Source organism: Pollicipes pollicipes, unplaced genomic scaffold, assembly GCF_011947565.3.
Source record: "Pollicipes pollicipes isolate AB1234 unplaced genomic scaffold, Ppol_2.1 Scaffold_6686;HRSCAF=7923_pilon_pilon_pilon, whole genome shotgun sequence".
In the NCBI taxonomy this organism is placed as follows: domain Eukaryota; kingdom Metazoa; phylum Arthropoda; class Thecostraca; order Pollicipedomorpha; family Pollicipedidae; genus Pollicipes; species Pollicipes pollicipes.
In genome coordinates this window covers 7,358,787-7,419,734 of record NW_023596921.1, presented here as the reverse complement: position 1 = coordinate 7,419,734, position 60,948 = coordinate 7,358,787, and the positions used below count along the sequence as shown (strand labels likewise).

Genomic DNA, 60,948 nt, shown 5'->3' with positions numbered 1-60,948 from the left:
AACAAAACATTGGATTCTAAAACGATGCGATTCGTGCTGATCGACTACAAAATCTCGCCCCAGCTGACGTGCGAATGGGTGCAACATCTGCCACTCAAAGGCCACTCAACTGTGCGCGTGTCTCGATGTTTGATTCAGACATCTTCCCTGGCAGACATCGCCCCAACGGCGGGCAACCACCACAGAAAATGCACAGGGCCAGGTCCCGCGGGAGGCACTCGGCCCGGCGACGGCCTCCCCCCCCCCCCCCCCCCCCCTCCCTCCTGGCTCTCCTGAGCTCGGTTTACAGGACACACGACTAACGCGGCAGCGTGTGTTGTCTACCGCGCGGACGCGCGTGAAAGCCACCAACACTGGACGGGATAGGTCACAACAGACGGAATGTATCGACGACAGGAACCGGCCGACACGCAAAAGCGAGTCTCACAATCAGTACAAACAGCCGCGAGCACGATGGCCCTGCGGTAAGTAGCTGCTCCGGGAGTGGTGTGAAGTCATAGGTGACCTCTGCCCGCGCCTGACCCCGGGTCACCGGACACCGTTCAGAAGCGGTCCTTGGCCAGCGTGCCCGACTCGGACACCTGCAGGTACTGCATCTCGCTCAGGTCCACGAACTTCTCCTGGTCCTTGATGTGCGCGTAATTCGCCGCCAGGCACATCAGGTAATTGATCTGGAACGAGCGCACATCGCCGGTCACGAAGGCGCGCCCTGAACACCCCAGCGACCATTCCAACTATTCACAGCCCCTGGCGACAGAGGAGGTCTGACAAATGCGGCAGGACGGATGCCGACTGGTTTAGCGGCAATGGCGACATACGCAGTGCGTTCGGTTGATGGCGCCGCCCTGACTCGGCGGCGTGGGGACGAGCGGCGACCCGCCAGCGCACGCCGGCCGCGCTCACCAGGCTGAGTAGCACGAGGAAGCAGCCGACCGCCGACAGCAGCAGGTTGATCTGGACGTTCTCGACGTAGTCCTTGCAGAAGAGCTTCTGCTCGCCAGTGCCGCACACCTGCATGTCCTCCTCGCGCGTGTTGTTTGGGAACACGAACGCTGCAACGCGCCACGCCCGTCACAATCTTCCACGGAGGCAACGGCGTCACGACGGCGGCCGTGCCTCGGTGTCAGGCGACAACTGACCGGGAATGGTGTCGATCCAAGGCATGAAGTCACAGAGGGGAAACTTTCATGATGCTCATGCCAATCATGAGCAGCCTGCGACGTCACGCGGGTCACCTTAGCATAAGCGAAGCACGTCCCGCACAATACGATTAAGCGCGCCCATGCACAAACTTACCGCAGCAATCACAAATGCCGTGCCTTTCCAAGAGCCCGAACGTCCAGATCCATGTTTTGACGATGAGCACGCCTTTCCCTACACTCCAAATTCACCCCTGTCCGATATCTCTGCCCCCCCCCCCCCCCCTCCCGGGTCATCGGAGTGGGGAGGGGTTTTGTTCAGACCCCCGATTACCGAATTGTCTGAAGTCAATGCACTCCTGCAGCACGCGGACCCGGTCGGAGAGGCACATGTTCCAGAACGTGGCGAACAGCACACAGCCAACCACCAGCACGGCGAACATGCAGACCCAGGCCATCTGCAGGATGTAGGCGATGGCCATAAACTGAAACACATGACGCCCGTCGGTCAGCTGGTGCACGGCTACGACGTTGCCTCGGATACGCCGAACGTGACCACTCAGAAACAGAGGCGGCTTGGTTATGCCGCGATAACGTGGCAAGATACAACGCATAAAATAAGACAAAAACACGCCAGTCACGAAACGTAGCACTGCATTATGCTCGAACGGCCGTTTCCGTTTTGGGACACAACAGTGCTACCCACAATCTAATAGCCCAACTACCACAATAACGAGACGCTGCTCCCTGACCAATGTACCGCAACCCGTGCACGACATCTGCGTGGTCGTCAGCAATCAAGGAATTTCGTTTGCCGTGAAAACAAAAATGTGTCCCTGTCTACGGGTTAAAACGACACCCAACTTAACTTCACCCAAAACCACACCAGGCAGATTTCAAGGACGCTCTAAAAATCGATCATCGCGCCGACCACTCGCATGCGCCAGCTAGTCCTGCTTCAGCCCGAGATGGGCAGCGGCGCCCTGCTCGGCCGCCGCCGGCACTGACCACGGCCACGGAGGTGCGGCCACGCGCGCGGCCCGGCCGGGAGCGGAACACGCGTGTGCGCGTGGAGCCGGTGGTGAGGCAGCCGACCAGCAGCATCATGATGCCGAGCGCCGCCATCGCCACGCCGATGATCATGCACACCAGTTGCACCGGCTCCAGCCTGCAAGCGGAGGCGGCGGCAGGTCAGACATCACCGGCTCCAGCCTGCAGCGGAGGCGGCGGCAGGTCAGACTGCACCGGCTCCAGCCTGCAGCGCAGACGGCGGCAGGTCAGACTGCACCGGCTCCAGCCAGCCTCGCCCCAACCGGTTGGAGATGTTGAACTTCTCGTGACAAATGTCATCTCAATTGTTGGCTGCTTAAAGGCAGCATCCCATCTGTTTTGTACTTATCACTTATTGTTACATCAGACGCGTACGATTTGATCTGTAATACCACTGTTCCCAAAATCCTTCTCAACAGCTGAGAATCTTGTAAGTTGTTCAGTGCAATAGCGGGGAGCATTATTCACATAGATAAGACGGTAGTAGTAGTTTTATTCCTCGAAGAAAAACCAGGAGAATGGAGATATAGTTGGGTTAAACCCAACCCAACTATATTTCCATTCTCCTTGTTTTTCTCCGAGGAATAAGGCCATTACTATGGTCTTAGCTCAGAATTTCGATTTGAAGTAGCCGACCCCGCGGGAGAAATCTCATTTGACACCCTGGCTCACCACTACGAAAGTAACATATATTTGCACTGTTTTCCAACGTGTGTTCTGCAACGTTTGCAACAGCCTCATGTCAAACTGTTTGTGGAATAAATGCTGGGACAGATTGAAACACTGTACTCAGGCAAAAAAAAAATCCGCAGATTAAGCTCTTATCGCGCGAATTCAGCGAGACGCTATACGATGGTTTTGATTTCTCCGCTGTGGCGTTTACCACGGTGGCTCTTTCCGAGGCGCGCTTTGGCCTTGTGAGTGGGAATGGGAACGGGAGCACCGGTAGAGGTGCGCGTAGTGTTTTGTTATGACGAAGGTTGTCGCGACCGCAGGGAAGAAGCATAGTGCTGGTGCAAGACGTCGACAGCGTAATTCAGACTAAAAAATAATGAAAGTTGACGTTGCAGTGGCACGACCTAGCGCTCTTACTAGACGTGACTAGTCCCGGGGTTTCACAAGAGCATGCTTTTGGTACATGCCCCAAATGTGGGGACATTTCCTTTAAAGCGAGTGTTCCACATTTGTATGGGATTTTCGGACAAAATAGTCATCTTAAAGATCATTTGGTTCAGTTCACAGCCCTGCCCTTCTTACGACCCTAAACCCCTCTTGTTTCTGTGCCAAATAGCCGCGAAGATGTGGATTATTTCGTGCAGGCTGCTTCAAGGTCACTCAGGTATCTGTGCCGCCATAATAACGTCATTCAAATCTTGTCATTTCATTGTCCATGCGGCGATCAAGGCAAATACAAATATAATTGTCGGGTCCTTCATATCTGGCGTTCATGCGCACGACTTCAAGATAAAGCGACCGCGAACTGGATCTCTGGAATTGGACGTTGCTCAAGATGCGATGACGCAATCGGACAATGACTAATTGAGGTGAATATTTACTAAACAGGGGAATCGCGCTGTCTGGAGCAGTCTTTCCAACTTAAAGTATGTCAATAGTTATAAGAGGGCTTATAAGCTTCAGCTAGCCAATAAGTTTGAGAGTTTGCTTGTATCAATATCTTAAGAAGTGGAAAATTCCATTCGAGCTTTTAAATATCGTATCATCATGCTTTGCGGCGGAGAGCCCTTCGGCTTAGGAATGCTTACGACAGTAAAACATGTGCGGATGGGGTTCAGTCAGCTCCGCTACAATCATTGGGGATGAGATCAGATCAGATCGAAACGTTGCTTACAAGGACTGACGATTGGATTGTCGTCATCGGAAGATTTTACCTATCCTTGCTGACCTGCGGCGCGTCAAAATGGGTATATTGCTAACGGCTTGAAGCGTTGCCGTGCGCTACAGGTATATCTAATCAATAGCAAAGTCATATCGCTGCGGACTTTAATGATCATCGCAGTTCTTCTACCTCAAATTCTTTGAGAAGAGGCAAAGGTCACTGACTTCACGTCCGATAACCCGTGGCGCCATTCCCCACGTGTCGTGAGGAAATGGGGCTTATACCTGAGGATTGCTGCAAACCCGTCAAGCTAACTTCGCGCTAAGCGCCATATTTTGCGAACATTGCAGACCGCATCCGATTCATATTACTTCAGGCGTCATTTCCAGTCCGAGTCTAACACTTCTTTGTATTGGTGAGTCTGGCTTTCCTTTCATGAACGTGAAACAGATGAGATCAATTGACTGCTCCAACCACTGAGCTGACGCGCCGCCAGCTGAGACTGCTTCAATCACTGAGCTGACGTGCCGCCAGCTGAGACTGCTCTAACCACTGAGCTGACGCGCCGCTAACTGAGACTGCTCTAACCACTGAGCTGACGCGTCGCCAGCTGAGACTGCTCTAACCACTGAGCTGACGCGCCGCTAGCTGAGACTGCTCCAACCACTGAGCTTACGCGCCGCCAGCTGAGACTGCTCCCACCACTGAGCTGACGCGCCGCCAGCTGAGATCACACTCAATGGACAGTGGGGCTGAATTGTAGTCCCAGCTCGGTCGTACTCGAGCACTTGCTCGCAAACAACGGCTATTCAGACGTGCATACTTCTGTAGCTCGGAGCCGACCCGTCCGCTCCCCCCCCCCCCCCCCCCTACACCCCGAGTTCAGTCGACCCGTCCGACCACCCGAACCCTGCGTGGAGTCGACGCCCCCGGCGCGTGCTCCTTCCGCTACACGGGCCACCGGCAGCGGCCGCTGGCACTGATCAGTCCTCCGGCGGCGCCGCGTGCTTCCTGTGACCGCGCATTAGCGGACAGGTGACGTCACAGGTGAGCGACCGCGCGTGTTCCGCGGTGACGTCACTCCACCGGCCGCGTGATGTCCCGGACGAGCAGCCGTGCGGAATACGCGGCCGGCGACGAGTCCGGCATTCGTCGAGAGCTCGGGGCGGAGGTTGCGCCCGACACGCGCCGCCGCCGACAACACACCGCGCCGCACTGTCAGCCGCTGAGGTCACCACAGCCACGATGCTGACGAGCATAAGGATAGCTTCGCATCGCCCGGAACAAGGAGGACGGAGGCGGGGCTTATCCTCGATGATTCTCTTCCTCAGCTGACATTGAACGCTCAACTCGTCGATAGAGTAACCGCAGAAGACTGTATTTTGACCTACTGACGAGGTTCGCAGCCATGGCAATTGGGCCCGGCATTTCTACATTTCTACACTCGGACGCGCACGCATTACCCCATTTCGCCGCGGAAGACCCAAAAACTCGAAGCCATTCCAAGGCCCTATCTCCGGCGGCAAAATGTCCGCATCAGACACCGCTCGGCGACACATGACCCCGCATTGTCCGTACCAGACAATGCCCGGCGACACATGACCCCGCATTGGTCGCCCCGGTATCGAGCCCTCCCCGCGGCGCGTCTGCCCATTGGCCCCTCGAGGAACCGATGGCCCCGTTGTCACCACCACGCTCGTCCGTCTCGACGTCCGGCCTCCGGCAACGCCACTGGTCTCGGCTTGAGCCCGGCTCTCTGTGCCGCCCCCAGTTCTCCGCCCAGCGTCCAATGCCGGACGTTACCGCCGGGGGTGTGCGTCTCAGCGTCCAATGCCGGATGCTACCGCCGGGGGTGCGTGTCTCAGCGCCCAATGCCGGACGCTACCGCCGAGGGTGCGTGTCTCAGCGCCCAATGACGGACGCTACCGCCGGGGGTGCGTGTCTCAGCGTCCAATGCCGGACGCTACCGCCGAGAGTGTGCGTCTCAGCGCCCAATGCCGGACGCTACCGCCGGGGGTGCGTGTCTCCGTTGCGGTCGCTTCTGAGGTAATGACTTTAAAAACGGGATTTTTGAACGGATGGAAATGTCGAGATAAATGGTACTGACGCCACATGACCTTTGAATGCGACTTTAGGAGACGGCGAAAACGACTGATAGCTACATCGAAGCATGCCACATTAATCTCTCCAGAAAGTCTCCGGTCGCCACACCTCCTCCGCTAAACGGCAGGCTGGCACGACTGCGTGGGAAAAGCCCGTATGATAAACAGAGTAGGCCGGATTTGGTTTCATGCCAAAATCTCAAACGACGTTGGATTGAAATGGTAGGCCCACTGTCAATTTAACCAGCAGTCAATAATGGCCATATTATCCACCTAACTTGAAATTGCTAACCACTACGAGTGAGTGAGTGGGCGGGTGACTGAATGTCTGGGTGAATGCGTGAGTGAGTGAGCGATATATACATATATATATATATATATATATATATATATATATATATATATATATATATATATATAAAAGGATTTTTATTTGGCTATGGCATATATCTTGAACACGCGCCCGTGTCGCCAGTTTAACATCCTCCGTTCGGTGGTGGGGAATCAATTTGCCCCCTCCTGAGATCTCAAAAAGTGGGGGAACTAAGGATACCAAATTAACAAGATATGTTGACCTGTATATGAAGTCCCTTGTGTCAAAATTTGAGGTTCCTAGGTCATGATCTTCAGCACAAATAAATTCAAACAAGATCAAACTCCACATTGGTGTTTAAAAGTGCTCTGAGACCTACTCATGCTGTTGCCTTGAACCTAGATATCTTTTCTAATCAAAAGGTCGCTGATATTTATATAAAATCAGTGACTTTGACCTTTAAATTCTCTGGTTACGAAAACCCCACGAGACTGTCTTGATTTTTGCATTTGAATATGTATCAAAGATTACGCTGGGTGGTATGCTCCTGAAAACAGTGATGATCTGGGTCATTTTGGGTCAGTGACCTACACTGCCCTTCAGGAAGTGTATGAAAGATGTTTGATGTGGTCCCTGTTATTAATAAATTCAAAATAAGCATCATGACCCCCCCCCCTACAGAAAGCTCTCCAGTAAAGAAGCTATGTGAAGCTCCGATGTCTACAGCCATGCAGTCTGGTTCAGCTTTGCCGCACCGCTCGGAAGTAAGCCTGTAAAAACATTCGGGGGGGGGAGGGGGGAAGTGACCCCCCACCCCATATCATGCTTACAGCAAACACTGAATCATCAGTCATATATATCACTTACCAGTCCAAATGGAAGTGGAAGACTTCATCAAACATTCTGAGGCAGAGTGTGAACACCCTATATATGCATCCACAGAAAATGCCCACACCAATGACGCAGAGCAAGGTGGCCAGAAGAGTGGCATAGGGCATCCTCAGCATCCATGATCGACAGCTGTTACCTGGAACAAATGTGAAACAATCACTTGTTGTTTCTAGTGGTATCTTATAACAAAAAGAAGGCACAAAAAATTAGGTGTATGCAGCATGCAAGGTTACAAATAAACTTTGCACCAATGTAAATAGTGTAAACTTCAATTTTATGGGGAATCAGTTACAAAACTTGCTGTGCCACATTTTACAAGCTTGGACACCTCAAAACCAGTCACTTAATATCAATATAAATCAGCGCTGCATAATAAAAGTTGATGCCAGTTTCATCACAGCCAAAATGTAGGTAAATGCAGTACAGTCTGACTCAAACTCACCCATGGTTGTCTGCTTATGGTCTACAAATGCTGGAAAAAAATTAAGTGAGGCATTAACAGACAAGCTAAAGCAGGCTTAATCAGCCTCAGCACACATAATGGCAGGTTTACATTAATGTGTACCACATAACTCATACACATGCCAAACTTTGTGAGGATGCCAAGATGTACACATATTATTATTTTATTTCATTTTTGGGTCAGGGTATACATTGCTACCTCATGTCAAGAAAGAGCATTATACATCAATCATCATTTTTAAGGCAGAACATATCATAATTAATCATAGAACAGGTCATCTAAGCTCTTACCTTGGAACTTAAATAACGATAGCGAACATCTGAGAGCAAACACGCAGCAACCACAACCCCGGCGCCATTTCCAGGTGTGATCTCAACATTACTGGCGTGATCACATTACTGTGCATCAAGAACCATAAAAATGTATGAGGCCAAGGTAACAAGAATTCAATAAAATGTGTGTCTTGCATATCCAAGCAGTTGTCCATATTGTTTGTAGATCGGTCAACATGGTGGGGAATATTAAATTTTTGTGTGGGAATGGAAAGCAAAATGAGAATATGGTGGTTAAACAAACAAAACTTCATGACATGGTACATATATATGGCATGGGACATGGATGCCAATGGGACACTGGGTTGAAGGGGATAGGGTGGGGGTTAGGTTAGGTTAGGTTAGGTTAGGTTAGGCTAGTTTAGGCTATGTTCTGGACTATTCTGGCCTGTCTGTTTCATAAACATACCTAGATGTGATAAGAAACATTTTTCATTGCATTATTATTGTTACCTTGGTCCCATACATTTTTTATAGTTTTTGATCAGCAGAAATGCAGCAAGTGTCCACAGCAACTCAAACTTGAACCCACCCTGCCAGGAGCAGGCAAATCTGAAGGAAGATGCTCCTACCCATTGTGCTCCTAAGGCTGACTTAAGCACCCTGAATGCTACTCTGAGACCCCCCCTCTCCCAATGTATGTAAGCAAAAAATGGAATACTGGGCCAACAAAGAACAATAAGCATCCAAAGTGCTGATACACAAGGCATTTACACACATCACTATCAGTATTATCACCATATTTCATCATCACTATCACATCAGTTCTAAATGGGAAGCCATTTCTAAGCAGCAAAACACTTGTGAAACACATGCTTGAGAGGGAAATATCCAAATTTCAATGCTGTTAGGAATAAGGTCTACACTTTTGGAGATGAATGAGGCTTTACACATGTTTTACTCATGTTTGTAAATGCAGGTTTAGTTACATATATAGTTTCATATGGTGTTCCCAAGCATTCACTTGGCTTTCATTAACCTTGTACTCGGAGTTTACAATTGCAGCATTTGGTAGCATTATTTGCATATACTTTCAGTCTTAGCAGCCAAAAGTGTGCCTCATAAAATTGTTATGCCATTTCTAATAACAGCCTTATTTTACACCACTAGTGCATGGTAGCATGAAATAAGCCCATAGGTGAAGAACGCCTTTATAACGAAGTGCACTAGGTGAGAAAATGCATGTTTCCTACTGTTCACAATGACCTCAAGGGCAACTGAAAATTTGAAAGGAAAAGGAGTTTTACATCCCTTGCCTAAGCAGCTCATGACAATCTGATTGTGACTTGCAGCCATTCGGCTGTGATCTTTACCTGCCGACAACTCCAAAACAAATACACGACAAACATCGACCGAGGCCAATGCTGTGGACAAACAACAATCGTGGACAATGCCGTGAACGATGATGCTACTTGGGTGCCTAAGGTGACGGCATATGTGACGCGCTGTGTCATTCAGATCTGTATTGAGGAATATCTAGTCAGCTGGTGATGACGTCTTGGTCTACCCAATAAAATCATCTTCAGGGTGATGGGCGACGGTATCAGCTTGTGCCTTGCTCGTATCTCCCCCGCATCCTTTAAAGCCTTCTGGTGGCGTTATCACACAAATTTAAGGGCTGTATCGAGTGGATGGCCTACGAGATTTTGCAGCAGCGTCATCAGTCAATAGCTAGCGACTTTGTAAACGTAAAAAGTAGGTTAAGGGAGCATCACATTTTTGTGTTTTTCACCTATAGTTATACTAAACGCGTATGCGTACGTTAATCACCTGTTGTTGTACCTGATGTTTTGATCACTATTACCAGTTTTCTTGAAAACTGCATGCTTATAGCTAAGAATTTTATTTAAAGCAGTCGAGCCTGTGCGAGATCTCATTTGAAGCTGTGCCCCTTGTCTTCACAATTTTAAAGTGACGCAGCCCAGTGCTGATATAAGACCAGCAATTTCTTGGGCTTCACTAGAGTATGTTTTTAAAACCGTGTGCGAAGGATGGGGCACTCCCCCCCCCCCCCACACCTGATTCCTTTCTTATTTCAAGAGACGTGATCAAAAGGTTGCATGAGCTGTGATGTGGAACAGCTTTTGTTGGCTTGTCACAGTGAGCAGTTCGTCAATTCTTGTGATTTTATGAGCAGCAAAATATGATAAATTTCTTGAACGTCTATCAGTGACGTTGTTGGGAACATGTTTGACTTGTTTTTTGTTGGGTTTGGGGGGCTGCAAATGACGTCATCATCAGCTAACTTGTCGGCCGTCAATGCAGACCTTAATGACAGTGCGCCACATATGCCGTCTCTTTTGCCTCCTGATTGCGTTGTCCTCAAGGTAAAGATCAGTGTGGGAAATTTGGAACCCACCGAGAATATTGTTCATAGTTTGATATAGCCAGCTGATCCATATCCAGTCTCCGAAAATATATCCAAAGCGCTGAACGGAAACATGGTGTTTGTGCTCTGATCCTGGGATATTCAGGTGTGAAATTGAGGGATGGCCACATTGTGGTTAGTTTTAAAATTTCTGAAAGAAATGTGTTCTTTGCGGTATCCTTGATTGAAATCATGTGAGCAGCATCATAATTTCTTGAAATATTGCCTGTATGCGTAAACTGATGGTGGTCATGCACTGAGTTCTGGGTTCTCCGAGTTGACTTTGAATGTACTGAGGCTGTTGCCAGGATGTCATTGCCATGCCTGACATGTTTGGTGTAACCCATTTTTGGTAGTTTGCAGCTTTCAGTTTTATGTTCTTAGTTTTTTCAGCAGTATTTCTGGCAGTCAGTTTTCCCTGTGCACCAAGGTGATTTGGCATATTGTTTTTTTCTTGGAAAACCAAGGGACAGGACAGTTAAGTTCCAGGTGTTCTGGATTTGTTGGGCTTGAAAATACAGTTTCCGTGGTCTGGTGGGTGGAGAGGAGGTGGAAATTCAAATTTGTGCTGATCCTGTGAATAGGGTAGCTTGCTGGACCTATGCCAGCCTGATATCTTGTGGCACTGGTGTTCGATCTTAGGAGTTGCCACTTTCCTGGCATGCCATATCAGGTTTATGTTCAGTATTCTACACCAATCTACTGCCATATGTGCTACTGTTTTGCCCCTTTTGACAGCTATGATTCTCCCTGGTCGTCCTGAGCAGCCACCAGAGGCTGATGTGGTGTTTGTGGTAGAGGCAACTGCTCTGAATGGGGCATACCTGCCAGAACTCCTGGACAATTACATCAAGCCTACATTGGAGTGAGTGTTTCATGCACACATTCAGATGCACTGCAATACTGTATGTCTACTTGGTCTTGGTGTAGGTATACATTGGTACCTAATGTTAGAAAAAATCATTGTACATCATTTGTCGTGTTTAAGGCAGAACATATAAATAATCATAAAGCAGGTAGATTCATGCTCCTACCTTCAAATTTGCTCCCGAGCGCTGCACGCACTCCACCGCCCTGACTCCTCAGCGCCGTTTCTGTGTTGTCGTTGCGTAATTACAATATTTCTGCTTACCAAGAACCATAAAAATTATGGTGTGAAGGTAACAATAATAATGCAATGAAAAACATATCTTATCACGTCTAGGTACGTTTATGAAACAGACAGGCCAGAATAGTCCTGAACATAGCCTAAAATAGCCTAACCTAACCTAACCTAACCTAGCCTTACCTAGCCTAGCCTACCCTAGCCTAACCTAACCTAACCTGAACCTGACCTGACCTGACCTGACCTGACCTGACCTGACCTGACCTGAACTGACCTGACCTGACCTGACCCTGACCTAACCTAACCTAACCTAACCTAACCTAACCTAACCTAACCCCCTGGCTCACACCATATCCCCTTCAACCCAGTGTCCCATTGGCATCCATGTTCCATGCCATACATATGTACTGTATTAAGAAGTTTTGTTTAGCTGTCATATTCTCATTTTGGTTTTCATTCCCACCCAAAATGTCATATGTCCCTACCATGTCGACCAATCTACAAACAATACAGCAGACTGCTTGGATACACAAGAAACATGTTTCAGTGGATTCTCATTTCCTTGGCCTCATACATTTTTATGGTTCTTGATGTGCAGTTATATTATGACCACGCAGTAATGTGATTACGCGTAGCAATGGCGCCGGGGTCGCGGTTGCTGCGCGTGTATGGCGCTCGGATGTTCTCTATCGTATTTACTTAAGTTCCAAGGTAAGAGTTAAGATGACCTGTTTTACGATTAATTACGATATGTTCTGCCTTTAAGATGACGATTGATGTACTATGCTCTTTTTTAACATGTGGTAGCAATGTATACCCTGACCCAATGATCACCTTTTTCTGTATCAGGAGGCTCTAGTTAAATAACATTTTCGAATAGACATTGGTTATATTGTCCAAACTGGGCAGTTGAAGCGGCCCGTTGAGCAGTCTTGACCAAGTACACTGCTTTAAATATATGTATTAAGGCACAGTAAACCAATGCCTTTTTCTTGTTAGTGCCAAAATCAATGCCTAGCAAATCAGGCATGCAAAGAAAGTTTTGGGGATTATTTTCAAATAGTTGTACAGCATTGTGCGACTATAAGTGGTCCGGACTGGTCTGGACCATGCACACGTACAAGATCGGTTCCCCGCCCCATTAGGCCATGAGTCAGGCAACTTTCCCTGCTAATGCAGCTGGCCATGAGCTGAATCTGTGTTCATGTTATATAATTCAGCGGGGAATCAAACACCGGTTTGTCAGTTGAGAGCACAACTCGCACAGACGGTTTATTTGTGCTTGGCTCACCCACCGCAGGTACTTCACGACAAAGACCACTGGCAGCGACCTCAGCCAGTATGGCGGCAAGTGCTCGGGCACGCTCTTCACCTTGGTCACCTTTACGGCCGGCGATGGCATCCCCGAGCCGCCGGTGGCCTGCTGCCTGCCAGTGGCCGCCCCGGACAAGTTCCTGCAGTACCTGGACAGCGCTGAGTGAGTGGCAGGGGTCGCACCATACGGCCCACCCCACTCCACCTGCCCAGGCTATGGGGGCCAATTTGGAAGAGATAGGGAGGGGGTCTGAAGTTTGTAATGATCTGAAGATGCATTGTGTGTTGGCTGCTGCAGGCACTTAATTGTCCTGCTTTTCACCAATGTTTGCTGTGCTTTAGTGTCTCCCCCTGATCTTGCTACCATTTGTGTTGGGTTCCATTGCTCCCAATTCTGGCTCATCTTGGTGTCAGTGTCACTGTAGAACTGGCGTTTTGCCGACACCCGCCACTGCGCCTGCGCGGCCTCAGAGACGTCCCGAGGCACGCATCGCACATCCCACGCGCCAGACCTTGGAGGCGGGCCCGGGTGCGCGTCACATCGCCACGTGCTGCGTGTGGCAGGTTCATCGGCGGCAACTGTGACAACGTGTCCTGCATCGCCGAGGGCTTGGCCACTGCGCTGCAGTGCTTCGACGACCTCAAGAGCATGCGGGAGCCGTCGGGGTCGGTGCAGCGGCACTGCGTGCTCGTCTGCAACTCGCTGCCGTTCCAGCTGCCCGTACAGGAAACGCCCAGCTTCCTGGGCTGCAGCATGGACCAGCTGACAGCCGGCATACATGAGGTATACATGAGGCATACCAGCATTCATGAGGTACACGTGAGGCATGCCAGCATACATGAGGTATACATGAGACATACTGGCATGCATGAGGTACACATGGGGCATACTGGCATACATGGGGTACACATTGGGCATACCAACATACATGAGGTACACATGGGGCATACCGGCATACATGGGGTATATGTGAGGAATACCTGCATACATGAGGTATGCATGAGGCATACCGGCATACATGGGGTGACGGACGATGCGCGCCGTCGCCTTGCCTGTCTCTCTTGGGGTAGAAGCAGGCTGGGGGTCTGGTGATGCTCATTCGCGGTTCCAATTGGCGTGTTAGGCTATATAGAGTCGCACATATCGATCAGTGGTGTCCATGAGAGCGTGCGTACCAGGCTGAGTGTCCATCCTGTGGGCTTGTGCCAGGTGATGTCACAAATGGTTTGTGGCATGTGGAGGCATATATATCGCTGATCATTGGACACAGCATTTGCCTTGATTGGAACTAAGGTGGGCTGACATTGGTGGACTCACAATGTGGACTGGCCTTCAAGGTGGACTGACATCGGTGTACATCGGCTGACATAAGACTTATGGCCGGGATCCAAACGCCAGATGTGTTGTGCAGATGGGAAGCACGCCGCGTGCCACACGCATAACCCGTCTGACCTGAGCCCACATACAACGGTGGAAGTATGCCCCTTCCACGCTTACACTCACGTAGTGCGGGCGTACGGATTATAAAACGGTCCTGTTGGCTGACAGCCTGTTGGCGCCTGAGCGTGTCGCCGGTGTGTGTCGCGCCGCGCCGCGCCGCGCCTCGCCGCGTGCCCGTTGTCAGGGTGCGGTGCGCCGCGCTGTTTCAGCGCTCCATCCACCTGTCTGTGATGTGTCCGCGGCGGCTGGGCGGCATTCAGAAGATCTTCGAGCAGGCCGGCGGCGACGTGGCCATGAACCACGCCAAGAACTACTCACGCGACCCACACCACCTCATACTGCTCAACGGCTTCAGGTGGGCCTTGCCGATAGGTTCCGACCCCCCTCCCCCTCCCCTTCTCTCCGCAGCTTTGTTTGTAACCCGCTGCCGAGTGACCACTCGTCGATTGGTGCTGTGTGAACAGATCACACTTGAAGCCACGTGTCGTGTAAGGGCCCGCACCAGCGTTTGCCGGGCCCGTGTTTCGCCAAGCGGGTGCTTGAGCTGGCGTTTGCAGGTTTGGTGTGACTGTCACGGGCCTGTCGGCGTGACGACCCAGCAGGTACAGCCCAGCTGCACCCCTAGTGGAGTCGCCGCGTGTATGCTTAACCGCCTTGCCCCAGTTTCGACCCCGTGTATACCGCATGCGTTACACGACAGCGTGTGGCGATCTCTATTTGATAGTCTTTGACACCTCACTTGCCCTGGCTGACGTCCGGGCGGTACGTCAGTTTGCAGGAGCAGGCAAGCAGTAACCAACAACTGAACACAGCACAGCAACAGCAGCAACAACAGCAACAGCAGCAGCAACAACAGCAGCAGCAGCAACAACAACAGCAGCAGCAGCAACAGCAGCAGCAGCAACAACAACAGCAGCAACAGCAGCAGCAGATTTCCATTTCTGCGGCAATGCAGCAGCAGCAGCAGCAGCAGATGGGCAGCATACAGCAAACCGGTAGGTGCAGCAAGTTTTGCTGATAGCTACTGGTGGACACAGTCTCATTACTAGCGCAGAAGGGTCCCGTGAGAAGCCGTTGCGGAAGTATGTTTGATAAGTACAGGGCTTCGTGTCAATACTTTAATCATTGTTTTCCATTATATGTGTAGTAAAACATGGCTACAGGTAATGTGGTTTCTTCAGTTATCTGTATGCGAAGCTGAGCACTTAATTGACAAAAAATAAAAGAAAGCATTTTGCACTGAAGGCAGCCAGTTAATGCAAGCACATAGAACTCCGGCTGTCGTGCTCGCATTAGGGTGGCTCGTCTTGGTCCGCTCACACCTTCCTCGTGAAGCAATGTTTTCGTTCTCAATTTTTTCGTGGCAGAGCGTGTCACGTGAATTCGTTTAAGATCTTTTGTGAGATGGTCTGCCAGTTAGATTTTCAGATCAAATGGCAGTGCATAGCGTGCTCATTGTCAGGAGCCGCACACGAGCAATGTTTGATGTCGTGCACCGTGTCGGCGCCGTGCCGCAGCCTCTGCTGCCGGGCGTCTGCCGTGCCTCTTGCGTTGTCTGGATGCGGTGCACCGTGTTGGCGCCGCGCCGCAGTCTGCCGCCGGCCGTCTGCCGCGGCTCTGGCGGCGTGACGTGCCGCTGTGACCTGGGCCGTGTTTGACGTGACGCCCTCGCCGTGTCTGCAGCAGCGCCCATCAGCACACTCTCGCAGGCGTTGAACCAGCCGGCGCAGCCGCTCTCGCAGTCGCAGCAGATGATCCTGAACATGGCGCAGATGACGCGCGCGCCCACGCCGCCCAACCAGCGGGCCAGCCCGGTGCCCAGCCAGACGTATCAGCCGCAGATGAAGCCGGTACGACTGCCGTCCCTCGGTGCTCCTTGGCGGCGACGACCCTCCTTCCCCCCCCCCCCCCCCCCTGGAGTGGCGGTGCCATGCCCCGATCACGGGCTAATGGGGAAGGGAGGCAGCACGTAACGAACGGGAGCTATGTGCATTCCCCGTTGGCGGGTGGGCGAGGCTGGCGGGATGTCGCCGACTCTGTGTGTGGTGGCCTCAGAGCACGTCAGTGGCGGGTGGCGCCAGGAGCGCGCTGCCGTGCAGTGGGGTAACGACAGTAGGATGGCGGCAGTGGGATGACAGCAGTGGGATGATGGCAGTGGGTTGACGACAGTGGGGTGACGACACTGGGATGACGGCAGTGGGGTGACGACACTGGGATGACGGCAGTGGGATGACGGCAGTGGGATGACAGCAGTGGGATGACGACAGTGGGATGACGGCAGTGGGATGACGGCAGCGAGACGACAGCAGCGGGGCGATGACAGCGGGATGACGGCTGCGCAGGTGCTGGTGCGTGGTCAGCAGCTGGCGGCCGGCATCCAGGGCCAGCGCCCGCCCGGCTGCATCACCGTGATGGGTGGCATGCGCCAGCCGGGCCCGCCCAACGTGACCGTGCAGCCGCCGTCGGCGGGCCAGGTCATGATGAACGTCCAGCCGCGCTGGCAGGGACAGCAGCAGCAGCAGCAGCAACAGCAGCAACAGCAGCAGCAACAGCAGCAGCAGCAGCTTCAGCCGGGCATGTCCGGTACGTGCCTCTGGCAGGGCCAGAGGGCTGGGCTCGGAAATAAGCAACAATATTTCTTCTCTTCCTTGCACGAGGCAGATTGCAAAATTTATATGAGATCGTCCATAAAGGACTTCGTAACATAGTAAAATCATAGGATATTTCAGTGAAAGGTATTTTTTGCTTACTAGTTTAGTGCGGAGCGTCGTCCACCACCAGTGCTGGACGCTATACCCCAGTGTGGGTGTGTGTGTGTGTGCGTGCGTGTGTGCGCGTGTGCGTGTGTGCGTGATTGGGTGTCAGCTGAGCTTGTGGGGCGAACACGTCTGTCACGGCTGTCCGCAAGGCGACAATATGCTCATCGGGAATGAGAGGTCCTTTGGGTTAATTAAGTATATCTTGCAGGAAAAACAAAGTGGTAGGAATTCATAGGAACTGTTGAATACCGGTGCTATTCGAAAACACTTGAGAACTTGCTGGTGTATCTTCGTAACGCTGTGAGAGCAGGAAGTGACAAATAATGGATCGCGTTGATCATGTGGCATAGCTCCACGTTTCATGTGCCCAGTGTACTGATAAAGGAACGCGGTGATGCGTCCGGCCAGAGGAGGGAAATTGTACAGGTGCAGGGCTGAAAACCAAAAACGCCACCCCGATACCCTGTAAAGTGCGGAGTCATTTCGAGAGCTGCAAAACAGCTGTCATATGAACAGCTGTTAATACACTCCATACTCGTTTGGTTATTCTTTGACGAGCTTGCACTGCTTGTAAAATTCGTGTGGCTGAGAGTTTGTCTTAGGTTTCGTAGGTGATTTGGGTTTTTGGAGATTACCACTACGCGAATTAAACCATCAAATTTGAAAGCGCAAAATTAATCTGTGCCACACTGTGTGCGGTGTTGTTCCGTTGGACACAATATTTTTAGCTGCCCTGGCCTTGCTCTGCGCACCACAACAAGGCGGCCGTCTGCAGGCATGCCGCAGACCTCGATGTCACAGACGGCGAGCGGGCAGCTGGGGGAGCAGCATTCGGTGTTGCTGTCCCAGCTGAACAAGCCCACCATGTCGGCCAGCTCGCAGCAGGCGCAGTCACCCTTCAGTCTTCAGCAGCAACAGCAGCAGCAGCAACAACAGCAACAGCAGCAGCAACAGCAGCAGGGGATGCAGGGTGAGCGCCGCGGGGCGAGGAGTGGCGCCGGTGACTGCCACACTCGGTACTGAGCTCAGCCGCGGCGCGTGCAGTGTTCCCCGGCCGCATTTCTGTTGACATCGTCTGGGGGTGCACTCCTTGGACCGTTGTGGAGCGCCTCAGCGGCGCAGTGCGGTCGGTGGCGTCGGGCCTCGGGTGCGCGGCCGTCTGGTGTCCGGCGCCCGGTGCGCCGGAGTGGCGGTATAGCGCCGTGTGACCTGGCGCCGGCCCTCTCCGTCCGCAGTGCCGATGGTGGCTGGTATGATGCGGCCCCAGGTGCCGCGCTTCGTCGGCCAGCAGCAGGGCATTGTGGGCGGGTCCGGTCCCAGCATGCAGCAGCCGCAGCAGCAGCAGCAGCAGCTCCAGCAGCAGCAGCAGCAGCAGCCCAGAATGATGGGGCCGCCCCAGCACCCGGTGGGTGGAGGCGTCACACAGCCTGGCGCGCCGGCACAGGCCGCGTCGTCTGGTGCCGGCCGCGGACGAGAGCTGGGTACCTGTGCTGAGTCCGCCAGGCCTCGCGATCGGTGGTTCTTCCGTCCTCCAAAGGCAAAAAGGCCTGAGTGCCACTTTACCAATGGCGCTTAGGCCCTTTTGCCTTTGGACGACACTCTTGCTTATGTCGGGTTTGCAAAGGTCAGAAGTGCTGCTTGTAAACTTAATGTGGTTTGCTAATCGTCCCAGCTTACCTTGCGCGGCGGACGTAGGGGCACAGAGAGGTGGCCGCGGCCATATTGCCAACATGACCAAGATTAGCTCGTCCGCCGAGCCAAGAGTCACGCGGTGAGGTCACCCCTTGTCTCCAGATGCTGTCCGTCGCTTTTGTGCACGAGGCAACGGTGTGTGTGTTTTTTGGATCGGCCCGTGGCGTGTCTGGTCGGTGCGCTGTGCCGTCTTGTGTGCTGTCTCGGCGCGCTGACGCCGGTGAAGCCGCGCAATAGTGTCTGCGCCACTGGGGGGCCGACGGTGGCGGCCGGCGCGTGCTCCTCCCTGACGGCTGCCGTCGGTGCCTCCTCAGGTGAAGATCTGGGAGGGTACGCTGGAGTGGTCCGAGAAGAAGCCGGGCGAGGTCAGCAAACTGGTGCACTCGATCCCATGTGGGCTCAGCTGCAACACCAACGCCAGCGGCGAGCCTGAAGTGTGAGTCGCGCCGCAGGCAGTGGACAGAAACGCTGCTGGCCAGCCCGTGTGTGTGTGTGTGTGGAGAGGGAGAGGGAGAGGGAGAGGGAGAGGGAGAGGGAGAGGGAGAGAGGGAGAGGGAGATGGAGAGGAGAGGGAGAGGGGAGAGGGAGAGGAGGGAGGGAAGAGGGAGAGGGGGAGAGGGAGAGGGAGAGGGGGAGAGGGAGAGGGGGAGAGGGAGAGAGGAGAGAGAGAGAGAGAGGAGGAGAGAGAGAGAGAGAGAGAGAGAGAGAGAGAGAGAGAGAGAGTGGGGGGGGGGGTATTTCCGCTGCCTTTTCCGTCTATTGGTAATGCGCGTAGAGAGAATGTCAGCTGAACATCATTAAGTCTGCCATAAAAGTGATATACTTCGACTCGGGAAGTTCAAAGTAGAGAGCCTCTCTTCTCTGCCGGAGCCCACCCAACAGTACAGCTACTCATAAGTTGATCTGGTGGCGAACTCGTCATGCAAAGCGACGTGCCTTGCCACAGCGTGTTGATCGCCGTTCCTAAGCGACATGTGCCTCCTCCGCAGCAAGGCGGACAACTGGCCGAACAAGCTGATGATGCAGCTCATCAACCGCACCGTTATCAGCACCATCGGCAAGGTCTACTTCGAGAACATCCGCTCGGTCAAGTTCAACCTGCAACCGTGTGAGCCGCTGGAGCGGCTCAGCCAGGTCATGAGCAATGGGAGTGTAAGTGCTGCCGGCGCCGGAGTGGGCCTACCGATCCTCCAAGCTGCTGTAGCCGCCCGCCAGCAACTGCGTTGGTGGTGTGCCGCATCATCTCTATCTAAAGTATCTTGTTGTTGTGCATTGGTGTTTTCGGGCGCGTCGGCCGCAGTGGTCATTTTGCGCCCATAACGATGCTTTTACTTAATTGGTACGGTGTGAAAATGACTTGAAAATCACTGGCTGCATCGTATCTGCATCGTGTGTCTGTATCTATGGCCAGATTAGGTTAGTGGCCGCCACACCATCTTTTTGTTGGCGCCTAGACGTTTGTTCCGTTCCGTTTGCTGCAAAGCAGGTCGGGTTGGTCCGGTTGGTTGCCGGCCTCGGTTAACGTATGTCCGTCTTTGATCTTGGCAGACTGGCTGCGTCTACTTCAGCTCGCTAACGCCCACCGACGTCAAAGTCATGATGCTCCTGTACGCGGCTGAGAAGCAGACCTACTTCGGCTTTATTCCCAACGATCAGAACGGGTTCATCGAGAAGCTGAAAGAAGTGATGGCCAAACAGAAACAGATCCTGAACATGCAGACGTTACGGGTACGTACCTGACGCCGACGCTGACCTGGGCGGGGCCGGGGTCAGCTCTGTACTTGACGCTGTACTGTTGCGTGGAGCAGGCGTAAGTGATGCGATTCATGCTGCAACGTCGTGTCACCGGATAGCGTGTCGGTTCGTGCCGATCAGCCTAGCTATGTTTTCTGCGTGCTTGGCACGGCTCGGGTCAGTGATCAGCCGGTATTCGACTGCGTGGTTCTGTTGTGATGTGCGTGGAAGTCGGCAGTGCCGCATAATTCTTACTTTCGGGAGCACCTGCGACGAGTGGCTCATCTCATCAACGGCTCGACTCGTTTGCTTCCAGCAACGTCAGCAGCAACAGCAACAGCAGCAACAACAGCAGCAGCAACAACAGCAACAACAGCAGCAACAACAGCAACAACAGCAGCAGCAACAACAGCAGCAGCAACAACAACAGCAGCAGCAACAACAGCAACAGCAGCAGCAACAACAACAGCAGCAACAACAGCAGCAAGCGGTGGCGGCAGCGGCGGCGGCAGCGGCGGCGGCAGCGCAGAGCGGCCCGATGACTGGGCCGCGGCCGGGCCTGCTCATCCAGCAGACCAACCCGATGGCGCTGGGCGGCGGCCAGCTGTCGCAGGGCGAGGCCGGTACGGTACCGTCCCGTTATCTGTCACGTACCGACGGTACCCTCACGGTACCGTCCCGTCTCCCGTTCACCGTCACCGGTCGCCGAGGGGTGGGGAGAGCAGGGGGGGGGGGGGGGGCACTTGCCGCACCCGCCCCAACCTCACTGGTCACCAGCCCACGGCCTCGTGCCATTGCTGCTGGGAGGCCGAGCTCTTCACCGCTGATAGCGAACGACTTGTGAGCGGTCTGTGAAATCTCTCCGCAGAGCACCGGACGATTCCGCCGGCCGGTGGCGGCTCTGGAGCGTCCGTGAGTGGACGGACGTGTGTACCGTCTCGTGCTGGCCGTTCTGTTTTGCCTTGTGCTGGCCGTCGCTGGCTCTGGATGTACGTGCCAGGCGCCACGCCGTGCGCTGGCTGTGGCTCCGTCGCTGAGGGCCGGCGCGCGCTGCCCGTGTCGCCAGGTGGAGTTCGCGGCCGCTCGCCGCAGCTGGCCGGCGGCCCGGGCCCGGCTGGGGTCCGCCAGACCCTGATGAGCCACTCGGGCCAGTTTACCGTGGGCGGCTCGGCACCCCAGATGCAGATCAACATGCCGCAACAGCAGCAGCAACAGCAACAACAACAGCAGCAACAGCAGCAGCAGCAACAGCAGCAGCAACAGTTGCGGCAACAGCAAATGCAGCAGCAGATGCAGTCGAACACAGCGACCCAGGCGAGTGAACTAGGCGTCCGCTGCGTTATTTTGTGGACTGAGTGCTGATGGTCACTACAGCGACATATGCCACGAGGCTGTGATTGGGTTTGGCTCTGTTCGCTGGGGGTGTCAATAGTGTAGTGGTTAACGTGTCTGTGTTAACCACTGGCTCCTAGGAAACCTGAGATACGGGGTTCAATTCCCAACGGTGCCCGTCCTTTGTAAGCCCCAATGACGGACGCCGACGGCTGTGTTCGCTGACCGGTGGTGTCCAGCGGCAGGTGAGACTCACTGACCCGCCACGACTCGCGCCCTGGCAGCCGATCGCGGCTATTGTCCCTCTAGCAGGCGCTCCGGCTGGTGAGGGACGCTGGCGACCGCCCCGCTGAGGGGGCTGGCTCGCCCGCTGGCTGGACCTGTGGACTCTGGTCGTCTAGCCGACCAGCGTGGCCGGGACCCATCCTGCTAGCAAGCCCCCCCCCCCTCCTTGCAATGGAGCGTGTCACCGCGGGGGGTGCTAGACAGTGGACGCAAATTCCTAAGCTGGTAACCGGTCCGCTAATCTGGCAGGGCGGGACAACGAAATTTGGAAAGGGTGGGGATTGAGCCCCATCTGTGGCATGCTATCCAGTGCTGTGGTCAATCAGTTAAGTAATTCATTCATCCATTCGTTCGTTAATTCACTCACCAGCATTCGTTAAATGAAGTCGCTCCTCCAGTAACGCGGCCAAAGCCGCGGCTTTGTTGTCCAGCCTGACTTTTTTCATGTCGTGGAGGTGTACATAAAACGCATGGACTAAAAAGAAGCGGATTTCTTGCGTGTGACTAAGTTACTGTACGCACCCATTCTGGAGTATCCCGTGAAAGGAGGTGTCCCACCTCTGGGGCATAATTCAAAACCATACTAAAAAACATCAACGTCATTCTACGTACAACCAAGAACCTCACTTACTACTCGCGACGCTGCATTCCATCACTTGAATCGAACGAAAAGTAAGAAAGCGATCGTGGGTAGGTAATGTGCACCTGCATTAAATAAGTTGAGGTGCACACTTATTTGCGGCACGACAGGATGTCAACGGCTGGCTGAAAAATTCCAAATGTTTTGGTCCAGGTTGGTGAAATTTCCAAATTGGACTTTTGAAATAATTGGAACTCCGAAAATCCGCAATCCAATGGGCACCTCTACTGAACATCCCATGTAACGGTGAAGCATGCACAGCGATATGGCTGGCCTGTGGGACAGCCGCATGCCCCGGTCGTTGATCTGGCGCTGACCTGCCAACAGGGCCTCTTGGCAAGCCAGCTGTCCCAGCAGCAGCAGCTGCAGCAGCAGCCGCAGGGTCAGGCCGAACGGCAGCAGAACCTGCTGCGCATGCGCCATCTGCAGCAGCAGCTGGCGCAGCTGCGACAGAAGGAGATGCAGTACAAGGCGCAGCAGGATCACCAGCAGGTGGGCAGTCGGCCTGTGTCTGGCGGGCGTTTGACCTCGGCAGCCACAAGATTAAGACATCAGCACATTACCAAGTCCGAAATATTGCTTTTTTGTGACGAAGGACCATGCTGTCCGTCATCACCACCGTTACGCTAATGTTCAGCTCAGTCGATGTTGTTCTGATCGATATGTAGATCGCATGGCTAGATCCAGGACATCCGAACATCGAGGCCACCCCACGAGCGACCGGCCGTCACATGCTGGGATACGGTGGCGACCGATGTGGCGCGCGCTGGGAATGCTTACCTCGGCTGGCTGGCATTGTGCGCAGTTGAGGCTGGCGCAGCGGCGTGTCCGCAGCTCCCGCTCCAGTGCCGCCGCCGTCGCTCCCTGTCACCGTGTGCCCCCTCCCCCGTCCCCTCCGTGTGCACGACACACGACGCGGCCGTGTGTCGTGCCCCGGGTGCCGGCCGGCGGGGCGGAGACCGTGTGCCGCGGCCTGGACCCCGGACAGGCGCCGGTGACGCCGGTCTCGGCAGTTCCAGCCGGGCGGCGCGCAGCAGCTGGTGCAGGGCAGCGCACAGCAGCTAGTGCAGCAGGGTGGCGCGCAGCTGGCGCCGCCGGGCGCCACCGCCGGCCGCGCGCCCCAGCAGCAGATGGACTCAACGCCGGGCCTGCGCACCCTGCTGCAGCAGGTGAGGGTGGCGGCGTCAGGCTCTGCTGAGCGCGGCGGACACGCACCACCGGTCGCCTCAGGGCCTAGCCAGGCAGCTGGAGTGGGCGCAGGTCGATGATCGGTGATTGATGGGAGAACAGCCTAGTTTGGAACTGAATGTCGACTTTGTGAGTCCTATCTGAAATCAAGTGACCGCGCTCTAAAAGGATCTTATTTACTACCGAAATTCCTGTGCTTAAAGTTAAATCCAGGACATCCGAACATCGAGGCCACTCCACGAGCGACCGGCCATCGCGTGCTGGGAGACGGTGGCGACCGATGTGGCGCGTGCTGGGGATGCTTACCTCGGCTGGCTGGCATTGTGCGCAGTTGAGGATAAAACGTTGGATAAAACTTATTTCTTAATTTTCTGGATTCTGGATAAAACTTTGGAAGTGCATAATGGCATGCACTATGATAATAAGATGAAGCAAACTGGTGCACAGTGGCGACGGAACATAATCAGAGTTGTTGAGGGGCAAGCTTAATCGATTCGACATGGGATGGCCCACACAGGGTGTCCCGAAATTGATGCGCGGTTGTATCGTCCTCACTAACGTGGAAAATAATTCCGGCGGTTCACGATTGTTTGCCAATGTAATCGTCACGCAGCCGTATACGCTGCCGCAGGCGCTCCGGCAGGCCGCACGTCAGGCTGTCGAGAGTCTCTGCCTCGACTCTCCGCCACGCCGCTTGCACGTTTTGGAACAATGTCTTCTCTGAAGTGGCCGGCGACATCTTGCTGAACTCTATCTTGACGATCGCCCAAAAATTCTCGATCGGCGACATGTCGGGGCTGTTGCCTGGCCACGTACCCTTCTCCCAGAAGTCCGGGAAGTTGGCGCGGCACCAGTCCGGGGTCTTCCTGGCATGAGCTGGAACACCGATCTGCTGGAATATTGCCCTCGACATGCCTGGCAGGAGTTTGATCTTGGTTGGCGGGCCATTCTCCTTCCTCCGCTGCACCATCGAGGCTGCAGTCTTCTGCAGCACCTCTCTGACGCAGTAGTCAGCGGTGACGGTCTGCCCGCACGAGAATGCGAGACTTGGCGTAGCTCAGAGAGGCCTCTGTAGCTCATCTCTCCCCAGACAAGAACCTGTAGCGGCTGCCTCACTGCCTCGGTGATGGGCACCTCCGAGCTGTTGTTGGCCCAGATCCTGTCGTTCTGGCGGTTAGGTGCTTGGAAGAGCTCGAAGGGCGACCCATCACTAAGCAGGACACAACTCCAGTCTTGAACGGACCAGTTCTTGCGGGCCTTGGTGAATTCCAGTCGCCTGCTCTTCTGGTCCACGGCAGGCCTTTGCTGCAACCTGGGCTTGAGCGGCTTCAGTTGCAGGCTGATCTTCAGATGCCGGTGGACGGCCGACTTCGAGGCTGGGTGCTTCTCCGCCGTCAGTTTTCTCGCCAGATTCTCGTCGAGTGACGCCTTTTGAGGGCTGACTTTCCAATGACGATCTCCGCCACTCAGCTTAAGGCCGACTTCCGCCCAGGAGCTGTGCGGTTTTGGAGCGTCTCTCCTGAGCGGCCGCCGGACAGCCAGCGCCTGATCGTCGCTACGTTGACGCCGAAGTCCCTAGTGACCGGAGCGTGGATCGTGCCGCCCTGGACCATCCCAACCGCGCGGCAGCGGATCGATGGCTCGTGCTCTTTCACCAATGCTGATATGCGGACTCAACATGCCGGCTGTTTCGAAAGGCATGACCTCTCCCGCCCGTTACCGGCCGAGGTCAGGCTGACCGCCTGGGTCATGTGATCGCCTGACACGACGGGGAAGATGATAAGCAGCACAAACCGCACATCAATTTCGGGACACCCTGTACGTCAGTGTCACATCGCATCAATTTCGGGACACCCTGTGCGCCAGTGCCACATCGTGCAATGTTCTAATAAAACTAGAACCAAGAATGCCTGAGAACGTTTGCCTTATGCCAGTACCGATGTGTTATGCCCCTCATCACACTAACGAAAGCGTTGAGGCTAACACCAGGCTTAGGCGCATGGGATAAATTATATTTTGCTATCTCCGTCAAAACCCGGCCACGACGCGTCGCGAACAGCCATGGCCTTCCGAACATTCACTGTTCCGTATCACAGGCGGTGGCGGCACATGTAGCAACTGGGTACTGTCCACAGCCTGGATTGGCATCACAGACCGAGTGACTCGGGTAACAATGCACGTCCAATATCACGTGCAGTGACAGATAGGCTCGCTCAACCACCGCAGAGGTGGTGATTTAGGTTTTCGGGCGCGTCTACTGCTCGGTCCTATGACGCCTAACCCAGTTCGGAATATGTGTGCGGTGTACGTGCCAGGGATGGCAACGCACCGTTTAGCTGGTGATTGCATTAGCGGGACGTAATTTGGGGAGCGGCTCGACCGACCGAGCGACGCGCTGTGCTCCGGCCGCCGCCGCGCCTGCTCTGGCCGCTGTCGCTCGTCGCGTGTGACCCCGGCCCGGCGGCTGTGCTGCTGCTGGTAACCGCGCCATCTCGCGCGTTCGGCAGAGCTATCGGCCGTCGATGCTGCAGAGGCCACAGGCGCCGGCCAGCTCCATGATGGCCACGCCCGGCCAGCCGGGCCAGATCAACCCCAACCAGATGGACGAGTCCGTGATGCACGACTTTCTCAGCTAGACGCCGGCGCCGCTGCTCGGCGTTCGTCAGTGGGCCGTAACGACGCGGCGCTGCCGGTCGGCCGTTTGGCACTCCAACTTTCTCTTCTTGGAACGTGTGCGGCCACGTTACTGTACTGTGATGATTGTGTTTTCGGGCAGGCTGGAGCCGGTAAGGTAAAATGTCCTCCCGCGATCTGTTGTGTATGGACGTATGTGCGCTGTACGCTGCCACGTTTCCCGGTGCTCCCAGCGGCCGAGCACCAAAATAAACGCCATCCGTCATTCTGCCACTGCAATTTTATTACCTGCCGGTTACAGCAAACAGTCAGTGGGGCCGGCTGGAGCCGGCGCCCTGGTGACGAGCGATGCCTCGGAGCTGGGGGAGGGGAGCGCCGGTGGTGGAGTATCACAACGTGGAGGTACGGGCCGGCCCGGGGACTGCCGGCCGGCCGCGCAGGCAGCGGAGGCGGTCCACACGCCCGAATTAATGATCCGACACCGAGAGATACACGGCGGCTAACACCTCGGGTGGCCGGCGGCCCGCCGCGACCGCGCGCCACCCCTACACAGAATATTAGAGGTACACCGACTACCGGGCGACAAACCATAGCAGAGTTAATCAGAATATATATCACACACCACTAGGTATTAATACAAAGGTGAAACGGCTACGTTTGTACGTAATGCAAAAATCACATTGAAGAACTGCACAGCGGAGGCGCGCCCGCCGGCGGGCCGGGCCGGCGCCTACTGAAGCCCCGCGGAGCACACAAACGCGCGCGGCGCCCGGGCGGCCGCTGGCCGCTCGCCCGGTCCGGGCCCCTACACAGATATGAAAAATAGACTATTATGCAAAACCTCCCTAGCTAGCGTAGTGAAAGTGCAGTGTGTGTGATCACAAGGAGTGCAGCCAGACGAAGGACGGGCTGGAGCGGCCCGGGGTTGCGGGTCTTTGGTCTGCAGGTCTGGGACGCCGCGCGGCGGCCGCGCGAGCCTGTCCAGCGCGTTTGATTATCGAGACGGAGCGGGTCGGCGCGCCACCCGCTCGCTGAGCCGGGGCCGACAGTGACGGTGACGCGGGCGCGCGCGCGCGCGCACCTCAACACGGTAGATGTGGAATGGAGAAAGTTAGCGCGGGCTGGCAGGTCGGGCGCCCGCCGCCCGCGGATGAGGCTGATGAAAGGTCATTCCCTGAAGCCCAGTGATACGACGAGCCACCCGCCGCCCGCTACCCCAGCCCTAGCGGAGGGGACTCACTGGCCATGCGGCCGGCGGCGCCGCGCGCCAGGCCCGGCCGGGACGGCACGCCCGCCGCGGATCGGCCAGGCCAGGCCAGGCCAGGCCAGGCACCATCGGCCGAACGGGATGGGGCGGGGCGGGGCGTGTAAAATGTGGTCCGCAGGAGGGGTTGGACGCAGACCGCCCGCGCGCCCGGCCGACAGGCGGCAGTGCATGCGCCGCTCTCCGGCGCGGACGGCACGGGACGGCGCGGCTCCGGCGGCGGCGGACCCACGGCTGTCGCGCGCACCCCATTGGCAATAGCTATACATACACGGGTATGTAACCGCAACCCGAATTAATTAAAATGCGTCACATACAGCGAGCGCGGGACGCGCGCGCGCGTGCGCGAAAAGGGGGCGTTAGTGACGCATCCCCGGCAACGCCCAACGGTCAATCCAATCATGTCGAACAACGAGAAAAACGAACGCTGAACACCACAACCAATCTAAAATGCCACGCCTCCAAACGTCGGCGGCGATGGGAAAGCATTGCAAGTTAAAGCTACTAGATCACCTAACGCTACAGCACCAGACTTGGTAGGGCGAAGGCACCACTCGTTACATACAGAAAATACCACTCCCCGGGCGCGACCACCCCGTATCTACATGATTACCACAGCGCACACCGAACATTCAAACCGACCTACGAACGAACGCTAACACAAAGCCAGCCCAATTGTCAACACTCAAACGGCGCCGTGCTAGCCCGACCCGAGCGCTACACACCGACAGCCTGCGGCCCTAAAACCAACCAACGTAAAACCAACCTAGTGAACGTGCGCGGCCTCGGCGCCCCAATTACAGCCTGGAGAGAGGAGAGCAGAGGAAAGAGGGAGGCGGAGAGCGGGTGGCGCTACTCGGCCAGCCAGAGCGGCTGGTACTGCGACTTGCTGGGGCTGAGCGCCGCGTAATTGAAGGTGCCGGCCACCTGGGGGTGCCCGCTGAACACGCTCTGCATGTGGGCCGGCAGCGGGTGTCCGGACGGGTGGGCGGTCAGCACGGGCCGCGCCGAGCTGTGGTGCGCCGGCGGCGGCAGCAGCCTGCCGGTGGAGGTCACGCCCTGTCAGGCGGCGGTGACGCCGCACCTGCCCAGCGCGCCCGTCCCAAACACTGCCACGCGCCACGCCAGACAACAACACATCGCAACAACTGCGGATCTCCACACACGGATTCGGCAGCCGCACGGACGTCATTCGGTCACCGCGTCTGAGATCGCTGGCAGCCCACTGGTCACTACCAGGGCCACACACCGAGACGTGCGGTGACACCGCCGACACACCGGCCGGCCCGCCTGTCTGCCCGTGCGGACCGCGCGCGGCGGTCGGCCCCCTCTCCGTCCGTCACTCTGACTCACCCGGCCTGGATCTGCGCCACGGAGCGTCCGGCGGCGGCCGCCGCCAGGTACTGTCCGGCGGCGGCGGCAGCGGCCGCCGGCTGCGCGGCCGCCACGGCGTACACGGCCGCCGGCCGACGGAAGTCGCGGAACAGCTCTGGCGCCAGGCGCGGGCTGAGCGGCGCCAGCGGCGGCGGTTGCGACACCCACGGGCCCGGCGACACGTGCGCGGCGTAGTTCCTGGCCCTGTCGACGCGGCACACCGGCCCCATGCACGTGAAGAACGTGTGTTGGAGCACACGCCGCTACTTTACTACAAATGTTTTCAACTGATTACATATGACGAAGGACCAACGACTTCAGATCGTGTTTCCGTTAAAAAGCATACTTTCGAGCGGTTTGCTTGCAATGATCCTTACCGTCATGTGAGGTTCTAAGTGGTTTTCATAACTTCTGGTAGAAGTTCCGAGTCAAACAGAAAGTTCCAAATCAAACTTTGATCAAACCAACTGGGTTTAAAAAACGCTACGTGATTTGGGTGGCATAGCATGTAGGTGCTTCAGCATAATTTTACGGCACGACATCGATTGAACGGCACAATGTAAATCTCCACCGGACGTTGGAACGAAACAAAATACAACCGTGCACAAGTTTGTGCCGAGATGCCATGTCTCCGTCAATCCAACTCTGTCAGATTATTAACGCTATTCAACGATCTCATTCTGTGCTTAGACTAGAACCTTGACGTAATCAAAATGACTCATGAGCATGAGCAGCAGCACGCCCAGCCCAGGCGGCTCTAGTGCGCCTCACCTGTACGTGGCAGCGGTGGCCGAGGCGCGGTAGGCGGCGGCGGCAGCGGCGGCCGCCGCCGCGCCCGGGTCCGGCTGCAGCAGGTCACGGCCCGAGTGCAGCGGCCGCGCCGCCGGCTGGGAGGCGGCCAGCAGCACGGTGTCGCGGCCGGCCGCCGCCGCCGCCGCCGCAGCGGCCGCCGCCGCCAGGTAGTCGCGGTGCGCGGTGGAGACGGCCGGCGCGGGCGCCACCACGTAGCGCGCCGCCGGCTGAGAGTGTGCCGCCGGCGGCAGCACCTCGGCCCGGCTGGCGGTGCAGGCGGAGCACCGTCAGATACACCGACGGCGCGCAGACAGCCGGACAACGCACACCCAACACGTCACACGTGCAAGCTGAATAGCTGGCATACAACGCGCCACTTAGGAGTCTAGCACATCAGTTATCATATTATTATTTCCGCAATACGCCCACCACGACCATGTTCAAAAAAGCAACTTTTCAATCCCAACAAATCTAGGGAAGTGAAGTCGTGCCACAACTGCGATTTCCCACAGCAATGCGAACTTAGCACCGTCTCCCTGGTAGTGCCACTGCGGCGCACTCGCATCCTATATGGCCCAGGGATGTCCAAACGTCGCCAAAATATTACGGCGTAAAAAGAAGACGCGTGAAGACGCTACACAATTCAGGAGAGCATTTCATAACTTTCTACCTGAAGTTAATACACGATTCTGAGCGGTCCTAAATGTCCTAACCAGCCTTTAGGCAGGCAACTTCGGACACACGGAAGGTCCGAGCGCACCGACCGTGCCGATGACACAGCCTCTCGGTGGGGGCCGCCGGGCCGAGCGGGGCGGGGCGTGCTCACGGGATGCGGGCGCGGTAGTCGTCGCGGTGCGCGAAGTAGCGCAGGTCGTCGACGGCGGGTGCGGCCGGCGCCGGCTCGCCGGCCGCCATGTAGACGCTGTGGCGGCGACCGTCCCAGTCGCGCCGCTCGCGCTCCTCCGGCTCCGGTGGCTGGTTCAGCTGGTACTCGGACTGCGACTTGGCCAACAGCCGCTTCTTCTGCGACAGCGGCGCCGACGGCTGGCACCCGCTGCCCGGCCACGGCACTCGGTCAGCGCTCAGCACCGCTGTACATACACTTCACACAACACAATCGGCACAAGCCGTCCTTTAAAACTTCTCAACACACGCCAAGCAGCGACACAGGAATGACCACCGTGTCGATCACACCAGATCTCGGACCAGCCCGCAGCCGCCGCCGCCGCCGCCGCCGGGCTTGCGCGGCACGCACCTGGAAGAGGGCTCCGTCTTCACCACGACGACAGCCGGCTGCGCTTCCTCATCGCTGTCGTGTACCACCACCACGCGGGCGCGGTCCCGCCGGCGGCCCGGCAGGCTGGAGGAGGCCCTGCGCAACAACCCGGCGCCGGTCAGCGCCGGCGCTCCAATTCATCACACGAGCCGGCGCCGGTCAGCGGCCGGCGCTCCAATTCACCACACGAGCCGGCGCCGGTCAGCGGCCGGCGCTCCCGCCCATCACACGAGCCGGCGCCGGTCAGCGGCCGGCGCTCCAACCCATCACATGAGCCGGCGCCGGTCAGCGGCCGGCGCTCCAACCCATCACACGAGCCGACGCCGCGCCACCGGCAGCCGGCCGGACTGGGCCGGCGCCGGTCAGCGGCCAGCGCTGCCACAAGCATGGGGCGACGCATGGTTCGCCGGCGTCGACGGGGGACTCGGGTGGGAAAGCGACAGGACGCTGCGTTCACAGCTATAAGGCGGCGGCAGCGAGGCGCCGGCAGCGGAGTGATGGCACACCGAAGCCTCAATGCTAGTTGGACCCGCCACAATCTTCAAATACAGATGATCGAAAACGGCTTTCCAGCCAGGACGAAACGTCCATGAAGGCCACTGGTCCATACTTTACGGCCAATTCCTCGCCCGATTTATTCCTAAGATTGCCAGTGTCTCACCCAGTTAGAGTAAGCAAAGCTGGGATGCGTTGCCGCAACACGGCAAAACAAATACGGCAGCGGAAAGCCCGACCACGGAACACCACTTCAACGCCGTCTCTTCGACCGGAACGCGTCGCAGCTCCCCGAGCGATGCTATCGCGCCAACCACATCCACCCGGAGAGCGCAGCGCGCGCGTTACCCAGCTAGCCAGCGGACCCCTGGCACGTTCCAATGTGGACGCAGCGTGCGTGCGTGCGTGCGTGCGTGCGTGCGTGCGTGCGTGCGTGCGTGCGTGCGTGTGCGCGTTATCGCGTTAGTGCGTCAGCGACAGCGGGTTGGGGCCGAGGCCCGCCTGACCAGGTCCGTCTCCGGTATGGCGCCAGACACATACCGCGGACGGGGCGAGACCGGTGCTAGCCAGTGCACCACCCCCGGCACGGTCCCGCCTGTGCTGGTGGCGTCACCCAAGGCAGCTCGGGCCGTGCTCGGGTACGCGGTCGTTTGGAGCGATTTCGGAGAACGCCACGTAGCACGGCGCTGGCCGATGCCGGTTGGAAACCGACCCGCTCCGGGCGGTTGACGAGGCCAGGCGCGGCCGACGTGGCCGGCCTGCCCACGGGGGCGTGCGCGTGAGCAGACTAGCGACACCAAGCCAGGGACCGTGCAAGAGGGGAGAGGGGCGAGTTAGTGCTAGCAAGCCGAGCAGCCGGCGCCAGGGAGCAGTGGGGCCGGCGCGCGTGTCAGCAGGGTCAGCGTGTCAGTGTCAGTGTGCCAGCGCCAGAAAGCAATGGGGCCGGCGCGCGTGTCAGCAGGGTCAGCGTGTCAGTGTCAGCGCGCCGGCGCTCAACGGGCCGGGCGGGCGGCGGACGTACTGGTACGCGTCGTCGCTGGGCGTGACGGTGACGGACGGACAGGCGCTACTCTGAACGAGCACACTCGAGTGGCCACTGCTTCTGCTGCAACACAGGCAGACACAGACGGCGCTCAGCAACCGCTCGCGCTTGCGCTCGGCTCGGCTCGGCTCGGCTCGGCCCGCGCCGACCGCTGGCCGTGACCCACAGAGAGGGGGCGAGAGAAAGAGAGATAGGGGAGAGAACGAAAAAAAGAAAGAGAAGAGAGAGAGAGAGAGAGAAGAGAGAGGAGGAGAGAGGAGAGAGAGAGAGAGAGAGAGAGAGAGAGAGAGAGAGAAGAGAGAGAGAGAGAGAAGAGAGAGAGAGAGGGAGAGAGAGAGAGGGAGAGAGAGGGGGGAGAGAGAGAGAGGGGAGAGAGAGAGAGAGAGAGAGAGAGAGAGGAAAGAGAGAGAGAGAGAAGAGAGAAGAGAGAGAGGAAGAGGAGAAGAGAGAGAGAGAGAGAGAGAGAAGAAGAGAGAGAGAGAAGAGAGAGTAGAGAGAGAGAGAGAGAGAAGAGAAGAGAGAGGAAAGAGAAGAAGAGAGAGAAAGAGAGAGAGGAGAGAGAGAGAGAGAGATAGAGGAGGAGAGGAGAGAGAGAGAGAGAGAGAGAAGAGAGAAAGAAGAGAGAGAGAGAGAGAAGGGATAAGAGAAGAGAGAAGAGAGAGAGAGAGATAGAGAGAGAAGAGAGAGAGAGCCTTCTCTCGAGAGGGCCTCTCTCTCTCTCCCTCTCTCTCTCTCTCCTCTTCTAGGAGAGGAGAAGATAGAGATCTCTTCTCTCTCCTTCCCTCTCTCTCTCTCTCTCGTTCCTCTCTCATTTCTCCTTAGATACTCCTCTCTCTCTCTCTCTCTCTCTAGACTCTCTCTCTCGTCTCTTTCTCTATAGCTCTAGATCCTCTACCCTCCTTCTCTCTCTAGCTAGATATCTCCGGAGAGTTCTGTTGTTGCTCTTTTCTGAGAGTGAGAGAGAGAGGACTGGAGATCGAGAGAGAGAGAGAGAGACGGACGGGTGTCGTGCGGCCGCTCGTCGTGTTACTCACTGTTTGTCAGCTGGCGTCCGGCCGGCCTCATCGTCGCTGTCCGAGATGGTGATGACGGAGACGGCCGGCGACGGCGTGTCCCGGATGGTGATGGTGGGCTGGCCGCGCCGCGCCGCCGCGGCCGCCGCCGCCGCCCGCCGGCTGCTGCCGCTGCTGCTGCCGCTGGCGCCGGGCTCGCCGCCGCGGCGACATGGCTCACCTGTCCACGAAGCGGGGCCGCTCAGCCTCGGCCAGCTGCACACTCCGGCGTCCACACACGCGCACGCGCACGCGCACACGCACATGCACCCCCTCCCCCCCCCCCACACACACACCACTGCCCAGCACGCACAGCTGACGGTCAACAAACAAGACAAGGTCTCGCCGACCTCACACACAGCGCCAGTGTCTCAGAAATGGGCGGCCCTAACAAGCTTCAAACCAACGAAGATAACGCGGGTAGCACCGCGCCACCATCTTTAAACACAACCACTGACCAGCGCCCTTCCTGCTTCTCGAAGGCTGACGATCAGGTGCAACGTACAGATTCCGACGCTACCCTGACTATGGTATCGCCACTCTCCCGCAGCTGACCACAGTACCACTGCTCTCCCCCCTCAGCTGACCGGTCCCCGGTAACTGATCGGGTCTGACTTCCTCGCCGGGCCGGGACCGGGGACTCACCACTGCTCTCCTCTTTGGGCTTCTTCTTGACGGGGCTGATGTGCGTAGCCGGGTCCTTCTTCTCCACGGAGAGGGAGTGGGGCGCGGCCGGCGGTGGCCGCGGCTGCCCGCTCCGCTTGCTCGGCCGCTGCGAGGTGTACGTGTGCGCGGCGGCCGCGGCGGCCACCGGCGCCGGCGCTGGAGCCGGCGCCGGCGCGGCGCGCGGCCGCGGCACCATCTCGGCCGCCTGCAGCAGCATCTCCGGGTACATGGAGCCGGACTGGTCCTGCCGGACACCGGCAGCCGATACAAGCCAGCGCCGACACGGTCCGGCCCGGCCGCGCCGCCCGGCGCCAGCCGCGCACACCGCGTCAGCCGCCCCATACCTCCGCCAGCCGGCCCGCCAGCCGGCCGGCCGGCCGGCCGGCCGCCCCCTCCCCCGCCCCCTCCTCCCCCACCCCCTAGCCGACCGTAAACCGAACACATGTCACGTCTGTACAGAGCAGAGGCACCGGTATGCTTAGGTTCAGTAACGGGACCACTTGTAAACACACGCTCCCACCCGCGGCCTTTTCGCCTTGAGGCCAAGTGGTAACACGTTGTTACACTAAAAGCTGGTTTGGTTGAGCTAAGACAGTTTGCCTCCCTTTGCCTGCCTTCCAAAACAGCACACCAACGCCGCATTGCGTTCAGCGTCGACAACTAAACCGCCGTCACTGTACCCCTGGCCGCGGAGCTTTGTTACGTGGCTCAATACCCGCCCTATGGTGAGACAGGCGACGCCGCACAGCCTCAGCATCCGAGTGCGTCGTAATGGCCCGCCGACAACTGCAAAGGCGCCATGCTCGGGAGCCCCGCCCCAACCCCGAGCACCGCTGCTGTCAGCCGGCGCCGCGCCGCCGATGTGCCGGCCGTCCGTGTACCTGCAAGAAGGAGGCGCTTTCGACGAGCAGCGGCCGCTGTGCCAGACGCCAGTCAGCCGCCTCGGGCAGCAGGGCGGCCGATGGCTGCAGGGCGGCCGCCGCCGGCTGCTGCCACGACGGCACGAACGTCATCTGGCGGCTGCCGGCCGTCGGCCACGAGCCGCCGTTCTGCGGACACGGAACGGTCGGCGGTCAGACGGGGCTGGGGAGGGACAGCGCGGGCATCGCTGACGGAAGCAGCACCGCCCCGGGCGCTCACAACCGCCGGCTGCAGACCGCTCCTAAGGCGCCGTGGCACCGACAGCCATCACGGAGAACCGCAGTCAACAGCTGGATGTTCAGCCCGTCTGTCTGGCACTGCCAGTCCGCTACAAGGGCCGCACTATACCGTCGTAATCACGGCCTCTCCGGGGCCCGACCGCTGGCAGTCGCTCCAGGGCTGAGCAGGCGAGGGGGCGAGGGTACAAACACGACTACGTCCCCATGCACTCTACGAGGTGTCGGGCGGCAGGACGGTGGACTGGACAGTACTCACCGCGAACAGCATCTGCCTTCCCGACTGCTCTACCATCGACACGGGCACGTACTGCTGCTGAGGCACCTACGGGGGACACGGCCGGGCGTCAGACACGGGTGCGCGCGGGGACAGCGGACGGAGGGACGGACGGACAGGGGACGCCCGGGGCCACTAGTACTAGCTACCCTGCGCTACACTGCCGCCACACCGTGACAGAGCCGGGGGGGGGGCGGGAGCTCCACGGTGACGATGTACAGGGGTCGTGCGATACTGGCCGACGTCACGACTGTGCCGCCCGTGACGGCCCGTCACGCCGGCGCCCGTCTGAGTTCGTGCCCAGCGCGGCCGTCCGCGGCCGTCGCGGCGCCGCTCCCCGGTGCCGGCCGCCCCGACCGCCAGTGGGCGGCTCTCCCCATCAGCTACGTTACACATGGAGGCGAGATGGAGCGTAACCAACGCGCAACAGGGGAATTAGCCCGGGAGCGTGGGCAGACAAACGTTACGCTCCGATTGTTGCGAATCATGCGGAAATATTTGTCAAGAACAATATCAGGGGTAACGGGGTGCATGGTAACCAGTACGTCGGCTGAGCGCTACAAATACGCGCCACACCCCTGCTGGCCGGCCGTGCGTGGGAAGGTCGGGCGTGGCTGCTCCGGCTGGCACCACCGGCAACGGCCGCGGCCTCACCTGGTACGTCTGCGGGTGCGGCGGACACAGCAGCGACGGCACCAGCTGGTGCTGGTACGTGGCGGCGGCGCGCGAAGAGCTGTACTGACGCTGACTGCGCGGCTGGTAGAACTGGTACTGCAACACGGCCACAAGCGCCGGTTACCGCAGGTCACGCGGTTAACGGATGGCTCAGACGCTGTGCGTCGGCTTCACTGAAAACTGCCGCCTGGCACGCGCCAAAGGCACAGCACTGTCCAGCAGAACAGTGAAAATACTCAACGAGATCAGTCAGAGCGGGTTCAGGGTTCCACCGAAGCATGATCAGGCAGTAGCATTCCAGTTCAACGAATAAGTTTGTCGCCGGCCTTTTTGCCAGACCACATTGTGCGTACCTGTCCCCGGGCAGGCCTGGGCTGAGCCAGCCGGCCAGCCGATGTTGAATTGCTCAACAGCAACGACCACAGCGCCTCACACCCTCACAACGAACTATTCGCAAACAAGACCAACAAGACTGGGACTACAGACGCGCACGAGCGCGGCCAAGCCATCCACGCTTCTTCGACATCCCCCATATCATCCGACGATCGCCTCAGGCACGTGAAGGCCTGAGGAGCGTCCGGGCCGAGACCCCAGACCCCGCGCAGGGGGTCTCGCCGCTGCCATGGTCCGCGCACGCGCACTTGACGGCGCCGCTCCCGCCTACCTGGTTTGGCAGCTGGTTGTTGAACGTGATGGCCACGTTGCCGACGCTGGTGGGCACCAAGTTGACGAGCTGGGCGGCGGCGGCGGGCGGCGCGGCCGCGGCCGCTGCCGGCTGAGGCGTCAGCACGTGGCGGCGGCACACCTCCATCATCTGCACCGACGCCTTCACGTTGGCGCAGTGAGAGTAGTCCACCAGGTGTGATAGCGTTACGAACGAATGGTTCAGCGCGTCCGACGGCATCACCCGCCGCTCCTGCCGACACGAGGCGTCACGTCACGTCACGGCACGGCACGGCACGGCACGGCACGGCTGACGGCAATGATCGCTCCTACCGACACACGTCACGGTGTGCCCCTCGCCAGCACAGGTGGTGTAGCGCGCAGGCGTGTCACGTGCCGCCGACACCGGCCAGCACCCCTTCCCGCCTCGCTCGGACCCCAAGCTACATGTCAAGCGGGACAGTCTAGATTTGATGGACGAAACTATCTCTTTAATGGTTGACAAAGGGCAAGACACGGGTCTATTGGACGGTCATGCCGTGACCTAAACACGTATGTTACGTCATAGTCCCTGGTACCCGCGGTGTTGGGGGAAGCCCCAATACAGTCGACGCTAAATCTGGAGTCCGCTGCGATTGGGACTCCATCCCCGAGCTTAAGCGCCCCAGCCAGCGGCTGCCGCCCCGCCCCCTCCTTCTCATGCATCCCCGGACCGTGGCACAGGACAGCGGAGCGTCCCCGCAGGCTCGGCGGCCGCCCGCCTCGCCCACACACCTGATCCATGGTAAGCATGCGCTTGATGAGGTCGATGAACTCGCGGCGGTCCGTCTTCTCAGCCAGCAGCTCGCCACTCTCAAGGTCCTGCGGCACGTTCACTTGCGCCATGTCGTCCAGGCAGTTGAAAATGTACTTGCGCGCCTCCTTCGACTTGATGCCCGTCTCGGACTCGTGCTCCTCCGGCGTCTGCGGGCGGCGAGGACGTGGGACGTCACCGCCTGGCCAGAGTGCCGCCACAGCGACTCCAGCGCGGCAGGGCGCTCCGGCAGGGTGCTCCGGCGGGAGCCGCGCGGTGTGGCGTGTTAGCGCGACGTCTGTCTCTCAGAGCGCACGAACGTGTGAGCACTGAGGGCACGCACCTTGAGCCGCCAGCACGGGTAGTTCTGCTCCACGTCCCGGTAGAAGAAGCGCGTGGTCTTGGTGGCGTTGTTGAGCATGTGCTCGGGCGGCTGGCCCTGCGTCTGGCGGATGTAGCGGATCTGGTCGTACTCGGAGCTGCCCGGGTACAGCGGCCAGCCCAGGAACAGCTCGGCGATCACGCAGCCCAGCGACCACATGTCGATGGCCTCGCAGAACGGCAGGCCTGCGGAAAGCGGCGGGCCGACGCTCACACGCCACGTCCGGCGGCGGCAACACGCAGCGGCGAGGGCGGATAGACGGCCCGGCACTGCCGTAACGTGCGCTGGCAGCGGCCGCGCCCCCGCCGGCCGGCGCGTCCAATCGGCACGACAGGGCATCTGGGTCCATTTTTATAATTCGAAAATAATGAACGAAGCAAATCGAGCAACTCCATCCAAATCATTGTGCTTGGCCTACACAATGCGTGATCATATACATTTCAACATTTCGCGCAATAAAATGGCGCACGCGATAAGTCTGAAATCCTAAACAGGGCCGCGCTCGCGCCGGAACACTACATCTCCGCAGGGGTGTATTATCTTGTCAGCATCATTCACCACCTCATGGCATTAACTAATGCATCATCGGGTGAGCCAAGAAACAATCTACCCCGTAATAATCACACATATTTTGAGGGTACACTGCAGTAAGTGAGCAGGCTCCATTCGTCATGATCATGGCAGCCTTTAACATCAGATTATTAGGGCCGAACACAAAGTGAAAAAGTGGGAGCATTCCGGTAGTTCGGATGCTGAGGGAGGGGCTCTAAAGCATCAGAATCGTCTTTTAGCTCTTCAGCAAATGGCGTTCGAGACCTCCCTGCAAGTTCGAACCATTTAACCGCTCGGCCACGTGCAATGATGGCATCTTGTGTGAGAGAGGCTCCGCCTCGCCGACGATGCCCCTGCGCCGCTGTCGCGCCAGCTCCCACCGGCCCCGGACGGGAGCAGCACCCCCGCTGCTGGCGCTGTCCCGCCTCGGTGGCGCCCGGACTCACCCAGTATGATCTCCGGTGCGCGGTAGTAGCGACTCTGCAGGTATGTGTTGCAGACGGCCTTGCTGGCGTGCGAGGCTGAGCCGAAGTCGATCACCTTCACCCGGTACGGCTGCCGGTTCGGGTCCACCAGCATGATGTTCTCTGGCTTGAGATCGGCGTGGATGAGGCCCAGTTGCTGCCGGGGTGGGGCGGACACGGTCAGCAGCGGACACCGCCCTCCGCCGCCGAGTGCCGACGGAGCGGGGCGGGGTGGGGCGGACACGGTCAGCAGCGGACACCGCCCTCCGCCGCCGAGTGCCGACGGAGCGGGGCGGGGTGGGGCGGACACGGTCAGCAGCGGACACCGCCCTCCGCCGCCGAGTGCCGACGGAGCGGGGCGGGACGGAGCGGGACGGGGCGGACACCGCCCTCGGCCGCCGATCGCCGGCAGAGCGCAGTCCCGTCCTGCCCGGTCGGCGCGGTGTGATGGCCAATCCCGCATCGGCACGCGGTGATGGCTGAGGGATGCTATCGGCCCCAGGCATCGCCAATTCGGACCAGAAACGGCCCGGCTCACGGCAGCAGCACCGCCTGGCCATCGACACAACGGGAGACACGTTGGAAAAAAAACGCGGAGACGCAACAGTGCACTGGATTGCCATGACTAGCCTGTCAACCGGAGCCTCCACCAGTCAGCGCATAATGCCGTAGTACCCTTGCAATGCACTTGACTTAAGGTCGCAAAGAAATAGACGTCTGTCGCTACGCTCCCCTTTCGACAGGGCTAGTATGAGGAAACATGTCACTACCTTGAGTTTCAGAAGGGCCGTCAACACTTGCTGCAGGATGGGTCTGATGAACTTGAGAGGCAGTGGAGAGAACTTGTTTTGCTTGAGAAAGTCATACAGGTTCTGCTCCAGCATCTCAAACACCAGGCACGTATGGTTCTTGTGCTGGAAGCACTCGTGCGCTCGCACGAAGTTGAACTCGTCGGCATTCTCGTGGCTCAGACGGGACAGGATGGACACCTGCGGCGATGAGACGGCGGCGCGTGAGCACCTTCAAGCACAACGCTCACAAGTTACTCGCCTCATGTGGAGCCATGCCGTCATGGCGTTCAATAGCTTCTGACGAAGCAGCGAAAAGTTACAGACAGAAACAGAAAGTGGGACACGGGCCATGGAAGACGGCAATCAACATGTACAATTGTATATCTTAGACCTGCAGGGAAAACACAGAAACAGTTGACATGACATCCTTGGCAGATTTTGAGCCCAGAGATTCCGGCGCATCCTTACTGAGCCAGTAACTATATATTCCAGGCGCCCGTCAGCACGTAAAACGTCAACAATCTGTCAAAGGCGGCACCAGCTCGAGATAAGTGACCATGCACCAGACTGGCGGGGGACAGCCTCCATCCTCTCCACAACCGCCGACCCACGCCGCCTCACCTCGATCTGGCCCTGCCGAGCGTACGAGGGATGGTTCTTGAGAATCTTCATCGCCACGATCTCATTGGTGCCTTTCTTCCAGCACTTGACCACCTGACCAAATGTGCCGCGGCCCAGGAACTCCAGGACCTCATACTGTGGGGCGGCGCCGAGATCACCACCGTCACCAGCCCGCTCGAGATCACCACCGTCACCAACCCGCTCGAGATCATCAATGACGCTCAGCATATCAGATTACCGCAACTGGCCGCCCACCTTCACAAATGTAACCGCGGAGCTGCAGACAAGCATCAAACATTGTCTCCCCAGCCCAATCACCACCGCCTTCTCAGCGTCGCCATTTAAATGCGGGAAACTTACTGCAGAGCCGGCGTAACTGGCCCGTGAAATCGTATTTAGGGAGGCGTGCATCTCTGATCGCTGGCGTACTTAAAAATAGAAGACTGGTTTCATCTCCGCGGAGCTGTCAGGGCATCTGGCTTACGTTTGCATGCACCCTCACGCGAACTCAAACAAGATATCGCCTTGTTCGGGAGCCCCTCCCCATTGCTGAGGCTTTAGTGAGTCTCTGCGTGTCGTCCGCCACCCTTGCCGGCTGGCGGCGACATTGCGCTACAATCCGACACAGCGCCGGCCGCGTGGGCCCGTGTGCGCCGGCCGCACGCCCGTCGGCAGCTCACCTGGTTTGTGAGGGAGCAGAGCACCTCGTGCTGCACCAGCTGGTAGTCGCCATCGGTGGAGGAGCCGGCCGCGGCCGCCGGCTTGCTGTGGGACGTCGTCGTGCTGATTTGGGCCGACGACTCGTCGCCGGCATAACACTCTCGGCTCGCAGTCGACTTTCGCTGCAGGACGGGTTGGCGCTGGTCAGCGGCCACACAAGACGCGCCATCGGCGACCCCCAGAGCAGGGTAGGCACCGCTCAGCTGACGCAAGTGCCGGCGCAGACGAGACGCGCCACAGGCCGCCACCAATGTTGCGTCATGTGACTATCCTACATAAACGTCACACAGCAGACGACAAGGAATAGCGATTGCGACAAGACCTAGATGACAGCTGGTATGGTTTTAGGTAGGAATATATCTAGCGCCTTACAGTGTGATAAGTCCAAGTAGGCCACCCTCAGCGAGTGGATTAATATGAAAGCCCCAGAAAATTAAGGCTGACGCACGTGAGAAACTTAAAATCGTTGACGCAAAAATGGCCTTTCTGAGAAGTCCGGAAAATTTGTGAGTCTTCGGTCTGAAATCACAAGCGCGGACGGTGCTATTCGTCTGAAATGCCGAGGACGTTTCCACTACAACAACATCGGCAATAAGCACACAAGCAATAAGCAAGCAGGGTCTCTCGTGGGTCCTGGCGGCAGCAGGACGGACCGGCTAGAACCCAAACCGTAAATAATATAACGTCGTCCAACGTCGGTCCCGCCCCGTGTCTCCAACAGACCAACACATAACACCAGGCCTGGCGCAGTTGCTAACCAAATCCGCCACTGAAAACATTCCGCTGTCGCGATGCAGCGGCGGCAAAAACAAAACCACCGCTCAAAAAGGCGGCAACTAGTCAACCTCAGGGCGGACGCCAGCCCGTGTCGCGCCCCCGCCGATGGGGGAGGAATGGGTGCCGCACCTTAACGCCGCACCGCTGGTAGGTATCTAGACGTGCGGCCTGGCGCACCACGCGCGCCTGCTGGCTGTGACTGGGACTGGTGCCATGGCCGGGCCCGTACGTGTCGGCTCTGTACTCCTGCGGGCACGGCTCCAGCTTCCGCCGCTTGCTGCTCACCTGTCGACACAGCAGCGCCCGGCGCCCGGCGTCAGGTGACAGCTCGGCGACCGGACGTGGCGCGACGCCACAGGTCACGTCAGGCCAGGTCAGGTCAGGTCACATCAGCTCACATCAGCTCACATCAGGTCACACCAGGTCGCGCCAACCGCCTCGACTCGCAACCCGCCGAACAATGACACACCATTCACACACCAGGCCGACACAGTGCAGACGGCAGCCGGCCCGAGCCGCGGAGCACAGCCCTCTCGGAGGAGCCGGCGGCCGGCTCCATGCGGATCAGGCGGCCCCGCCCTTCAGCGGGCTGGGCCGCACCTCATGCGGTCCGGTACGGCAGGCGTCCCGCCCGTCTTTGGAGACGGTGACTCACCGGCGCCGTGTGGCCAAGTGCATTTACACGGCCATAGCGCTGGCGGGGGCGCGCGCGCGCGCGCCGGCCTGCCCACGGCACCGGGGCGGCCAGGCGCGGCCACGGCTACGTGCCGTCCAAAGCGCCCCGCCGCCCACACAAACGGCCGGCGCGCGATGACACCGCGTCACGTTCACAAGGTCACGTGGGTCAGGCGTGCACGACGCTCCGGCGTTGACGTTGCCGGTCCAGCGGCCGGAGCCATAGGATGGCGGCCTTGTTGTTCATTTGCCCTGGGCTCGGGTCCCACAAAGACCGGCCTTTTAGTCCCATCACACGCAGCTGTCAGCTCGCCACTGGCCCCCAAGGAGCGGCCTGGCCCAAGACTGCCGTGGCAAACACTGTGCTGCACGGGAGATCGGGATATTCCTTCGCGACCATGCCTGGCAAAACGACCGGAGACAGAACCATCCGCCGGACGGGAATGCGGATAATTGAGAATCGAATCTAGGTTACAAGCAACAGGCTTTGTTCATGCAACCTGAGCCCGACACCACATAAAGCATGTTAAGCAAATTTCCAAGGCTGGTTGCCGAAATCACCGACTGGGTCTGGAATGCTATGGCATCTCGCCTTGACTGCCGACTGAGCCCAACAAATAAAATTAAAATCACGACAAGTTTGATGAGTGATTTATCCCAAATATTTACTTTACAAATTCCACATAACTCTTCCACGAGCGCACACAACTGGCCGTCTCCACAATGACATCACTGACTCCAGCAAATCAGGAAACAGCACTGACATCTCCGAAAACGCCACAACGGCAGAGTGACCCAGCCATGTCACCGAGATAACTCAACGACGCTCCACATGACAGCAAGACCCGACAGCCACCCGGAGGTCCTGCTCAGTCCATAAGCTGCAGCTTTTTGGGGGAACCGAGGCCACCGCTAGCTGGCTGCTCTGTGCTAGCCCCTAAATAGCTACACAGTGAGCGAACTCAATCAACACTCTACAACCGCGCCCAACGCGCGAAAGTGGGTGACGATACTTCACTTGCTGACCGGTGTCGATCCATTTCACTAACTTTTAGGGGGCAATCAGCCGTCTCAATGCTACGTCAAAACGTGAGCCAAAACGCGTTATCCTCGCGGGGAGGAGCGGCGCATGCGTGCCATGACTGCCTTTACTGGGAGAGGGACCTGACTGACGTCCCTCCGGCAGACTGCTGACCAGTTAGCAAACCTTGCTGGCATTGCGGCACCGTTCAGACGCGGCAGACACAACCCTCCGTTTGATGCGTTTCAGAGCTACATGTACCTTGTTACCGATGATAAGAGGTTCCAAAGTCGACAGTCCATTCTGACGACTTGTAAGGTATTGTGTTATGATATTTGTGGCATCACTCATGCGACAGGGAGCAACAGTGTTTTCCAGTGATAATGATCAAGGCTATCAGTCATCAATTGAGTTGATCCCATTTTTGTTTCTACATTACCTTGCGCAAGGCATGCATTCTATTGCCCTGATGGTTTTCAAGACCACTGAAAAATCTAAGGTCCAAAAGCATGGCTGCAAAGTACATTTTGGGGTAACACTTCCACTGCACTGTTACACAAAAATATCCTGCTGGTATCCTCCAGTCAATGGGCTACAATGTGCTCCTTGAAGGCTTGCAGTCATTATAATATATAATGTTCTCTTCAGCATTCAATGGCAAAGAATGTCATCTCTGGGCACAGGCAGCATGAGAATGGCACTCTGCAAGCACACCATGCGCTTCTGGTACGCGTTCTACATTTGTTTATCATCAACCACCAGAAGCACATTTTAGGCCAAATAAGGTTGATCACCACCACCTAAATAAACATGCCTGAACAAAACAATAAACATGCCTGAAATTACACCATCTCTTGCACTGCAAATTCCTGGTTTAGCACATTGCTGTTGTCAGGCTACCTGCAAAAGTTGTTCTGTGCTCCAGAATGTTGTTTTTTAGGAATTCATTCCCAAGCACCCTCATCGACCTGAACTGGAGAATTCCTGACAAATGTCAAGGAATAAATATGTGCCTCTAACTGTATTTTGGACCAAATGGCAGGGGGTGCCTTAACCCCACCAGAGATGCAAGCACCCTACTGAAAGGATGAAATTTGTAAAGCTTAAAGATACTAGCAGTTGAAGATCACCCAACTTGAGATAGCTGTCACAACAAATAAATTTATAAATATAAGTCAACACAAACAATGTAGTACAAAAGTTATAAACCATCTGAGGAAAACAGAGCAAACAATAGCACACAAGTTGGACAGATTGACTGTGTGCTTATTAAAAGAAGTTGGATGGCTTGCAATTCAGTGTTGGGAAAGCTACATAAAATCTAAGCTTCACATTCCAACATTATTTCAAACATCCATCATTTCATATCTCCCACTACTGCTAGCACTTGTTAGAGTTGCCCATCTCAGAACATTTTAAGTTACTGAATGGCACTCCTATCTACTTTATGAATGGATAACACATATTTGGGTAAGGGAGGTAACAGTGTAGCCATGCCACACTTTGCAAAGCTTTGGGCAATTGAATAGTAGATTTGTTATGCAAAAAATCAGCCGCACCTTGTTAGGTTGCTCACGCATGGTACATCAAAATCAGAGCATGGCTGCTGGCAAAGGCTATTTCCAGGCCATTGTTCAATTTGATGCAACAACAGTGTTGCATGAAGCCACACAGCTCTGGCAGTTTCTTAGGCAATGCACCATACAGTTCCAAGCTACAATAAATTTCACTGACCTAGGATTAACTTCAAAGGTAAGACCTGGAACAAAAGCAGCTAACTTTCTGAACTTAAGAGCTTGCCTTACAGGTAAGCTTATGGTGCTCCTTTCAAATTTATTAATGACAGGGACTTTAACAGATATGTTCCATGGCTGCTTTGAAGGTCAGAGTAGGTCACTGAACCAATATGTCAATTGCTCCTATCACAACATACCAGAAATCTTGTAAGTTTAAGACCATCTTGACCATATAAAAGTCAAACAAGGTCACTGGCCTTAAAAAGACACCATGAGCATTCTGCTTAGAACAGGTATATAGGTTCATGGCAGTTGGAAGAGAAGGTCTAGGGACACTGGACACATATCTTGAGTTTGACCTTGTTTGACCTTATTTGGTTCTGAGGTCATGATTCAGCACCTCCAAATTTTGACCAGTGGGTCACAGGCCAACCCATGATGTGAATCTTGTGTCTCTACCTACTTTAGTTTTTGAGATCTCAGGGGTTAAACTGCCTTCCCCCCCCCCCCCCCCCCCCAGCCATGCAAGGGGCATTCAACTAGCCACCCAGGTGCAGATAAAAGGGAGTGTTGCATGATTTGGCATAGTTCACAGTCCCGCTCTTCTTAAAACCTAAATCCTTCTGATTTCTGAGCTACATGCCAATGAAACTTGTAACTATTTTGAGGAAACCACTTCAAAGTCACCCAGGCATCCATGTCAAGATGTCATTGAAATCCTGTCATTCTATTGAACTTATGGTGATCAAGACCATTACAAATACCATTGTTGAGTTCTGCACATCTGGAGTTTGTGATCCTGACATAATAGCCTTGAATTGGCTCTCAATGAATGTTTTGCAAGGTATGATAACACAATGACAAAATGGGAAGCATATTTACTAAAAAGAGAAATGGTGTTGTATGGAGCAGTGTTTTCTCCCTAAAAGTGTTCCAAAAGTCACAAGTGAACTCCTTCCACCATATCTGATGTTTGCTTCAAGATCTTCAAAGGTGGGAAATTCATTTAAGGTACTAACACTGGCAAAAGAACTGAGCATAGAAACTGACTATGAGCCAGGCAGTAAAAATCATTGACATGCCACATTGTTTGCCTCTCAGAGTTTGTCTGGGCCTCAGCACTCCTCTTGACAAGGATTTTATACTAAATGGGCTGGGCCTTTGGGTCTCTTTTGGGACTCTTTAATGGGTTGGCAAACAAAGACCCAGCTAGCCCCTGATTTACCACATCTGGATGAGGCACTACATTCCCCCTGGCTGTTAACATAAGACAAGTCCGACCTTAAGGTGGTTCATTCAATCAACCACTGACATGCTATGCAGTATGGCAAATGACAAAACTGCTATTATTTATCATCATGAGACACTATTGTGTGGCCAGATAAAGGCTATGAGGTCAGATGAAAGAAGAGAATAAAATATGCTCTGTGTTGCTTATTGGGCCTACCAAGTGCAATAAGAAATAAGCCACCTCAGAACTGTTGCAGCATAACATTGATTTCTGGCACTGTTCTGGAGCATATGACACATGTGGGGTCATGGGTGTTCCATGCAGGGATAACAGTGGTTACATGTACACACATGGTTGAGAAAGTACAGAATAAGGCCAGGCTGGCAGTCATATGCCAGTAATTGGCAAATGGAAGCAGCTTGCCCTTTGGTCAGGTCTTTACATACTGTTTGTTATTATTGCTCCTGACATACACACCTTTGCCAGCTTGCCGACTAGCCCACTTGTGCATGCTCTATGATAATTTTATAATGTTCCAGAACACTGCATTTACTTGTTCCTTCTGTCATAATATTGCACTTCCCCTAGTATATTTGAATACCAGTCAAGCTTCTGCGACAGGGATGCTCAATTCTTTCAAATGCTATGTCCATCCAACCTTTGGAAATAATGGGGGCCAAGTCTGGAGAGTAATCAGGTTTTTGGGCTATACTTTCTTGCTGTCCACATTCATCATACCAAAACTATTTGTGCAGAGCTTTCTACTGATATAGCTTACAGCCTATTTTAGAAATTACATATATCAGCATTATCACATTAGCAAGGCAGTGGTAAAAGAATAAAACACTGTGACAACAAACAAACAAAACAAAGTGAACCATTCAAAACCAGTTGGGGAGTGCCGCATCAAATAAAACAAAGAAATGCAGGTAACATTTGGCTAAGTGTCTCAAAGATACTAGGTTCTCTTTTGGCCAGTCATCTGCTGGCCTTCCCATTTCAGTCATGTCAAACACTGCACTAAGTCTGGAATTGTTCTCAGTGTTGCCAGATTAAGTCAAGTATCTTTCTACCAGAACCAACAGGTAAAAGCATAGGTCTATGCTCTCATCTTTACTATATGCAGTCTGATATCATCAAGCTTTATCTTGAATCATAGCCTGCTACTAATAGACAGCTTCTGATACCAATACAGATATACAAAAATATACACTAGGAGTAGAGTAAGATGCAAGTATATGCAGGAGAATCATTTCTGAGAACACTAGACAGCTGATCATTTTCCAAAATGTGCTACAAAATAAACCTCACTATAATTGGCATAACTCTTATTACAAATGATAAACATCCTAATAGCATGCTATTGCTTTATGGTACTCTTATTGAGCTTCAGTTCATGTTGTTTTTAGATCATGTTTGCCTATATAACTTTCCTATATGACCAGGAAAGCAACATATAGTCATTAAATGCCTCTTAAACAGAACTCATAGCATACTTAAATACAGAACTTCTTAAAACCTGTATATCTGTAGATGCACTGGGTTCTAGGACAGCTTTCTACAGAACAACTCATCCAGCAGGACTTATCTACTTAGGTGCAAAACTGCAGTTTCAACAATGATCTCAAGCAAGAATGTTCCCCTTGAGGCATACCTTCTAATTTGGGACAACTTATGGAAAAATTTAGGACCTTCCCAGCAAACTTCAGGGGAGACATTTCTTAATTTGGCTTTTGAAGGCACCAGAACATGTTACATGATGTATCTATCTGGGAAAACCACAAAATCATCACATCTAGTGGTGAATCATGTGATAATCAAATCATGTGACATGCTATGTTAACAGCCTGTCTAAAATGTGCAGTTCACCTCCCAGATTGTGGCAGTATTCCATCTGCCCTGAACATCACACTGGCATGTTTATCATGGTTTGCAAACTGGCTGCAAAACTGCAAAAAGCATCATGTTATACCAAACATGCCTGGCACAACAGCAACATCCAATCTTATGTGCATTTAATTCCAGTAGCACACAGTGCTGCCAATTTCAGTGTATACAGAGCCAATGTTTCAAGGAATTATGATGCTGAGAGGGAAATTTTCACAAAAGTATCTAAAAAGCTGCATACTGAGGTGATCAGTAAAATCAATGCAACTTGTGCTAGCTTTGAGTTTAGCAAAGAAGCATGAGGTTCAATACAGATGTTCCATAGATGTCCATCATAGATGTATTTTTTCAGGCTGGACTGGCTAGTCTGTATGATTGGATCTGGAATATGATAATATCTGGGCCAACAATTTGAATATACTTATCTATATGCTGTAACTCAAAGATAAAATGAAATACCTAGCTCAAACTACTTCTTCCATGACCTGCCTTTGACGATAAACACATTGCATGAAAAATCTAGCATAACAAAGCTAAATTCTGATACTTATATGTGCTAACTTGCCTCACATGGAATGCACACACACACAGTACATGTGCTGCTTCACCCATAAAACATCTTGACACAACTGCACAGCCAAATGCCCAGCTCAATGCACATAGCACACATGCACTTCACCTATGGAAACATCTTGACACAACTGCACAGCCAAATGTCCCAATCAAATGCACTTACATGTAAGGCTCCTGTGGCCAGACTGCTACTACTACTTGCTGTATCCACCACAAACTGAGCATTCATCACCAAGTCCTCCACATATGCCTCCAGTCCTGACTGCCTGGACCACCTTTCCACAAAGCCCCAGCAACACACAGCCACTGGTGCTGGTGCACTGATGCACTCAGTGGAAGGCGATCACTTGCTTAATGTCTCATGGTCTTAGTCCCTGTGAAAGCACAAGAACATCTTAGATAACGCATATTTCACATGTAGACTATGGTGACCCTCCAACCACGTTGTTTACTGTTAGTCATGTGCAACGCAGTTCGCCAAGGGCAATAACCTCAATCTTCCGCGGCCACATAGCATGGACAGACACCTCAAGTTAAAACATATATGTGGCACGAATAACAAAACCTCCATCCTACGATCTACATCTATGTCCACCACACATTACCTCTCATATATCGACACAGAACCCAAACTCCAACACAACGCCATTTTCTCAGAAGAGAAAGTAACCGACATCTAGCGGGAAAATATTGTGCGTGATCAGACGAAAACTTCGTCAAACTACATTTTATTATTTTCAGATTCTTTGTCTTCTATTTGCACACTTCGTGCTCTGCCACTCATATGAAAGGCAGTAAAACTGCAAAAATGGAGATAAATTACTACTTTAATGTATAACTTTTACAGTTTGGGCATTCTTAACTGGTCGAACCGCAGCTGCTTTAAATTGGTCCCTAAAATAAACGAAATAATGTCAAAAAAGTTCACCCTGTACTCCCCACGCGGTTCACTTCAAATGGGCTCATTCAGCGGAGCCAGAGCTAGCAACAGACCCCGCCGTAAGACGGAGAGTAAGGGAACAATGGGGCGATCACTTCATAGAGGCATTGAGTCAGGGCGGCGTAAAAGGAGGGCAGTGGCAAAGGCGTCGTTTGTGTGTATTGTCGGGGTCGCGGGGGTTGAGTCCAGGCACTGCAGCCAGAGCCTTGGTGGGGGATATAGAGTTGAATGAAGGACCTCTGATAGAAAAAGCCCTCCCCCCAAATAAAATCGCTGGATATTATCCATTTGATGATGAGCGCATGTTCTCTATATTTTTATTTTTACCTTCCATAGCTGGAACAGAAGCCAGAAGCCACCAGCTCTAAATTACCTGCCTAAATTGTATAGTCCACAAACAAGAAATCATGCGTTTGGCGACTGCATGAAATAAATCATCTAGCCAGCATTCCCAAATGTCCATTCCCATTCTACACGGGCTAAACGTGGGGCAACTGGGTTAATGTGCACATGGTCTACACATGGGCTTTTAACTGAACTCCCGCTGGGTCCCGAATGGGTGCCCCCATCATTTCATATTTTCGCATGCACCAGAAATGTTGGTGCCTCGTACTGTCACGCCGGGATTCATCACTTCAAAAAGAAATAACTCGCAGCAAAAGAGTGCGTGCTTTGATGGGATCCTATGTGGGCTATATGTGGGCAAGCTGGACTCATGTTAACATGGGCTGCGGGTGGGCTGGTATCTAGGCTTGATCTGGGGCCCAGATGGGCTGCCCATATGTTACAGCGCAGTAAAGCTGCCATATACACAATATTGATGTGTACACCAGTTGTTTCCATCGCCTTGGTTTTATCCTACCGTGTATAATTATTCTAAAACATGGGACTGCTGCCAGGAATGGGTTCATGTGTGCTGAGCACGGGCTACTGCGCTCAAGTCCATGTAGGTTGCAGGTGTGCTGGCATTTGGGTTCTATCTGGGACCGATGGGCTGCCCATACGCTGCCATATTTGACATAGGCGCATTAGGCTTGTTACTTTGTACTCGCGCGTTAGATTTTTCTTACCAAGTACCAATGAGTACATAAGAAAGGAGAGCGGCACGAGTTGGGACTCATCTGGGATGTTTGTGGGTAGGTTGGGTTCATGCTAATGTGGGCCGCAGGTGGACTAGTTTTTGGGCTCCATATTGGACCCACATGGGCTGTTCATATGCTATATACGCAATAAGGTTGCCACGTACACAATTACGTGGGTATCGATTATTTTCATTGTTTTGGGCTTTTACGATATCGCGTACAACTATCTTACAAGATAGGACAGCTGGCTGGACTGAGGTCCGCATGGGCTGAGCATGGGTTAGCTAGGCTCACACCCCTGTAGGTTGCATGTGCGCTGGCATTTGGGCTCCGTCTGGGACCCAGATGGGTTGCCCGTACGCTGCCACATCTGGCACAGGTGCATTAGGTTTGCTACTTTGTGCTCCCTCGTTGGATTTTTCCCTATCATGTACAAATGAGTACATAACAAAAGAGAGTAGCACGGGTTGGGGTTCATATGGGATGCATGTGGGCAAGTTGGGCTCATGTCAACATGGGCCGCGGGTGTGCTGGTCTTTGGGCTCCATTCGGGCCAAGATGGGCTGCCCATATGCTGACAGTTTTTACACTAGTCCATTGATTTTTGTACTTTTCTCTCCATGGTTGGAAACTGATTGTGCAAACCAGTTTGGCACAAGGATGAGCGGCATAGACTCAGATCTAAACGGGTCGCAGGTGGGCGGGCTGGCCACATGCCAGCATGTGATGCAGGCAGGCCTTGCCTGGGCCCCTATCTGGGACCCAGATTGGGTGCCAATATACTATTACCTTGACCACGTATGTAATAATTGCCGTGCCGTGTGCTTCCTGGTTCGGTTTTACCCTGCCATGCACGAAGAAGTGGGACAGCTGGCATTGCTCTCATCCCCGTGGGCTGCCCGTGGGAGAGCTTAGCTTATGTCAACATTGACGGAATCATTATCATGTCACTTGAGGCAATTGGTGTGTTCCCTGTCAAAAGTGTATGCTCTATATATATTATACTAGTGTAAAGGCATGGAGTGAGCCCTCCACTTAGTTTTCACTAGTTGATGGGTCATTAGTCGCGTTTACAGGTCCCCGGTAATTACGGGTGTCAGCAGACGACCGCTGACCGGTCGCCCGCAGGGATCTCGGCAGTGGGGAGTGAGGATTTCGCATCCCTTCAGGGGCGCGGAGGTGCCGGTCAGCGGGCCGGCTGGCTGGGTGGGCCGGCTGGCCAGGTGGGCCGGTAGCACCGAGCACACCGCCAACCGCTGTCCACTATAATCTTGGTAAAAGTTTCTGGTGGTTGCGCGCAACTGATCACATGCAGTTTCTTTGAGCTGCTTGGTGTCCAAGGAATTTAGGCCCAGAGGGCCACGTTTGAACTGATCGACAGCTTTAGTGTCAGAAGCTCGGCACGGACGACTCGTCTCAATTGAACTTATCGACAGCTTTAGTGTCAGAAGCTCGACACGGACGACTCGTCTCAATTTAACTTATCGACAGATTTAGCGGCAGAAGCTCGGCATGGACAACTCGACTCAGTTGTTTCGCTGCTTGCAGGCTAATATTCCAGCTGCTAACCATCTGTAAGGACTTTCAGCATGAGGGGAATTTTTATCCGTCCCTGGCATTGGTGGTTGGGTGGTGCGATTGACTAGTTGGCTCTTGACCGTATTTGATTGGACAATGTGTCTGCTCAATGTAATAAGCCTGGAACCAGCCCTCCCAGCTGAAAAGGGCTACCTGACCATTCTGCTTCTTACAATTTACTGTACGACCAGTTTTTATGAGCTTGCCGATAATTTGTATGCAACGACATTTCTACGTCAGGAGAGTATTCGGACATTCCATCTTATTGCTTCTTTTCACCTCAGCCCCAAATTTGCTTTTTATGAAGGTGGGGAGCGGTCGATGTAACCCCTGTCTTTTTCAAACTACGAAAGAAACAGTCGCGCGGAAAATCCAGCGTAATTGACCCCAATGAGATCTCGCGATTGGTAGCCAATGTGATGTCTCTAGGTTCATATTTTACCCCAATAGGACCAGGGGTATCAGTTTCTGTAAGTTATTGTCGGGGGGGGGGGGGGGGGGGCCGAACCGAAGGCCTGACAATCTACCCCCCCCCCCCTTCCCCATGTTTTCTCACTGGATTTAGCCCATTTCATTTTGATTAAGCGGAATATATGTTTTAAATCTTTGTATCATTTATAAAAGCCTTTGATTTAACCAGCATAGAAGTCACGCAGTGTTGGATCCAGGGAGCAAACACTGGACGCACGCGTCTCTTCTGATCGGCACGTGAAGGCGCTCCTTTAGAGGCCACCTTAGGGCGCCGATGGTACTCTTCTATGGCGGTCATGGCAGGCGGCACGCATTTTGGCTGTGGGACGGGGACGGGTTTAGACATGAAGGACTTACGCCATTCCCATATTCCAGAGCTTTTCACTTTAACCTCACAAAGCCATCGCGTGTCTCATGACGCTAGGTGTGTGAAGTTTATTTATGGTTTATTCGCTCTGTTATGATTATGATTTGATTACTGTTATGATTTGTATCTGGCGGTGAGGGCAACCATCACTGCTTATTATGAGAGTGGTACGAGACGTCACTACGCACGCAAATCAAAGAAGATGGTCTTTGAGTTATGATCATCTTTTGTCCACGTCTTTTGTAGCATTCCAACCAAAAGCATTGGGGGGGGGGGGCAACTCAACATTGGAGGGGGAGGGGGCAGGGCCATCACAAAAGAATACAAATGGACACCCGTGCCTAGGACAGATCAAATGTCAAGATTTCCTGAAAACGACGTTCTTCAGCTTTGCATATGCATGTTTACGTAACAATGCAGCTTAACAGCATGCGACTTGCACAAACGTGTTTCTTGTGTATTATCGGGTGCCATCATATATATATATATATATATATATATATAATATATATATATATATATATATATATATATATATATTCAATGGATAAGTTTTGAACATACACTTTTCATGCATAGTTCTGTTGAGGTAACAGTGTTGGTCGCCGTGCGCTATCGGCAAATTCTTCGGTTGCTGACCATCGCTCGCGCCGGCCGTGGGTCACTATGCAGTATGCCGAGGAAAACTTCGCTTTTCAGAAGTCAGATTCGTAGAGAAACGCGTTTGGTATCAAAGCACACACAATGAATAGCCATCGGATACCAAAACATTCGGCACGAATGCGCGTTCCAGAGAGATATCCTCAGAAACTTAGGGAGGCGCGTAAGGGTGCATCGCTCTCTCCCTTAGCAGGGTGAGGGTTAAGGCATATAATTGTGAAGCCATATGAAAGTGTGCGATCCTATTTACGACATGGACGTGTCGAAAAACATTGTGGATACTCCCTATGTGGCATGACTCAAAGAAGTGAAGAAGGGATGATAAGCCATGGCTTTAAGTGTCTGCCACACCAAGGGTATATGTTGCTCTAAAAGATGCAGGTGCATTATCATAGATTTAGAGCCAGACGTCCCACATTATTCTGCAACTATAAGCCATTCTTCGGCAAAGACTCTACAGATGATGCTGAAACCATCACATTTAAAAATGATCCGTGAAGTGGACGGGTGAACATATATGTCACCGGTTGACACCGTCAAACGGTCGCCTTCATTTCATTTGTCGTTTGCTTTTAATTCGTCGTATTCATGCGCCAGTCTGCCAAATTAGGAATAAACCTTGCTGTATTTTTGTCAAGCTGTGCACCATTTGGCAGGAGGGCAGTCAGAACCCTCTTTGCAAAAGCCCTTGGGGCCCTAATATAACTCATTCATGGTGTTATCTGCCACAGTCGAAGCTGATCTCTGTAGTAACAAGATTCCGGAGGGGGAGGGGCACTTAGGCCAGGTCGCCGTCGAACATCGGTGATAATCGTTTTTCTCATACCTATGCTGTTTTAGACGTGTTCGTGAACAATCGCCCTTTACGTGGCTTTTCTTAACATGCGAATTACGTTATATACGCTAGGTGCATTTGTTGAGTGTTATAGCGTTCTTTAGAGTTGCGAAAGTTGTCCAGCGTAGCTGCGAGGAACACTGCGCATGCATAAAACAGTACTGATAGCCTCATTCCTCGTCGAATAAGCGGCAGAAAGGAAAAAGAGAAGCATTAATATTGCGTAATGTATTCAGTACTGGTAAATAACGCACTGAGCCTGAAATTCACGGAAGTGTGAACCCTTTAACTTTTTTAGAACTCATGAGACATAACATAGACAAGACATAGAGTCATGCACAGAGCACAGGACCATGTGTATACGAAAATGAGTGAGCCCATTTTTATACCAAGTCGGCGTCCAGACGTAAACGTGAGGGCTCATCATTGCCGATAATGCGAATGTGGTTAGTGTCTTACTGCGTGATGCGTGCTTGCTTGAAATTATTTGAATAAATGAGTGATGCATGATACGTGGTGTGTGATGTCCACATCGGTTTGAAACAAATTTTTGTTGCTGAGGAAGCACATATGCATGAATATTGCGTAACAGCATATTATTAACATTACAACTTTACATGGCAACGTTTGGATCCTTACAACGGTTTTTAACGCTGAAGGTTAGTGGCCTTCAAACAGCTCACACGACTTTTTCCATGCACTTTTCCGCACAGAATATGCTCGCTACGATAGTTTCCCGGTGAATATTCTGTCACACAACCTGTATCATTTGTAGCTTTTTGCGTGATCAACTTTTTGCATGACGAGCTGTTCAGCACACCTATGTCGTTCTACTGCATGCAAACTTTATGTCAGCAAGAATTGCGGTGCGGTCGTCTCTATGTGTTTTTTTCTTCTTTAACTCAACAGCGTTATCGGCACAGCCACAAGATGACACCTGAAGAGCATTGCGCCGGTGATCACCGGCGCTCCTCATTTCGTAATGATCTAACGTACTCCTTCTAAACCGATAGAAATCAAAAGCTTTGTCAGAATCTTCATCTGGGCTGTACAGGGGTATCAGGTGTTCAGGCGTTGCGGTCTCCACACGCCGCTCGGTATCGGCCTTGTGGCTAGCACTAAGCCGTGGTCGACGGGTGAACGAGAATGATGATGTCGCATTTGAAAAGGCGCCTTTTAACGCTTTATGACATTAAATGGTACACTTACAAGGTACTTCGGGCGTATATTTAATCTATGCAGTTTTCATATTGCTGATAAGAACGACTAGTAAGCCTTTTGTACAGCACTGCGAAGAAAGGCTGGAATCTGGTGGAACTGGAGGAGGAAAAAAAGGATGTCTATTTTTGTGTTGCTTTACGTTTTGCTCACGTGTTGCTTTACGTATTTTTGCTTTACGTGTGCAGAGAGCAACCTCAAAGTTATAAATAAGATGCGCCAGTGCAACCTCAAAGTTGTAAAAAAGTTGCGCCCAAAGACGCACCCTTTGAACGGTACACAATAAGGGGAGAGTTCCAGCTTTGCATGGCGTTTGGAACTGAAATAGCCATATTGGGGACCTTTTGATGCAGTTCACGGCTATGCTATTTTTAAGACCCAAAACAATCTGGTTCATGTGTTATATGTCCGCATTAATGAGAGAAGGTTTATTGAGAGACTGTTTCAGAGTCACCTTGGCACTGACGACGTCATAAAAACGTCATACAATCGCCGTCATATCACAGGCTGGTTTCTGTTTATGGTCAACAACAGCATGGCCGCTGACGCATTCGCTAAACCGATGATGCGGCACGTATGATGCAATCCGCGGAATGCGATTTACTGTAAGATTTTGCTGCTGAATGTGTGTCGCGAGCGTAAGGGTGCGCACTTTCGGGTTGTGCGGCATTCGTCGTCAACAGGGCAATTTTCCTTATTTCTAGGGCGTGTGCTGTTTAGCGTGGGGCGAGATGCCGAGCAGAAAGTATTGTGCATGCGGTGATCGCCGAACAAGAGAAAGTCATTGGCTGTGCTCGCGTAAGTACCTCGCTCCTAAACTGCTAAAACACACTTAACGCCGAATGTGTCTGGCGTATCAGCGACATCGCAGCAACAATTTCGGGGTATTTACGTACCAATATCGCATAAAACCTCGAGCTTGGTGTGAGGTCGCTTTCAATTCTAGCCCCAGTTTGAAGAATAATTATGCAACTAAACCAATGTCCGGCAAAAACACATTAAAGATAGGCCGAGGGCATGAAAAATGGGTTCATGTCGGCATCGCATGAATTTGCTGGCCTCGCGCGACCTCGCGCTGATCAGCGTGAGGCTTGGCACACGGCAGGTGCCGTGGACGGTTGCTTTTTTCAGGCAAGCACGCTCAGATGCGGTGTTATCTTTCGTTGTGAATTGTATATTGCATTGGGCTTCGCAGGCTGGTGATTCACAACTCATTGGAACTTGATAACCAGACGTGGAGAACATGTACAACTTGGTAACAATTGCAACACCATAGCAACGATGTTGCATATGTTGAATCTGAGTGCTAGGTGTTAGATATCAATCGCCACCAATTTCAGAACTGATGCAGTTTATGCCATTTATTGTTACAGCATGAAAACTATACACCATGATAGTTTTGAGAGCCATTGCCTGGGCCCAATTATGGAGCATGGGAGCAGATATGGCACGCAGATGTTGATGTTAGGTGGAGGTGGCATGAAGCGGGCGTGGCACAGTTGATGGGCTTTTCACAGAATGAGCAGACAGGGATACAAGCTGTCACTGTGTAGCCCAATGTGTGCGATGACAAACCCCTACACAAAGGATTTTTCCTTCCGATATCCTGTTGTGAAATATGGGAGGAACTTTGTTTGATATTCTGGTGTAAGTGTAACCATTTTTTTCCTGTTCCCATCTGCAACCTTTCTCAATAAGTTTGTGAAACTACACATTGGCTATGTGATATAACCACTTGGGCAATCAGGTATGCTAATTCCAATATGAATATTGCCAGTCAGACCAGGGCCGGGGAGATCAGTCTCAAAAATTAATACATTGCACCAGATCGCAGAAAGCTTCAGTGTGCTTAACCAGTGGCTGGACTTGGCGTGCAGAAGCCAGATTTGCGCCAAACTGGCATGCAATTGTCATATGTAGCCACTGACAGTCCCATTACAGACAATGTAGGCAATGACAGTATTGAATGATAGTCCAATTTCCTAATGATAGCAATCATTTTCATTGATTGGGTGCCTGCGGCATCAATGCGGCGGCAGAAGGTGATGGAGTGTGAAAAGACCTTTGGAACCATTATTTTACCACGGTCGCTCTTGCGCTCACGGCTCCCACCGCCTGGTGTTATTTACAGTGGCCAACGCCGTTCGATTATATGGAAACAGCAATTCAGGGCTATCGCTGTTCTTGCCCACCAGATTGTGAGCACGCGGGCTTTGCGAGCATATTTTGATGTAAGTTGTTTCACTGGTCGATTCCGCAAAAGAAGGCACGTTCTCAGGCAGACATTGGATGGCCTTGTTTTTTTTAAACTCATATCGACCCTCTCTATTTAACGCTAATGGGATCCCTTATTTCTTTTCGGGAAAGGGGCCCTTTAAGTAAAACACTAGGGGGAGCATTTTGCTCACGGTCAAGGGCTGAACGACCATTCGGTCCTACCGCGGGATCGTCTTTCGGCTGCCTTTCTGGTGACACGGGACGGGATCCCCTGGACGATCTTGAGGCCCTTAGAGGGATACATCACATCACATTGGTTCCCTCCCTGACGCGGGAGGCCTTCTGACCCACGCAGTGGACCCCGGATTGACACAGGATCCATCATTGGCGCCACAACATCCCTCATCGTCGCAGGTGGTCCAATAACTGGCAGATGGACGTAAATTTGGCTTCACAAGCTGGAACTGGGTTGGAGGACCCACCGTCGGGTTCTGGGGTCTGACTGACACAGGACCCTTCCATTCCCTATGAACTTTGAGCCTTTGAATTATACGGGAGCCCTGCATTGTTGCAAGGGCCTCGAGCAATGTAAATCGCGGGCCCAGCCGTGTCCGTGATTGGGAAATGGGCCCCCAGAGCTCAGACGGATACGGCGCCGACTGTTCGGTGTTGGTAATCTCTGGCCGAAACAGAGGAACGCCCTGTCTCAGTTGTCCCCAATCGGTGTAAGATGCCCTCTAACTGACATTTGAAAGCACAGCCCCACGGGCGGAGGTCCTCAACGTGACCTACAGCCAGCCCTTTGGGGCCTTCAGCCTTCTGATCAAGCCCTTTGTCTTTTGTCTTCTTTCTTTTTCTCAAGAGACTCCCCATCGGTCCCTCTTCGGGCCCTCCTCAAACACCGTTCCTGGGTGACTCGGGATCACTTTCCACCGCAGGACCCCTGTTAGGTACTGTGGCTCCTGACTGGTAAAGTAGCCCCTCATTGTGTCAGGGACACCGGACATTGCAAATCGCGGGCCTCGGCCTAATTTCTCCTTGGGAAATGGGTCTCAAGGGCTCAGACAGACATGGAGTCGACTGTTTGGCTCCGTGTCGATGCCCTGTATAAAAGAGATAGAGGACCTCAATAAGAGGGACCTTATAGAAGCTCTCTGAATTGACGTTTCAGGTCATGGCACTACCATTGGGGTGGTTGGGGGGGGGGGGGGGGGGGTGAGGGGAGGCGTGTCCAATCGAACTATTGATTTTGCGTCTCAACGGGCTCTCCGGCCCCTTTACAGATCTCCTCAAGCAAAGCCTGTGACCGACTAGGGGCCACTAGCCGACAAATACCCACTGTTATGCACTGTGGACCCCTGGCCGACACAGGGTTTAAGCCACTGTTTCAGGGACCCAGACAATGCAAATCGTGGCCCACAGCCTTGCTCGCGTTGGGCAATGGCCTCCAAGGGCTCAGATTGACAGGGAGTCAACTGTTCGTGGTCTCAGGCCGACTTAGGCACCCGCATTGTCTCAGCGGGTCCTTAAACGGTGCAAGAGGACCTCTGACTAATATTTCAGGTCACGACCCTACGGGCCGCGATTCTTTGCGACCTACAGTCAGCCTTCCGGGCCCTTATGCCCTCCAACCGGGCCTTTGATAGTTGGTTTCGTTGGGCAGCCTGGCCCCTCTTCGGACCTCATCAAACACTGCCTTGGTCGGCTCGGGTCCCGTGCGAGCACAAGACCCTCTGTCATTTGAGAGCCCATCCCCGCAGGCCGGGACACCTGAATAAGACTCCAACCAGCCTTTTGTGCGCTTAGACCATCGAAGCGGGCTCTTGATCGTCAGACCCGGTGGGCTCTACAGGCTCTTCGGGTCTCCTCAAACACTGTCTCTGGCCAAATCGGGGACCCTTGTCAACATAGGGCCCTGTTGTGAGATGCGGGGCTAAGACGGAAGCTGGGGCCCCGACCAATGTCAATCGCTGGCTTCTGATTTATCCCTGCTTGGGAACTGGGC

The 60,948-nt window shown here is 54.4% G+C and overlaps 3 protein-coding genes across 3 annotated transcripts; 1 reads left to right on the top strand and 2 right to left on the bottom strand.

Moving 5' to 3' along the window:
- Positions 1-261: 261 nt before the first annotated feature.
- M6 (neuronal membrane glycoprotein M6) lies at positions 262-9,547 on the bottom strand. The gene is made up of 7 exons (XM_037231439.1): positions 9,441-9,547; positions 7,775-7,804; positions 7,309-7,468; positions 2,148-2,307; positions 1,474-1,624; positions 904-1,052; positions 262-671 (listed from the first exon to the last, which is right to left on the bottom strand). Exons 2-7 carry the CDS (start codon positions 7,776-7,778, stop codon positions 543-545), a joined length of 753 nt encoding a protein of 250 aa, XP_037087334.1. The 5' UTR covers positions 7,779-7,804; positions 9,441-9,547; the 3' UTR covers positions 262-542.
- Positions 9,548-10,460: 913 nt separating this feature from the next.
- On the top strand, positions 10,461-26,888 carry LOC119107384 (mediator of RNA polymerase II transcription subunit 25). The gene is made up of 20 exons (XM_037230818.1): positions 10,461-10,601; positions 11,234-11,360; positions 12,901-13,077; positions 13,479-13,698; positions 14,565-14,710; positions 15,127-15,180; positions 15,307-15,350; positions 16,039-16,205; positions 16,698-16,938; positions 17,890-18,084; positions 18,350-18,519; positions 19,121-19,242; positions 19,796-19,958; positions 20,355-20,534; positions 20,857-20,979; positions 21,049-21,163; positions 21,607-21,854; positions 23,125-23,289; positions 23,811-23,966; positions 26,493-26,888. Exons 2-20 carry the CDS (start codon positions 11,236-11,238, stop codon positions 26,619-26,621), a joined length of 2,940 nt encoding a protein of 979 aa, XP_037086713.1. The 5' UTR covers positions 10,461-10,601; positions 11,234-11,235; the 3' UTR covers positions 26,622-26,888.
- Positions 26,889-28,735: 1,847 nt separating this feature from the next.
- Positions 28,736-50,256, bottom strand: Hipk (Homeodomain interacting protein kinase). The gene is made up of 21 exons (XM_037230817.1): positions 50,181-50,256; positions 49,739-49,949; positions 42,582-42,737; positions 41,636-41,797; positions 40,956-41,090; positions 40,314-40,532; positions 39,526-39,700; positions 38,489-38,712; positions 38,127-38,315; positions 37,354-37,605; positions 36,669-36,785; positions 35,997-36,062; positions 35,462-35,629; positions 34,560-34,824; positions 33,897-34,095; positions 32,842-32,925; positions 31,305-31,421; positions 30,876-31,103; positions 30,260-30,313; positions 29,341-29,461; positions 28,736-28,834 (listed from the first exon to the last, which is right to left on the bottom strand). The coding sequence occupies exons 2-21, from the start codon at positions 49,802-49,804 to the stop codon at positions 28,736-28,738; spliced, it is 3,096 nt and encodes a 1,031-aa protein (XP_037086712.1). The 5' UTR covers positions 49,805-49,949; positions 50,181-50,256.
- Between the last annotated feature and the right edge of the window lie 10,692 nt (positions 50,257-60,948).

Excerpts from the sequence above, each read along its gene's own strand:
- M6 (XM_037231439.1), bottom strand. Across the intron at positions 2,308-7,308 it reads TTCCACTTCCATTTGGACTG|GCTGGAGCCGGTGCAACTGG; the intron begins GTAAGTGATATA and ends CTCCGCTTGCAG. Across the intron at positions 1,625-2,147 it reads GCCGCACCTCCGTGGCCGTG|TTTATGGCCATCGCCTACAT; the intron begins GTCAGTGCCGGC and ends CATGTGTTTCAG.
- LOC119107384 (XM_037230818.1), top strand. The coding sequence starts at position 11,236 with ATGATTCTCCCTGGTCGTCCTGAGCAGCCACCAGAGGCTGATGTGGTG. Across the intron at positions 15,351-16,038 it reads GGGCAGCATACAGCAAACCG|CAGCGCCCATCAGCACACTC; the intron begins GTAGGTGCAGCA and ends CCGTGTCTGCAG. Across the intron at positions 19,959-20,354 it reads AGGTCATGAGCAATGGGAGT|ACTGGCTGCGTCTACTTCAG; the intron begins GTAAGTGCTGCC and ends TGATCTTGGCAG.
- Hipk (XM_037230817.1), bottom strand. The coding sequence starts at position 49,804 with ATGAATGCTCAGTTTGTGGTGGATACAGCAAGTAGTAGTAGCAGTCTG. Across the intron at positions 39,701-40,313 it reads CGGCCCTTCTGAAACTCAAG|CAACTGGGCCTCATCCACGC; the intron begins GTAGTGACATGT and ends CCACCCCGGCAG. Across the intron at positions 36,063-36,668 it reads CGCACCCGCAGACGTACCAG|GTGCCTCAGCAGCAGTACGT; the intron begins GTGAGGCCGCGG and ends TGTCCCCCGTAG.